The sequence below is a fragment of the Pelmatolapia mariae genome, linkage group LG10_11, assembly GCF_036321145.2.
Source record: "Pelmatolapia mariae isolate MD_Pm_ZW linkage group LG10_11, Pm_UMD_F_2, whole genome shotgun sequence".
NCBI lineage: Eukaryota > Metazoa > Chordata > Actinopteri > Cichliformes > Cichlidae > Pelmatolapia > Pelmatolapia mariae.
This window is the reverse complement of record NC_086236.1, coordinates 63,369,988-63,427,580: the sequence shown is the minus strand read 5'-3', so window position 1 is coordinate 63,427,580 and position 57,593 is coordinate 63,369,988. Positions and strand designations below refer to the sequence as shown.

At 37.5% G+C, this 57,593-nt stretch overlaps 1 protein-coding gene across 1 annotated transcript; it reads right to left on the bottom strand.

Moving 5' to 3' along the window:
• Nucleotides 1-11,588: 11,588 nt before the first annotated feature.
• rspo1 (R-spondin 1) lies at nucleotides 11,589-29,947 on the bottom strand. The gene is made up of 6 exons (XM_063486090.1): nucleotides 29,595-29,947; nucleotides 23,740-24,202; nucleotides 21,587-21,781; nucleotides 19,077-19,220; nucleotides 18,227-18,451; nucleotides 11,589-14,279 (listed from the first exon to the last, which is right to left on the bottom strand). The coding sequence occupies exons 2-6, from the start codon at nucleotides 23,834-23,836 to the stop codon at nucleotides 14,110-14,112; spliced, it is 831 nt and encodes a 276-aa protein (XP_063342160.1). The 5' UTR covers nucleotides 23,837-24,202; nucleotides 29,595-29,947; the 3' UTR covers nucleotides 11,589-14,109.
• Between the last annotated feature and the right edge of the window lie 27,646 nt (nucleotides 29,948-57,593).

The window sequence follows — 57,593 nt, the reverse complement described above, 5'->3', positions numbered from 1 at the left end:
TGTAAACCCATCTCCCAGAGTTTCATGTAACCCTTTTATCATGCTCCCACACAGTGTAACAGGAAGTGTGTGAGTCTAAAGCCCACTTATCAGCTGTGACACAACAAAAGCTGAAAAAGAGCCTTTGGGGGAGGAAAGGTCTCTTCTTTCACACCACAGTCAACAGTGGGCTTCTGATGTTTGTGTATGTGAGTGAGGATCACTACGTGCACCACATATGTAATGCAAACTCACTCACACTTTATTATGTACACGTGTTCAACTGCTCGTTAACGCAAATATCTAATTAGCCGATCACATGCTCGCGTCAGCAAAAACAGCAAACTGAGACTACAGTTCACATGGAAAAACATTACCTGGTCTGACAAGTCTCGATTTCTGCAACATTCAGACAATAGAGCCAGACTCTAGCATAAATAACATGAAAGCATGAATTCATCCTGCCTTGTATCAACGGTTCAGGATGCTGGTGGTATAATGGTTTCTTGGCACACTTTGAGCCCCTTTGGTACAAAGTGAGCATTGTTTAAACACCACACTCTGCCCAAGTATTGTTGCTGACCATGTCCATTGTTGTATGACCACAGTGTACCCATCTTCTGATGGCTCCCTCCAGGAGTATACGGTGCTGTGCCCAAAAGCTCAAATCATCTCAAATTGGTTTCTTGAACACGACAATGACTTCACTGTATTAAAATGGCCTCCACATTTACCAAATCTAAATCCATCAGAGCACCTTCAGAATGCGATGAAATGGAAAATTAACATCATGGATGTGCAGCCAGAAAATCTGCAGCAACTGTGTGATGCTATCATGTCAATATGGACCAAAATCTCTGAGGAATCGTTCTATTACCTTGTTGAATCTCTAGGAATTGCAGACTAAAGACATCAAACAAATCAATAACATGCAATATGTCTTTTGATTACTGCATATAATCCGAAAGAGCAATGAGTTTTGACAGAAAACAGACTTTATGAATATTTTCCACAGTAGATCACAGAAGCTGCCACAGCTGTCAAAAGCAGAACTTAAAACGTGAGCCATACATCTCTATGGTTTCATCCTGGCCTCCAATGGCCTGAGTATTTTTCACTTCAGTGTTTGGTGTCCACTTGACGAAGTGCACTGGTCCACCGCAGCCACGTCTTCAGTATGTAACCTCAGCAGACGTGGGTTAACCCCAAATGTCTGAGAAATTATTCTGTCATTGGTAATAAAGGATACCTCAGTGACTACTTAACTGCATGTTTGCTGCTTTGATGATGCACTGTCAGGATGAAATGGAGTTACAAATCATGACAGTTTACAGTTTAACGTATACTGAAATATTCCCAATCCAGTAGCTAAAATGGTAAATGGACTGTCTCTTACAGAGCTCCTTTCTGCTTTGCTTTAAAACTCAAAGCACTTTATACTACAAGCTTCATTCACACAAACACTTGCTTCACTTGTATATAAGTACTTTCTTAACATTCGCACTCTCATGAACTACTCAGGCAATTTCAGGGTTCAGTATCTTGCCCAAGGATACTTTGGCTTGCAAATTTGAGGAGCCGAGTCTGATTGGGACTGAATCATTAAGCTTGTGATTAGTAAATGACCTGCTCTACCTCCCAAGCCACAGCCACTTCAAAAACACTCATAAGGAACAGAGGAGAACTTCTCCCTCGATAGTGAGCTGTCTGGGAATTGATCCCAGGTCAAAATATTGGGAATCATGTATGAGACAACTACTCTAGCAGCGCAGCATTCAAAGTAAGGCTGATTTCAAATAATTTTGTGAGCGCAGGTGTAGGTCCCAGGACACACCACCGTACCAAGTTTGGCCGCTATCAGACCAACTTCAATTTTGACTTATAAAATGCCCATTACAGGCTAATATTTGTTGCGTTTTATATTACCGTCAATTTATAAAAGTAAATATAGTTATCTGTACAAATTAGGTTAACTCTTTTTGATCAGGTGCTTTAGACTATGTGGAGCACCAATTATCTTATAAAGAGATAAAATATAAATAACGAACAGATGGGAGTTCGGCTCATTGGTGCAGCCTTCCACAACAATCTTAGTTTCCCATGTGACTCCTTGGGAAACTTAATTGCCTACCCCTGGGAGGGTAATTAAGCTGATACCATATGTGATAGCAGAAAATAGTTTTATGAACCCATCAAATTTTCTTAATTGTGTGATTGGATTAATTTAACTGAATTACATGCGCCGTCCCTGCGCTGCAGATAAGGGTAGCCACTTTCAAACTGAAAATTTTTGGCAGCAACTGGGATCACAATAACTTTTATTTATTTATTTATTTTCATTCCGTTGCTGAAACGTGGACTTTTTCCTTCTCAGATGACTAATCGTTAATGAGTTCTAATTGTGTGTATGTGCGTGTCTGTGTCTTAGACATCTTAGCAAACAACAGTGCCTAACGAGCTAATAGCATTAAAGCACTGACGTAACTGAGAGGTTAACTGAGTCGCAGAGTGAGTAAGTGTGGTCTCTTTTATAAAGACCACAAGGTTAAATGTAGCTCTTAGGATCTTAACAGGCAACATTTTGAACAAAGAGAGAATTCTAGATAATTGATTTTACAAACAGAGTGTGGGACACTCACTATGTGTCTTGGTTTTTGTAATTTATTTATTTGTTTTGTACTTTTTCACTGTCTTCTCTGTTCCCCCGTCTTTCCTGTTTGTCAGTTATTCATTTGTAGGTAATTAATTTCTTTTGTGACACCCCTCTCAGGAGTTCCTTGTTACACCTGTCTACCAGGAAGTCCTGGCTTAGTCTTGGTGATAATGCAGCTCACCTGGGGCAGTTTCAGCAGGGGCGGATCTACTGTGGTGGCATGGGGAGGCATGTGCCACCCTTATTGCATGTGACAATGTGTTTTGTTTTTTTTTAATTAAAATAAGCTAGTATTAACCCTTTGATCCCAGCTACAGTTAACATTGAATATAAATGTTAAAACCGAATGTATTGCATAATGCACCTGGCGCTTGTCCCTGCTTATCACATACCTTGATCCAGTTTGTTTTTTGATCTTGATTTGATCTTGATCCAGTGTTTGCCGTTTTTTGTTGTTGTTTTTTACCCACAGCAACAACAGCTACCTGACTTTATTTCTTTGTCATTAGTTACTTTGGGTTTCTAGTTCGTGCTAGTTTAACCTGTTGTTGATCCAGCAACACCTTAACTTTGCTCTTGTGAGTTTATTAATTTCTCTAATTTTGCAACCTGTAAATTTTCCTGCTTGGTGTCTTGCATTTGGGGCCTCATAGCACTCACCTCAAAACAAGGAATGTGGAACATCATCCAGCACTCCAAAATCATTCTTAATGGGTTTTTCCCCCCAGTTTCTGATAGCTGGTGATTGGTAATATTGCTGCTGTATGTACCACAGTAATTTGGTTCATGTTTAAAGCTAGGAGTTGACCAAATGGGAAATTCCACATCATGTTTCCGGGACTTCTGTTTTCTCTCATCTGTTTTACTTTCCCCAGTAAAACGCAAACTGAGTTAGTTAGATATTGTAATTTTGTAATGAGATCAGACAAACAGCACATTCTCTAACTAGAATGATAATCCTTGCTGTTTTCTCTGTATAAGCAAGGCCTTTTTAGTAGTGGTTTATGCTTAGCTGACCTAAATGTTTAATGCAAGTTAAAACAATAGGTGTGACTGTGAGCACCTGTGGCTACAGACCCATAACAGAATGAAGGCTTCCAATACATACCCATTAAATCCAATGTCTGCAGGTTTGCATTTAATCCATTTGAGAAAGTCAGGTCCAGAAATTTAAAGTTATAACAGCAAAAATGTAAATTTCTGAGATGTGTAATGAAATGCTCTGGGGATCTGGGGACAAAAGCACATTCTGCTGTCCGATCTGTGAGTTGGCTATTAAGTTAAGGAGTCTAAATATTGTCACAAATGATGACCTTGGTAACCCCTCTGGCCAGAGTTGTTCAAATACAAAGGTTAAAATTTAATAAAAAGAGAGACTTAAGACTTATTCTTAGGAAGTTAGGACAGTTATACATTGCTTGTATCAGTACTGTATTTTTGTATCTGTGTACAAGGTTTTGTAGTAATGGAATGAGTGTGGACTTTTTAGTTTTAATTGAATTTTTTTTTCTTAAACACAATGCTGACCTCATATTTTCAGTATTTTCATGGTTGTCATAAATTTGTTCAGCAAATCTTTTCTTTCTTTTCTTTTCTTTTCTTTTCTTTTATTGTCGATGGTGAACTGATCAAATATATTGCTTATATAAAGTGATGTGATGATGAGTGATGTGACGAAGATAAAATAACTAGAAAAATACATTCCTACTATGCAAGAGTCCATTAGAGTCATTAGAGCCATGTTTATTCTGTGGACTTGAAGGGAATAGCTCCCTGTCCTTTTACTGACAATAAGAATGTTTCCACTATGAGGACTTCTTGCAAATATTATACAGATTGACTGCCGAATAACCAAATTCTAACATGTTCATATGTTAAATGATAAAAAAAGAAACATATGAGCAAAATGTATTGATATTTTAATAGTGAGTGTGTTGACAAAGAACAAGTAACCATGACATTTCTCATTGGATATCTCCCATAACTGATATGAATAAAAGAAATGCTTTCTCATCCTCAAACTTTCTTCTGAAACCTACTCTCTTTAGCCAAAGTATCATAGGAGATTGTGAGGCTCCACACAGCTGTAGTTACTCAAAGTGTTGTGAAGGTCTGTTTGCTGTGCATGGAGGAAAAAAAAAAACTATATACATCTGTGTCCCAAACTGACACTCCTGGGGCTGGTGCTTGTTGGTGAGGTTTGGAGTCTGCCTCTGCGGTTTGGCTTGACTTTCGTCCTCTCCATTCACTCCCATCTGAGGTCAAGGAGTTGTGCTTGTTTGTGGGAAGCTCCTTATACTGTCTCGTAATGAATGCTCTAAGCAAAAAAAGTTTTTCCAGACTTCAGAGTTGGATGTGTCCACCTCTCTGATTTGTCCTACGTTGAAAACCTTAATGTCCTGAGAATGACTAGACACAGCTCCTAATGTAAATGGCCCTCTGGAAGTAATGGATGCATTACAGAAATGTTGTGCATACTTGTAGTCATTGTTGCATTTCACACCCACACTGTATTTCACACATTTGCCTCAAAATGTGTTAGTGCGAGGTGTTTGTTCTGCTGCCATTTACTCCCCCCTCATACATTTTACACTTTTAAGGGTTTAATGTGGTTTCAGACCTAAAACAGTGTATTAATGTGGGAAAGCAGGAATGTGATAAATTCCTACAAAGCCGTTCATTCTTGAACATCCCTGGGACAGAAGGACATTACTAAGATCTATTGTCTGAATGTGGTTTTGAACTTTGTCCTCTTTTGTATTTGGTCTGGTGAAACCACAAACAATATAATGCATAAAATGTTCTGTATGTAGTAAAAGTATCTTCTTTTTTCCTGCAGAGGGAAAAGATTTGTGTCAACAGATTATTAGCTTTGCTTACATCTTTTTCTTTGTTCCTGACTTAGACTGAGAGAAAAAGTATATCTCTTCACTTATAATGCTCACAAATTCTGAGGTGAAACCAGTGGTACCGATGAAAGCTTGGAATCTCAAAGCATGACTTTTTAAAGCAGCTAAAGTGGAAATTAAGAAAACAAAGAAATGGGCCATTAATAAATACAGTTTTAATACCTTTTTGGGCTTTATTTTTTACTCTTCACTTGACTTTCAGTGTGAAAGATTGGAGGACAAAACAAAACTCAAGAGGTAACAGGACTCAAGACAGCAATGGAGAGAAGGTCACGGTTCAGTGATTCTCCAGCAATTGTTTGGAAATACAACAGCAGTTGAAAGCAGGTCAGATCACTGGGGAAGACAATGAAAGATGGCTCAAATCACCCAAATGTGCTGAGAGGAAAAGAGGAACCTCTTGATTACTTTTCTGCTTCAGTGGGATTGAACAGTGTCTACAAAAACATTTCTACAGGAGGATGTGTTTGAACTTCGTGGCTTATTGAGACATGAGAAAAGTAAGTGTAAAGGGTAAGGTGGAAAGTTGCTGATCACGCATGCTTTTCTTTACCCAGCGTCAGATCAGTGGTCACACAGTTGCGTTGCTTTCCATTTTGGAGCGGTGCAGCATAACTCCAGTCATTTAGTGCTGCCAGCTGGGCAGCTCAGATGGAACAGTTGTTTGGGATTAGATTTTTGGAATGCAAAAGGTTTGAGGAGTGGATTGACCGTGATTGACTGTAATTTAAAATGTCAGAAAGATTTAGCAATGGACAAAACCAGGGAACCTCTCCAATTCTTTTTTTTAATCAGTCCTCTAATTCATGTCTTTTGTTCAGGTTAAAATAGTTAATAATAAAGTAAATTGACAGAATAAAAGAGACCAGCAAAGCCATGGACGAGGGTAATCTTGTAAAGTTCATGTGATTTAAGAGGATTTATTCAAACCTACTTTAAGTGTTGAGTAAGATTTCAAGAGGCCAGTTTTCCTTTAGTATTGTAATGTGGGAAAAAATAGTGCTAACTGAATAGGTTTTAAACACATTCTGAATTCATCTTTATAACCTGTAAATGCTTGGCAATGCCCCCACAAAATGTAAATAAAATTAAATGGAAAAAAAAGTTCTACAGGAAAGTGCTATGAAAATTTGAGGACATGAAATTAAAGTCACATAACTGTGATAAAAGCAAGGTCACCAGAAAAGGGCATTTTTCTGGAGCTACTTGAAAATTGAATTAGAAATTAGATTTCCATCAAAATAAAATAAAGCAGAGCTTAATGTAGGGGTCGCATGATTTAAGTTATTCTTCTTAGATATGGTACATCTTTACATTTGACCTGTAACAGCAAAGACTTGAATGTTCCTAATAATCTTTTCTTTTTACTCTTTTTTTCCATTTTTCTGACTCACTAACTTTCTGAAATCTAACAAAATGTATTTCAGAACGGACATTTTTCTTGCTTATTTGGAATGTCACAGTGAATACTGTGTTTATGATGAAAACCATTGTAAAAATCTCTTTCTGTTTGTTTTGTTTGTTGTTGCCTATTTTGTATGTGTTCATACCTCCCTCTTGTGTCCAATTCAGTTATTGCAATCTTGAACCAAAGGGTCTTAAATTGCAATATGACATAGAATAGGGCAGCAGGTTGGCGTGGTAATTAGCCGAAGGAACGTCTTGAATTTGGCATCCACCATCTGGCCGGTATCTTTATATGTGGAGTTTGCATGTTCTCTGGGTACTCCACCTTGCTCCCACAGCCCAAAAACATGCAGTTAGAGGGGTTAGGTTAACTGGTGAATCTAAATTACTCATAGGTGTGAATATGAATGCAAAGTGTTGACTGTCTCTCTGTGTTAGCCCTGCATCACATTGGTGACCTATCAGGGCTGCAGAGATAGACTCCAGGCCCCCTTTCAACTAGATAACTTGGAGAATGGATGAATGGATGCAGGACCGTGTAGAAGTCTTGACCTATCCCATATCTTGATAGGAACATTGAAAGTGGGTGCACTGTTTTACTAAAATATGTGCATGGAAATTTAAACGTATGAGGCAGTGTATAAAGTGTATGGTGTATAGTGTATAGTGAGTTTGTAAAATTCTAATATGCCTGAAAGTGAATATTTGGTATGACCACCTTTATTCTCCAACACAGCCTAACCTCTCTTAGGCAACTTTCAGTTATTATTCATCTATGTTAGATAGCTGTTAGGCCTGCCTGCCACTTCTTCTTTTGTCGTCCACCTGTCCAACTAACTGTTTGAAGTTAGAAATCAAGTTGTTGGTGTAAAAATACTATTTTATACCTGTCAAACTTTGGTATTTTTGGCATTTTGGTTAGATTCAACTAAAGATATGAGAACAATTATGTTTTATTTTTGATTTGGGGTTTTTTGTTTGTTTGTTTGGGGGGGGGGGGGGGGGGGGTCCACTTTAAAAGCTGTCCCCTTTAGATGTCCTTTTATGCTTAAGTAATTCATACAGTTCTCTGAAATGTTCAGATATATGGTCTCAAAATGAACAAAAAAGGAGCCAGTGTCTAAAGGAAAACTTTGAAAGACCTTCAGACAACCTGAAGAACGATTGCTCAACACCGCTTTAGAAATGACCAAAAAGAGAAAGTCTAGCTCTTTGGAAGGATAATAAAAATAAGGTAAAAGACTTTTACAGCATTACAGTCTTCAGCAAGGTATTTTCAAAGATCTTATAAGCTCATGAAATTTTTTGTAGTGTTACCAAAAGAATTTAAATTAAAATCATTTTTACAAATGATTACTTGACAAATTTGGCACCACTGTATATAAAATATAATAGAGTATTATAAATAATAATTAATGATTACTAATAAAAAAGGTATGTGATCACTGTAAGCGTATTTATTTTAAACGACACACCTTACAGACCTTTACCATTTAAACATATAAACAGAGACGCAAACGTCAACTCAAAGTTAAAAACTGTCCCTTCTTTTAACATGTAGTACCATTTTATAACCAAAAGAGGGCAGTGCACTTCAAGTATCATAACTACCATCCTACAAGCGTCTCCCAACCTTTCCTCTTAAGTATCAGGAATTACTGACGACCTTTTTCAGCCAGTCCCTTCCAGTTAAATCAAGCTATATTTTAAACTTTCTTAAAAATAACTTGACAGCTGACACAAGTTAAATCATTTTCCCTGCTTCTTTCTTTAGTAAGTGTTGAGTGAAGACTACCAGAGTTGAGAAATCCACTGACACCCTAAAATACCCCTATGTTTGGGTCTGGCACTAAACATCGAACCTAAGTTTCCATATTAAAGAAAAGGTCCTTCCTCACTAAGTCTTTTAGTTCTGATTTCCATTACACGTGTGTGTTTAACTGTTGTCAGATGCACATTTGTGATTTGTCTTTTCTCACAAAGCATCCTGGCTTGCCCTAAAACACAAAATACTTCTGTTATTTTGATTTAGAAGCCCTGCTTTTATTGATATCTGCTGCTGGTCAAACATGCCAAACTGTCAGTACTGATGTACAATTCTCTGGAATATTTTTGAATCAAATAGGACATTTTCTTTTTGTAGATTTCCAGAAACGGCCTCTCAGATCTTGGGCCACAGAGAGGGTATGTTCGGCTTTCAGCATAGAAATGATCAAATCGGATTGCTGATGGGACATCTGCAGAGGCTGATCTTTAAAGACATTGAAGTTACTGTAGTGTACTGTGCATTCAAGTTCAGATTAAAATTTATATCTCTGACATGCCTTTAAAATGTTATCATTTTTAAGTTAAATTATAAGCATTTAATTATATATTCACAACACCATTCAAATCAGTACACATTACACTGTAACCTTACAGTATTTTAGAGGAAAAACTCAATTCTCTTGAAGTATAACAGCTGAAATAGGCTCTAAAGGCATGGCTCAGTTACTTTATATGACAGCCTTTATTGACTATGGGTTATTCTGAGGAAGCTGCATAGTATATATATGAGGAGATTATTATATATATATATATATATATATATATATATATATATATATATATATATATATATATATATATATATATATATATATATATATAATCTCCTCATATCTTATTTTTATATATATATATTTTTTTTTGTACAATCTAAGCCTTTGGTGTGTTTTGAAATAACAGTATAAACTTTAACTTGTATAGACAACTTATAAATACCACAAACAAGGAAGTTCATTCCTGGAAACAGTTTGACAAAATCATCAAACAGATGAGTCAGTTTATAAAAACAATTTATGATGATCACAAGAGAAAAAAGTAATGAGGAATTTCAAAATCCTGTAACTGAATCTTCTGATCTGAGATTATTTTAACTACAAATGCCATCAGAAAACAACAACAGATTTGATTTAGTTGCTCTCTAACGGTAATCTTTGTCATTGTTAGATTTTTTTTAAGGGTTGTTATAGTGATAGTACTATTTTGTTTACATTTGGTCAAAGCATTGTGCATTCAAGTCCAGCAGACATAGAGAGGGTGTTCCCTATTGATGTGATGCACTTTCTGGGGTCTGGGTTAAAAGCCAAGCTAAAGTAATGAAATCATTTAGTGTTAAGAATCTTGGCAAATCAAGGGCACCCATATACTCCAAAGATTTACCATTCATTTCTCTTGGAAAACATGGGAGCGGGGAACAAGAGAACGAAAAAAGAGAGTGGGAGCTGAGGGAGAGCTCCGTCCAGTGGAGCCAGGGTAAGAATTTATGGTCAGGAAGAGCGATGAATGTGTAATTTACGGTGCATACTCTACCATTCCCCCTGCCCTCCCCTTTGGTAATGAGAAACGGCTGTTTTGTTGTGGGGCCAGTGCATGGTATACCCCCTCCCTTCTGGCTATGACACACCATTAGTTTTTATTTCTGTCTCTGCTTTTACGACCCCTGCCCAGGCGCCAGCATTTGGCCAGTGATCGGGACCATCACACCATCTAAGCCCTTCCACCTCTCGAAATGGCTTCCTGTAGCCTGAGAAAAAACACGCCGTAGCTACAGAAATCTTTCAAATTGGAGATAGATAGCAACATACTAACAGCTCCAATCTACCAGGTTTATATTCAGCACAGCAAGGAAGAAATGGCTACTTGAGGTACAAAACTGTCCAAAATAGATCACATTGAAGAGGACTGACCTTACTTGTCACATATTTTGTTTCTCTCTGAAATGAATAAATAATTACTATTTTCATTTTTGTTATGATAATAATAACAGTCCTAATTTTGGTTTGGCTATCATATCAATTGCTTATGTAACTGTATTCACCAAAAGGAGTCACAGATCTCAAATCAAGGCAACACAGCTGCATTGAAAGGCTAAAAGAGAGCCGCAAGAGCAGCCATCAAAAAGAACAGGATCTTAACATTGAAGTGAAGCAAATTATAGCAAATATGTGTAGCTGACTCTTGGGTTTTTGTTGATACTGATTTTAATTTATTCTGTATCTTAACTTGTTTTCATGGCATTCGAGTTTCCTATTTATTTTACTCTAATTTGTGTGCAGTGCTTTGTGACAACTTGCTTGTAAAACACACTTTATATATAAATGTAACTAACTTAACTGAATTATCTGCTGCTGGAATAAAAATTCAAAAAAAACAAAAAAAACCCACCCATGATGCAGATTACAAGTAGGAACATTTGTTTATGTGGCCATAATTACATTAAAAAGATCAAAGTTAAACCACAAAATCAGTAAAATTGTGAGGCAAGTTGATATTTTGTTTATCCTGTTCCTTCTGAATAAGGTTGACTAAGCTTGAGATTTGTACAAAAGTAGTACTTTAACTAAGTTAGACTGACTGTGTTTCTTTCTGGAAGTGAAAAAAAGACTAAAAGTAAGGAAATAAGACCACCTTGTAAAAAGGAATGAATTCATTCAAGTATACGCATAGTACTTGTTTTTACTGTAAACCCCACAGCAGCAATTATTTGTCATTTATTGACAAAATAATAAAACAGCCAATCTAAAATCAAACAGACCAGGTGCAACATGAGCGTAGGAGTGATGCTCATTAGCTTCATCTGAACTTTATTTAGGCTTTCACAGAATAAGCTATACATGATAGTACTAATACTTTTAAATTTGTTGATAAACACAGCTTGACATATTCAGTATCACAACTCATAGTATGAATGAATAATAGAGCGTGTAACTTTCCCCGAAACTAATACCTTGTTTAACAAACAGACCCATGGAAAACACTCTATCCGCAACGTCATAAAGCCAGTTTTTACAGTATACGTTTATAAAATGCTATTATCGTTCTGAAATATGAGCAGTAGGGAACATTATATTTGTGCAAAATCTTCAGACCCTGTTGCAAACATACTGATTAGTGATGATTTGATGGCTTATATAGTAATAATTGGCTTGTATTTACTGCGTATTCAATATATCACTGTGCATTTACATTTATTTTTTTTTTGCTGTTTTCCACATCCTTTTCCTTCAATCTGTTAGATCCGTATTACCATATACTATATGTGCAAACATCAACAAACCTACAAACAACTAAGTTCTGTCATCAAACCACTTGAATTCGTGCAGGAATGCATATAAACAAACACCCAGACTTCAGGTACAAACAAACAGATGCACACGCATACACACACTTGCACACACATGTAATCGTTTGCCATGCAAATACTCATTTCTGTGCAGAGATATTTTCAGATACAAACATTTTTTTTTTCAAAACAAACATTAAGCTATCAAATGACAAAAGTTTGTGACTAAAGACCAGAGGATATAAGATGTGCGCCCAGTAATCGTCCTCTGCATTTTCTTCGGCTTGTTTTTGAACAACGACTCAATTTTTGTACACAACACAGTTGGTTTTAAATCAAACAATAAAGATGTGACTGGGGTACAGACTTTCAGCGTTAATTCAAGACATTTGACAAAAAAAAATGTATTAACTGTTTAGGAATTTAAGATGTTTTATACACAGTCCCCAATTTTCAGAGTATTGACTGACAAGCAGTTTTATGGCCAGGTGAGGCCTGTTCTCTCAATATTACACTGCAAATTAAACAGATGAATGATCTGAATTTGAATTTAAGGGCTGTGTGTTTGTCTTCAAAACTCTCAATATGAAGTCCAAATGAAAGTAAAGGAGGCCATCATCAGGCTGCAAACCCCAAAAAACCTACTGGAGAGATAGTCTTAAAAAAGAATGAATGCACCAGCCAGCAAGTAGTTTTATCATTGTCAAGGTCTGCAATCAAGAGATGCCTCAAGACTAAATACACTCAAGAGTAAATACAGAGGGTTTACAACAAGGTGCAAATCACTGGTTACGCCCAAGAACCGGAAGGTCAGATTAGATCAGCCTTTGCTAGAAAACATCTAAAAGAGCCTGCCTCCTTAGCTAATTCTAAAGAGTACAGGGCTATAGTCTGCGATCAGATCCAGCCGAAAGCTGCAAAACCGATCTGGTGCTTCACAGTCCAGATGGATTAGGATCCACAGCATTACTACAGAAGAAACCCAATAGTTTTTCAAGGTAAAGAAATGGGATATTCTTCAGTAGCCAGGTTAATCATGTGATCTTGAAGTCAATAAAGAATGAATTTCAGTTAATGGAGACAAAACTGAAGGCAGAGAGACTCACAAGCAAGGACATACTGAAAGTGACTACAATCACTAAAGGACTAATGGAGAATCTAAAGGGAGGAAGCACAACATTTGGTGATTCATTGACTGCAAAGGTTAAAAAAAGCATGAAAAAGAATCTTTCATCTAAATTATGGCTGAATTTGAGCCTCTTAAAATGGGGGGACTATGTATAAAAAATGGCTGTAATTCCAAAAAGTAAATGCAATACTTTTATGAAACCTCCTGAATCAGAGCTCACACTCTGCACTTTGACCATGTATTTTTTACTTGATTTAAAATCTGCTGTAGTGGTCTACAGATGACGTGCTACAAAAATTGTGTTTGTCCAACAAATTATGAGCCTAACTGTATTGAAGACTTCTGTCCTCAGCAACCACAAGTGATTTCCAGTGCCTTTCTTTCTGTTTCCTTTCACAATAGGAAATAAAGGTACCAATACGTAATACTTTCTTTGTCTTTACATCACAGACAGTGACAGTTGAGAAAATCCATCTGCCACCTCTTACAAACATGAAAACAAATGGAGAACAGACGGTAATTAAAATCAGACTGGAACAAAATACATCATGGACCAGAGGAGATTTAGGCATCCCTTCATTCATAATCAGGCTCGAATGCTGCATTTAAAACACATGGTCTGGTCTTAGTTTAAGAGTGATATAGGGTCAGTTCATCACACAAATCAAGTCCAACCATAGTCTTCATTTTGGCTTTGCTGTCCAACATTAAGACAGCATGTCTCTTCCAGATATGGTGAGCTATTCAAAAAGCTTCAGGGAATCTTTTGTGTTTCAGCAAACCTCCAGTTCTCTCTGCATCTTCTACAATGCAGCATAGCAGCATTAATCCCTTCCTTCAACATCAATCTGTGTCTGTGGCTGACACTGCTGGGCGAGGCATTGTCTCTGGTTTTCTCTCAGCCTCGTCCAGCAGGCGTCAGTGCTTAGGTGACAGAGCTGGTTGTGATGCTGGGAGCAGTGGTCGTCCTGCTCTGGCCTTTTCTCCGCTTTCCTCCTCCTCCTCCTCCTCCTCTACTATCTTGTCCTCGCCCACGTGCATTCTCCCTTTCTCTCCTGTTTGTATCGTCTTGTCTGTCTCCTTTACTCTTCCTCTCTGAAAAAAGAAAGAATGTATAAGGAAGAAAAAGGTGGTTATACTACATATTACTGTATTTCTTATTTAAAGGCATCTGTCCCAACAAAATGTTGCACATAGAAATGCTCCTGCTTGGCTAAAAACCTCCTGAGGGGTTGTGTTATGCATCAGAACTTTTAATACAGGCTACCAGACATAAACCATAGTCAAGAAATCCCAAACAACAAAAGCTAAAATAATGTTATGTTTAGCCATGGTGACAGTATATGTATAGCAGCAATTACCGCACAACATGCAGCCAGCAAAAAATAACACATCTAAACATTTGGAGCCAGTTTGTCCACGACTGGACTGAAATAACCCAACAGCTGTTGAATCAGTCTCATGTCTTCAGTGCAGACGTTCACGGCCAGAGGAGGTAGAATGCAAATCCCTTTAGAGTCTCCCTGACTTCTGTGGCATCAGCATGACTTTTACCTTTGTTGTTTTCAGTAAAATATCTTCATAACTATCGCACCTGTTGCCTGGGAACTTGATACAGACACCTGTATTCCCATGCGGACGGGTTGTAATCACAGTGATACTCCCTTTACTTTTTTATCTGCAATGCAGTCGGGTCCCAATAAAAAACTGTGTAACACCAGCAGAAGATGGTAATCGTAATTAATATTGGATCTACTAACACCTGCATATTGATATTTTCATAGCATAGCTCCAAGCGCTGCAGTACCTAAGTACATTCTCACAAAGATGTCATCCACACGCTAAGCTCTCAGTCTGTTTAATTTCTCTTTCAGCACCACGCTCCCTTGTCCCACTTGACATACACTCAAACCTCCCCCGGTCTCCTCCCCGCTAGTACTCTTGCATTAAAATTCACAGCAGTCACACATTTTAAGAGCATAATTGCTCTCTAAATGCAAACATCCATCATTGTGTGGTTAATTTCCACACTAAACCTGTTCATAAAAGTGAAGGGCTTAGATCGGCTGGTGATTTTAAATTACAGCACACGTACTGACTGTAAGAGCGGAAGGGACAGACAAGTGACAATTTGCTGTCACATAAATCACATCTGGTTTAATGAGTTAAACATCGTCAAGGACCCAGTAATGGCCCACAATGATATGAAGAGCTGTCGGAAAGTGCAAATGGACACGAGGCTTGTGTCTAGTGTCAGGTTTCAGTTTAACTTTGTCAACTTTAACTTTGTCAACTATTGTTTAGGCAGCACTGAAAAGTATTTGATTTTGTATATACGAGGGAGCATAGTTACGCTGGAGTGTGTTTGTTATAAAGTTGTGCGTTGAGACTCTCTGCACATCCGGAAAGCTGAGAGGACACGTGCCAAGGGCTGGACAGTGTTCACTACACGGCTGACAAACTTAGAGCTTATGGCGCCACCATGTTTGTCTGCTGCTATGCAGTAGTAACTTTATGTCTGTGTTTATCTCCCTACCAGCACTTTTAAATTTGTCACCCATTCAATTATGTTCAAATTGAAAGAAAAGTAGAAAAAAAAACTCAAGCCATGATATTTCACAAACTTGAAAAAGAGCAGAACTCTACAGTGAAATTCAGTACATGGGCGTGACGTAATTTTGATGTGAATGTGAACAAACCTAACACAATAACATTTATCCACCACTGACCCATGCATGTCACAGTTACTTTAGTCTGAACTGTAAACGAGAAGGCTTAGTCCCACACAGTAGTGCACAAACAGGAATAACATGTCTTTTTTTTTAGCTACTAGTGCCAAAAGTGGTGGAAACTTCACTAAGAACTCATTTGTTTAGTTGACTTAAATTACATAAGATGAGTTTATCCAGCTTGTTCATCATTTGTCTTGAACGAATAAACATATTTCTGGACTTTTATAGAAACTATTAAAATAAACACTTAATATTGAGAAGTAACAGATTCACTTTAAATCATTGAGACACAATGAAAGAGAATGGCATTAAGTAAGGGTCTTCAATCACACACCGCAGCCTCTGAGATGATGTGCTTACTGTGTAAGGACTTAATTACTTCTATAACAAATCACTAATGGAGCCAAGAAAGGCGGACTCCATCAGTTTATGACAGCTCTGATTGCAGCTCCTCTTCATCCAAGCTAAACAATTTTGCCTGACAAATGGAATAACATATCCAGAAAATTTTGTTTTCGCGTGAGACCTTTTTGTGGAGCTTCAGGAAAAGGGTGGGGGAAAAAATCGCAGCCAAATCAACACAAAGCGTGAGATCTGCAGACCACTAAATCACTAATGTTATACAAGGTCTGCCCCCTGTGTTTTACATAGCCAGTTGCCAGCCAACTCCCACCCCAAAGATGAATCCACAGCTGCGCTCTTTTTGCAGAGTTTACCCACATAAACTAGTTCATTGGAGTCGTGGTACCATCACGCATGAATGACCTCATAGAGGGAAACTCATCCCTGTACGTTTTAGCACCAATAAGCGTCTTCAGTTTATACACGTTTACCTATTTAACAGTAGCTTACTCAATGTGAACAATCACATCCACAAAGCTTCCACAACTCATCTCCTCAGATGAAACCTAACACACCCTTTGCTTAAAATTCGACAATCTACATAGCTGTTGTTTTTATAATATTTCACTATTCAGTATTATTCTGAACCCAAGGCTGAATTTTTGTTCCAGGGTGCTGGCCCCACACAGAGCAAATCTGCCACTCATTTCTCAAACTGCGATGTAACAGCCTGTCCAGTGAAGCGGCCCCTCCTCACTGAGCAGTTACGAGCCATGCCAACCTCTCTCATTTCCCATTACCACAGATCTATGGGAAAGTGTCAGATCATGTTCTGTTTTTTAGACTCAGACCCCTGGAGAAGAAGAGAATGATACCAGAGTACGCAAGCCTCCACCATGTTTACTCACATATATCGGGCCATGTCATCTGTTACGTGTTGCAACATCTGTACTGTGGCCAATTAATATTGTTATGCAATGCTGCTGCTGTGCCCGAAATCCCCAAAGCGTGCCACCGAAAAATAAAGACCTTAAATACTGCTCATTAACAGTTCTCTAAGTCTTGTAAATAAGTTTACAGTTGAAAATTGGCATATTATGCAAAGCAGATTAATATGGGGGTATTTAAAGACAAAGAAACTTTCTAATGACATTTCATTAGCAATAACCCCTTTGCACCTAAAGAGACCAAAGCCGATGATATGAATCAGGAACAGGGTTAAACCCATCCACTTATTTTCCTGTCGTTTGCAAGCTTTATCACCCCCAGAATCGCTGCTGATACTTATTTATTTGTTTGACTAAGAAGCAAAATATTTAAATGTAAATAAGCCTTATTTCTGTTTTTGTTGCATTTTTGTATTTAGTATGCTCAGGATGCTTGACTCAACTGAACAGACCCGTCATTTAATAGCCGTAGCAGCAAATAAGCCCAAGAGCACTTAATAAGATGTTATGAAAACTGATAATGACCACTAACTGGTGAGAATGATTGTTCACCCGCTGGAGAGCAAGCTGCTATGTGGATGAAAAGACCTCAAGCAAACATGTCATGGGCATGTAAACCTCGCGCTTCAGCAGTCCTCAGAACAAATAGCTCTTTCTAGCTCTGATCCTTATCCAGCTTTGCAGTGCGTAATGTCCGCCCTTCATCTGCTTGGCTCGCAGATGAAGTTTATTGTTTACATGCAGAAAAGTCAAGAAATTCTGTGTTCTGCTGTGGACTCTGCCAAACCAAACCCAATCAACACGCTGCGGGTCACAGACACACTGGCGAGAACGCAGGCCTTTGAATGTTGAGTACTGGTTCCATCAATCATCATACTGACTAAGAAGGAATTGCATAAAATACATGCAGAATATTGCCTCTTAACATGTTATCTAAGCCCATAAACATTTTAATATTTGACATTTATTAAGGGTTTCATCTTCAATCCGTTTGTTCGGTGCGTGTGTATTTGTTTTTTACCCCTCACACACGGCGTTTTGGTCACGACACACTTCCTCCTCTCTGTCTCGGCAGCACAGGTCTGCGAGGGTACAAAAGCAGGGGAGGTATCCGGACTGTGAACCTGCGGAAGGGGCACACGAACCCGGGACTGCGTGCCTTTCCTAAATCCGCATGTTTTGTTTTTCTTCATACAGGAACCCCATTGGCTCCACTCACCCAGTTCACACTCTGAGGCACGTTGACCTGGAACGAAAAAAATAAATAAATAAGTACATAAAAATGTGGAAACCACTAAGGTACTGAGTGAATGGTTCACAGCTCACATTTGCTTCACAGCCTCTCGGTCTGCTTTTTACAACTCAGCAGTTTTAACTGAGGATAATGAGTTTAAGTAAATCTGAAAACAATTTTTGCTTGTTTGATCTCTGATGAGAGAAGGACAGACTGATGAAGCTGCAGGAACCTGAAAATGTAGCAAACTGTACAGCATAAAGTGCATGTAACAAAGTCTCGTTTTTAGGGGCCCATTCAGTATATTCACTGTGGATGAGCAAGGCTAATTTAAAAGAACATTATGTGATGCCAAAAAGGCAGCTTAAGACTCCAGGTCTCTGGAAAACTGTGCCAAGATGCCTGGAGAGCTTTGAGTTTCCTTTGTGTTTTCTAACTTATGACAGAATTATTTTCACAAGAAATAAAACAACAGAAAGGGACAGCCCAAGAGTTTGCTTTTTTTGTAAGAGTTTGCTTCGCTTTTCCAGACCCGAACATAGATGACTGATAAAATTAAGTGATAAGTAAAGTTTATAGAGTCCAGCAAATCGCTGTGAGTTGGTAAGCAGTAAATATAAGGAAAAAGACCACTCACCGACACACTCCATGGTCTCATTGACGGTGCGTTGGCCTGGAGGGCAGCTGACATAACATCTCCCACTGTGTGAATACAAGCCCTCCTTACATTTTGTGCAAAAATTGCGATTGAAACACGCTTCACAATTGTCTATTTTACATTCTGCAAAACACAGGGAGACAAAAAAAAAGGAGTAAGTATTCTGTCAGTTTAAAGTCACGTTGAGACTGGAGACTGTGTTATTACTTTGCCTTCAAATTTTTGGTATTGGTCTGAAACCTTTCTGAGGTTAACGTAGAAATAATAATATGGAATATTCATTGTTCTCATTCATGGTTGTGGAGACTGAGGACAAGGGGAACTTAAATTTTATTTCCTCTGAGAGATTTATTAGTGATGGGGTCTTTTAAGGGGGAGTAATCCCTCTAAAAACACATGCACCACAGTCCTTGTTTTTTTGGAAACGGGGTGTGAATGAGTACAGCCAGAAGTCTATCCCTTCACTAACTTTTGGAAAAGTGGGTTTCTCCACACCTTAGTCTCATTAAATCTCTGACTCAAACAACCAACTTCTTGAAATTTGGATAATGAGAACCATAAAAGGATAAAAACCAGACATCGTAAAGGACTCCCAAAAGCTCAAGCTCCATCATGAAAGGCATTTCCTTATTCATTATATCTGAGAAAAGCAGTGGAGGCAGGTGAAAATATCTCAGTATAAGAAATATATTTATAGCTATAGTTGATGTAATAGCATATGTTAAGAATGTCTACTCTGCAGCTCTGGTCTGATACCAAGATCCAAAACGATAAAACGTCGAATCCCTCAGTGGGATTCTTCCGTCTCCCGATTACTATTTTCAAACTCTTGACAGCTAAATTTGACCGTACTGACATTTGTAGCCTTATAATGTAAGACATGTGTTCGTAACAAGACATTGTGGAATGATATGTATAAAGTTAGATGATTGGATAATGACCCAGGTTAGTCACTGAGGGCCTCAGAAAAGAATTCAGCAGCCTTCTGCAGCAAACTGGGACGGTGAATGAATGCCGCATTGAGAAAAACAGTTATAAATGAGATTCCATTTGTTGCAATCTGCTAAAAACACACAACTGTGTCATTAGCACTGATAAAACAAACTTTACATGCAAAACAAATACAGTGCAACCTATCTTCTTGTTCTGATCTGGAATAGAATAATACATACCCCTTTGACATATGTTCTCGATATAGCTATAAAAATTACAGCTTTTTAAATCTCGGCATCTGAAATAACCAGTCGTGAAAAAGTTACATCTTTATAACCAGAATTATGAGCTTTATCTGCTTTTGGTTTATGAAATCATTATTTAGCACTTGTTGACAGATACTAAGTGTTGTAAAAACGGGCAGTCAAGAACACTAAACTCAAAGCAATCACTGTCACTAAAGCAATGAATATCATTAAATGTGGTAATGATCAAACGACAAAGCAGCCCTCATTATATTTACCTTAAACAATCTTTCAAATGTTGCTGAGCAAAGAATAATCACAAGTGATTTAGTGTACACTCACATTCAAAGAAACCCTTTAACGCAGTTACTTAGTAAACAGGCAGACCGTACTGTGCGTGATACATTAAGGTTCCATCAGAATAACAAGTGTGTAAAAGGGAAACCGAGACTATCACGACTGTGGCCTGGCATGAACTCTGCACATGAAGGCTAAATAAAAAACACAGACATCCTCTTAAAAAACAGACAAACAACAATGCATTACAAATGTTTTGGTTGGGATTTTTTTCCAGTCTTGTTTTCTGCCCACACGTAAGAGGAAACAGACAACAGACGGAGTTGCTGAAACTGCCTCTTAAAAGTAAGTAATGTCAGTTTGTTAAGTACTGTGAATGTGACCGTGCTTTTGTCCATATTCCAAATGAGCCAAACCTGTCTGTAACCATAATAAGGACCATTTCAATTAAAACTACTGACATTCATTTTGATTAGGAAATAATTTGCTTTAGTTCATATTTTTCTTGCCCTTTTCCCATGAAAACAAGAAGCAACAGATGATTTAATCACCAAGTGGCTACTTCTATTATTACTCTCGCCTTTTTTTGTAGCGTGCACTCTGTAATGAGGCGCTATATGGTATTCGCTCACAAACAGGATCGCATAAGACAACACCAAAATCACATAAACTGCAAAAATATGCAGAAATAGAGGGTGTCTATTATAGCAATAATAGTTTGACTTTGTTAGATTCACAAAGGGATTTAGAAAAAAGGTAAAACAATCAAATAAGATACACAAGACAAAACTTAAACAGGTGAAGATGAACCGAGGATAAACACTTCCGCAGGCTTGTTCTGAAACCAGATGTGTGGAGTATCACAGAGTAAAGAGTTAGCTGGATCTTTTTACATTTTTGCAAGATTCCATATGTGTATCTACAAAGTTAAAGCGCCTGCTGGCATCCTGTTGATATATCACTAACACTTGCATCATTCTGTGGTCAAGAGTGTACAACACAATTAGAACTCACGGGTGCATCGATTGTTGCCTTCGGGGTTCCTCATGCCAAAGTATCCCATGGGGCAGGAGGCAAGGCACACGCCTATCTGACGGATGTCATTGCGCTCCAGGAAGATGAAGAGCTTGGGCTTGCATTTAATGCAGCCGTTATACTCAGAACATCGGTCACAGCCTTTGGGGCAAGACGGGGGCCCCTCAGTGCTGACTGTGGAAACATAAGGTAAACAATGAGAAAGAAAAGGCCACACTGAGGTAGGTAACAGCATGGTCCACCGACGGAAAAAAAATAACATAAATTGTTTCCAGCCACATATGAATTTTAATAAGGAAATAAAAAAGGTCCAATAGTCAACAACCTGCCTAGTAGAAAAACATCAGGAACTGCAATATTTTTTTGGCGTCCTCGCCAGTCATAAACATGCAAACATTTAATATTCCAACAAACAAGGGTTAAAGCTTAATCTAAGGGGGGTTTGGCCAGACATGAATGGTTACTCAGTGTTTACTTCCAACTGCTTGTCGGAGATGCTTAACAGATTTTAACTTGGAGAAAGCCAGGTAACTGCGGCTGACAGTCAAGACCAAGAGCCTCTCAGATTCAGCCAACTGTCACTGGGCTCGGGCAGAAATGCTACGGTGACCGACATGTCCGAAATATAGTTATGTGTGTTGAACGAGTGAGGAATTTTAGCATTGCAATGCATTTACATTTCCTTTAATCTAATCCCAGACTTAGACATGAGTCCAGTTGCCTCACTCTCCAAAAAGGCACAACCTGCAATCTAAATCAATTTTGGGTAAATTGTGTAAAAGTGCACATCATTTTTGAAGAACCATTCTAAGACAAAAACAAGTCGCCTGAGTTGATTTACTGTCGTTTACTTTCAGCTAAAAATACACACAATCTTACACAGCCTGACCTCCCGCCTCCCTGACATAACTCGTCCGATAAAAGTATTAAAAGTGTTTTTCTATGAACAGATTAGTCTATCACTATCCAGTTACCACCAAGTCTTATTGTTACCACTGGTAACTATAAAAGTAGCTTGGGTGTCATCTTTAGCTACAGTAAATGATATAAGTTCAAGAACTGTTTTTTGGTAAACAGTGTAGAGAGCTTGTGCTCTCTGTATGTTAAAATTGATCAGTCTGCTTTGATTAGTCAAGTCTGATCTTTGCACGATACTAAATCCTTTCAAAGAAGAAAAACAAACAGCCCAAAGGCAGCAGAACAAGTTGCTCTGTCCTTTGTTTATTATAATTTTCTTGTTGTGGGGGATGGATGAACAAAACCGAACATCATTAAATCAAATAACTAAAGAAGAAGTGCAAATAGCAAACATTTATTTAGTATCTAGAGGGAAAAAGACTGTCGCAGTCTGCATGGCACTCGTGTATATGGCGAGTGACCTCAATCCTTCTGTCTAAATTAGATGAACTGCAACGACGTCACTGTCTATATATACATCAGCAGACTTAACACAAACTGACACAAACAATAGCTATTCCTTCCCAGTATGTGTGATTTTAATAATGCCACATCTGTTATTGTGGATAATCTTGGTATTATATGAATTCTGGTTCAGGGAGGTTGGGGTTAGCTTGGCATTGGCTGAAAGCTCCTTGTGTGTAAGGGAAGAATTATTTCAAAGCTGACAGTAATACCAGATCTGAGGCTCTGAAGCCAGAGATATACTGCGAGCCGACCTGAACACTGTCTTTGTGGTTGCGTGAGGTTAGAAAAATGCTTACAACAATATCGGCAGCATGGTCCAATTGAAAGCTAGAACTGTCAGGTACTCATTCCATTATGTGCCCACGGAGCCAGACACGAAGAGAGCGATGGCTTTGAGAGGGAATCCATCAAAAACCCCTTTATAAACAACCCTAATACCAAGAAAAGCTTTACATAAACTGAGAGAGGCATAATCTTAAAAAGAGGAAGAAACACGAGCCATTCTGGGGAAACACTGAACCGAACATAACCCGCCTAGAAAAAACAAATAGGAATGATGAGAAAATAAACAAAACGTTATCTTTACTTTGCTTGTTAAATGTTTATAAGGCGTCCACCACAGTGACTCAGACCACAGAAACGAGAAGCAGCAGTGCTGCTACAAAAGAAAAAGGAAATCAAAACAAACTGACAAAGTGAGAACTCACCACGTCTATGCCGTCTTGCCTTGGAGAGCTTCAGAACATCACTGTGACCCATGGAGCTGAGAAAGACCATTGCCAGCGCCACCAGTCCCAGCTGCATAGTCTCTGTTGCCTTCCAGGCTATGCAGGGTCCCCCCCCTGCGACGAGATGGATCAGGTGGCGGGGCCACCTTCCTATGCGGGACAGGTGGATGCTTATCTTACTGGGATAGATGATCCCTCCTTTCTCTTGTAGTACTGCACTCCTTCTCTGTGTGTCTGTCCCTCCTCCCCAGTCTCTCTGTATCGTTCACTCTAGTGGCTGACGCATCTAGAAGTCTGTGTAGTGGTGTGTGATGCTGCAGTTGCTTGTCCAAATGTCCCCGCGGCACAACAAGCCATCACGCTGGTGTTGGTTGCACTGGCAAGGCAGTAAAAAGGGCACAGCTGTTGATGAGGGAGGCAGGGTCACGGGGTTGTGCAGAGACTGAAGAAGAGCAGAGTGATGGAGTTCAACAGGGTCATCACAGGAAGCTTGGGCTGAGCTTTCGATCTGTAACAGCGGATCTGCTGTTTAAGGCGGGTTTACTGTCAGTTACTGAACGACTATATGGTTGCAGAGTGACAAAAGAAGACTGGCTGATTATGACTACGGTTGAATAAACATTTGCTGGTATTAGAGCGTGCTGAAAAAAAGAAGACAGAAACATGTTGAGGAACTGGACTGTTTCTAGATACAGATAGATACTAGTTGTTGAAGAAATGGTAAATCAATATTTTAACACTTTAACTCAAAACCCTTTTCATGTCTCTAAGATGAATATAAAGCTAAAGCCAGTGGCCTGGGGGTTTAATTGGCTCGATCAAAAGGTGAAAAGGTCACTCGTACAATGTCATGTCACTTAATCACTATAAATCTGTGGTTTTAAAAATGAGAAGCTGCAGTCTTTTGCATCCAACTAGCTATCCTACCTCCCGCTTAACTTAACCTCTTAGGTTTTGCAAGTTGCCTATCTTAAGGGTTATAAAAGAACACTAGGAGTTTAAGTGCCTAGCCAGGAAATTGCCCCTACCCCACTTAACCGCTCATAAAACTGCAAATAACACTAAGTTAATATTCAATTTTTGCCTTTTTATCCACCCTTTATGCCAAGCTAAGACAGCCAGTTGGTGACTCTAACTACATCTTCATTGTTCACATAGCAGAATAGCTTCAATCTAACTCACAGCAGGAAAGCCAATATTTAAGTTTCATATTTTCCAAAATCTCACTTGCTTTATTATGTTTCCCAGCAATAAGAGAAAAGCTTGCTATCACTGCATTTATATGCACAAACCAGCAACATTAAACAACAAAGATGTTTTAGTTGGCCCAAACAGCATTCACTGCAGTGTGATGCATACTTTTTCTCTTTAACATTAGTGGTTTCTGTAATTTGAGGAACTAAAGTCATAACTGGATAAATCAAATGATCAGTCGTACAAAAAGGAAACCAAATCCCACAAAACAAACATAGCCCTGGATAACAAATTGAACATGTTTATCCTTTGGAAATACAGTGAAGTAAGTTTCTTCTGAGAAACGCACCACACAGTCAGACTGAAGGCCTTTGTCATATTTGGTGCTGAGATCTTTTTTTCGATAGTGTCATGCGCTGCCTGTATTTACAGCTCTTGTGTGAAGAGGACACACAGAACATGTTAGCATCGGAACAATGGGAGGTCCTCCCTCGCAGCTCAATAAAGAAAAATAGGACCATATTTGGGTGTTGAGTCGTTTGTGGCTCTGAATCACACAAAGGACAACGCCATTTGGTGTGTTTAAACATTCCAGGAGGCAACATTGCACTCGTTGCTAAAATACAAATCAAAAGGGATGAAATAATTTCGTCCCTTTCGATAATTTCACAAGATTTATTTTAGGTGGCCGGAGACGAAAACATTTTGATCATGCACATCGAACTTACAGCTATAGTGTTACAGTTTCTAAATGTCATATCATTTTTTTTGTAGTTTGTTTCATTTCAAACTAATGAACACAAGCAACTGAAAATGTAGTACTGTTGTTATTTACACAACTATACGAAAGAAAGGAGAGTCACTAAGAACAAACTGAAACTACTTCATTTACTGCTTAGTTTAATAGAGTTGCTGTTAGTTATCTCGCAAAATTTGTCATTTCTAATAATTAGTATTGAAAGGAGGAAACTGCTTTAGTAGACATTAAAATTTGATAGTATTATTTCAGGATAGGGCTGGGCCAGTGGGTCTTCTGGGCACATGCCCAGGGCACCATGTACAGTTGGAGGCCCATCCAAGAGAGAAATGACAAAAAAATTACCAGGAATGTTTTCTCTTAACGCTTACTCTCATAAAGACAACTTTTAATGGCCTCCCCTGTACCTTTAATGACGAGTTTTGACCCCTCAGTATATATCAATAAAGGTGTGGCTCGGTGACTATTACGATAGTTTCCGGGGGGTTTCTCAAGTACAGCTGCACAAGGCAAAAATAACTGAACAATGAACGTTCCGTCATTTGTCATTCCGTCAACGGCATAAGAAGGCCTGAAATATGACAAAAACCCTTCAGTTTAGAAAAGAGCTTCAAGGGTTTATCATTTAAGCAAATGATATAATTGGTAGATGTCCGTAGATTTTATCTGCGTCTTTCTCCCATATCCTTTAAGGCTAGTAGACTCTCCCAAACTCAGCTAGCTAGTGGATACAGCACTTCCAAACTAAATGAAATGGACATCAAAGCAAAAAAAAATGGATGTCTTAATTTTTATAAAAAATTCAATTTTTGTTCTGACAATTCAACATGAAAACACTGCAGTTAACTTTAAAGTTGTTGAGACATTCAGTAAGATGTCCTGCAAGTTGGAAATTAGTTGTAGCAGTGTAGCTCATAATAAAACTTTGGTTGAAGGGGGCAGGCTGCCATCACCCGTGGAGGCCTTGCTGCACCTAACAACCAAATATCCAAATAACCAGGAAACAGTTCTATTTTGGGGGGTTTTAACATGGAAACCAAAAAGTTTATTCCCTTTCTAAATGAACACATCCCGAAAGTGCTTTTCCAGAGAAAAGCTTAGACTAATTCATTATTTTTTTCAATACTCATCCAGGAGCAGCGCTGTGGCGAGAGTCACTGAAACGAGGGGGAGATAACAGACAGACAGGAAAACAGACAGACAGACAGGGAGAGAGAGAATGAGAGAGAAAGAAGATAGCAGCAGGTTTGTGTGCGAAAACGTACATTAAATACAATATTATTGTTTTAAAAAACACAAAAAAGCTCTGACTGCTTCATTTTCCGTTTAACTCAAGGTACTTCAAAGAAATTTATTTTGATGGTTACTTAAAGTACAGTAAGTACAGTACTCTCAATTGTAAACTATTAAGTGTACATGTATGTCCACATTCCTGCATGATAAACCTCATTACTGAAGAAAGAAAAAAACACAAAACTGGTCATCAAAACAAGCTGGTTAGGGTCCACCAAACATTTGTGCCACGGAATCTGCAACTTGTTGATCTGGGCACGAGACATGGGTTTCCTAAATGGGGAAAATGTTGAAAGTCTCCCTAAGTTTATTTAATTTTTCATTCTTAATGACTCACTATCTCACTGACACCTCTCAGCTAAAGCATTATTTCCAGGAAAGAGACAAAATTGTGGCCTGCAGCCAGTCTTCCACAACACCTGTTTGTTGGTTTAGAGAGTGGTGACTGGAGGACATGCTAAGACTGGATCAGCCTTTCCAACTCAAGACATGTGCCAGAGACTCTTTCACCCAGCACTCCCACAACTGTCAAAAGCCTACCTCATCCCACTCCATATGTGCTCTCACATGCTGCAGAGATAAGAGGAAGCACTGGGTTACAGAGCACATCAATCAGAAAAAGGTCTTTGCTGCCCCTTTTAACATGCCACATCACAATCAGTCATTTCACTAGGAAAGTCTGGCACTTCAGCTTTAATAGTTCTCTGAAGCTGCTTTCTCGTCCATTTAACAGTCTGTCTTTACCCAACAATAGCCACAATCAAATGAGCACAATGGAACTAAGCCCAGCTCATCAAATAGTCAGGAGATTAAATTGCCTCCTTTTTTAAGTCCTAAGTTTGATCTATCAATTATTCAAATACTGAAAGGAAGCTCTCACACTGGGAATTTATTGAACTCGAGAAGGTGCCACAACTCTGAGCTCAGAGTTGCAAGTGCCTGTAACTCAACCTCAGAGCTGAACAATGATCATCTGTAGGTAAAATGTGTGCCAGAATTCCTCGATTACACAGAGACTTGCTGAAAGGGTTATAGAACAACGGCGACAGCGGAATATGCAGTGTCTTCAATTGTAAGTCTAAAACACAAAAGGCGATAAAGTAAAGAGGCAGCGATTAGAGATTTTATTTAAGTCAGCTTTTTCCCTTCATGAAAATAGGAAAAAAAATGTTAGAGGCAAATTTTACCATTTACTACTAATTTACAGTAATATGAAAACCTTCAATTTCAAAATTACATAATTTTAACATAGCATCTGCCACACAGACAATAAAAAAAGCAATTAGTGGTGAATTCTGGACTATTTATTTACTTACGCCCCCAAAATGTGGTCGCTCATGAATGCAGGAAACAGTGCAACGGCAATTTGTGGGCGAGTTCAAGCAGTCATACTTCGTATTCGTTCTAAATTAATTTTGATATTTGTAAAATCCCTGACATGTATAGCCAAGACCTGAGCTTTGAGCTAACCAATTCACATTATCAAATTTGCAACACAAAGGGGAAAATAAGTGTTTACTGAAGCTGAGGCTCTAAAGAGAAACAAAACCAGACTCACAATCACATATACACTGATTAAGTTTTAGTTTGAATGTATGAATAATAAGTAACCTGTACTCATTCTATGCATATAGTATGGCGTAACACCTGGCTGCACCAGCAGCACCCACAGAAGCCTCAGCTATTTTGGTAATCACTTCCTCTGCTCTGTGGCTTAAGGAGTAAAGGGAGTGAGAAGTCAAATATGCAGCAGTTGTAACACACTCAACTCTTAGAGCAGAGCACTCAAAAGTATCTCTGGCATCTTCCCACAATGTAAGCACAAGCAAACTGCCTCTTTTTTTTTTTTTAAGTTTTCATGTAGGACTCAAGACTCCACAGTTCCAGCAGTCTGAAGGTTTGATTCTGCACAGCTCATCTGGGCACAGTTCAGCTTTTCTGTTATATATTACTGTGATTAATGCTAGCTTTTATTTATTTTGCTGTCCAACACTTTGTGGCTGCATGTCTGTGAAAGCAGATATATAAATAAACTTTACACACTTACTTTCTCTCTGGGGCACCACACATTCTAGTTAAAAGCTATTTGCTGTTCTTCAGCTAGAGTGATGCTCAGCTGTCAAATCCATAAGTAGATATACAGGTTAATACATTTGTGGAATGTAAAAATAGCGTGAGAAAAAAAATAATAACCTTCATTATACTCCGGGGTAAATTTTAGTCTTTATATAAAAGTCTCATCATCTCAGTCCATACTGATGTGCCAAGATAGGCGGCATTCCCTCTATTCCATGTGCCACTGAGATAAGATGTATTATATTTAAACTATAATACATATACACTGGCATTCACAATAGTTTGAAATAAAAAACTCTTAAGTTCTACAACTTCGAAACGTTTGTAAAATTAAATGTTGGCATATAAATGAACCTATACAACACTAATGTGTGATATATACATGTGTGTATACCCACACACATGTGTGTGTGTGTGTGTGTGTGTGTGTGTGTGTGTGTGTGTGTGTGTGTGTGTGTGTGTGTAATCCTACGACATCGGCAAGTACAAAACGTTGAAAAACAAACAGACTCACCTGCACATCGGAGCCCACGAAAATACTGTTTATGAACGCTCGGGTCTCCGTTTCCTTTTTTATAAGCGAAAATCTGTTAGTGGTTTGGTCACAAAAAACTCCTCCTCCATGAGACCCCCATGCAACTTTTCTGTCATCATTTAAAAAGACATGATTTTTATGATCCGTTAAATGCGATGCAACTGCCTTTAAGGCGGATTTACGCACACGGCAGAAAATGTGCAGAGGATTAAAATTCCATCCCTCCGACAAAAAGGATTTACATAAAAAAGTATACAGTAACACTGTATATATACATATATACTATATTCCGATTAAGTTAGCCACTCTGACTTTTCTAGTGCGCGTGTGTGCACTGGAGCTCCTGCGAGATGCGCGTTTTAAGTCCACTTTGAAGCTCGAACTGCATCCAAGTCAGGCAAGTACTTGCAAAGCCGCGATATTTGCATCCAAACCCCAGCACTGCCAGCGGGCATTACAGGCCCCACCCCTTACAATTTTACTGAGATACAAAACCTGCGATAGTGTTGTGTAGGTTAAATGTAGCTGTTTAATGCAAGTTTCCATTTGTTTCTGTATTCGATGTTACTGATAAAGCCTTTTATTTATAACCTTTTATCTGAAATGTAAAATAAGTTCTGTGTCTTTGATATTTATGGTTAAACATAAAATATAAGACAAAGAATATAAAGCATTTTGCTCAAGTTGCTGAATAAGGATGCTTTCAGATGATCTTCAGTACCTCCCACTTAGTTCCATGAAATGTGCCTTTTAGATGAGACTCAGATAACTGATTTCTGTCAGCTGAATGGAGGAATAAAGTTGTTTTTGATAAGAAAATTATATGTGTGTGTGTGTGTGTGTGTGTGTGTGTGTGTGTGTGTAGAGAGAGAGATACACACATATATGTTACTATCAACACAAAATCCCTAAACCCATCTACAAATAATAAGTATTAGATATGAGCAGTCCTCGTTTTCTTGTTATCCAACAGGGGGCCATAAACAACAATTCTTGGAGATCAGAGACCAGAATTCCTTGTTTTGAGACTGGAGCGTTTATCAACACTTACTATGTGAACAACTACTGGATAAACATCAGCCGCATTCAGTTACACTCATCTTGCTGAAGGATTTATCATGAGAATTAAGTTACAGTCCAGAGAGTTTGTTTTTTTCAAAGTCACCAAGAAATAAACAGAGCTAAAAACCCAAACAATATGCGATCACGTCATCATGATGATGGCCAGTGATGTAGACAAAGATATAACATCTGAAACGGATGATACTGTAGGTTAGATTTAAAGCAGTTGGTCATATTATTCTGCCAGCTGGTGTTTCGATAGATAGATAGATAGATAGATAGATAGATAGATAGATAGATAGATAGATAGATAGATAGATAGATAGATAGATAGATAATGTAAGCAAATCCAAAGAATAAAATGCATCTTATCATATAAACTGTCTAATGCTAGGTACTATTTTACAACAAGAAGATTAGTGACAAGCAGCACTTCTGAATTGGACAGTCAGACTTTATTCTTAAAGTTCTGTAGTGACTTTGACAGGCTGTAAAGTCATGAGGACATCCACTGACTGCCAAGTGATATCCCAAAGGAGCACTAAAACAGAGCCAGACAGTCATTATTGTATCAGTTCTAAGATGCTTATGCATGCAAATATTACAAAGTCAACTTTATTAAGGTCATAATTTCTGTCGTAGTCGAAAAGCCAAGGGTAGTTTTGGGCAATGCAATACCTCCAGGGTAGACTCCAGAGCAAGCAGTTTAAAGAGAGGGAATTATTGATGACTAATGATAGGTTTATGACTCCAACACTGTGACTGTGCAGAACACTGAGAATGCTGAAAAAGATATACAAGAAAAGTGCTAGTATTGTCCCTAAAAATGTAAATCAAAGTGAGATGATGTTAAAACCATACTGCAAAATGCAGTGATTTATAGGTAGATTATTCATGATTATACAAAAAACAAACAAAACACAGCCTGTTCGAAGTTTCCGGTGATGTATTTATGTGAAGATAACCTACCCTTTATCTATTTATTGTCAGTGTTGTTTTCTTTGTTCAGGCAGTTTCAGGTCTTCAACCTCTATAAAAATAGTACCCTGATTACATTGCTGTCGCTCAGTCTTTCTCCTCTGCTTTGTGCCTCTGAGTCTAAAGTCTCATGGAGTTTTGGGGCCTCAATTTCACATGTAATCAGTATTTTGTTTTAATGATTAGTAACAACCTAATCCAACCCTGATTGGATATTAATAATGAGTGTGGAGCTTTGTTAGTTTTGGCAAACCCATCTGACAGTAATGTCTGGAAATAGGAGCAGTTTTAAGAAGACCAAGAAGTTGGGTGGTTGATAAAACCCTTGTCTTTCAGATTGACTGACATATTGTAGTATGTCAGTCAAAAAACAAATGCAAAGTCACAGTTGACCAGTCATAAACAGAGCACTATAGGCTGTCAAAGACACACACATAGTGGGGGTGGCTTTCCAGACAAAGCTAAGGTGATAGACAGATACCTAACTTTCCAAGTCCTACAGGACCCAAGCTCTGACACACTTTTTCATGCAAAAAAATGATCTTAGACTTTGACTGTTGGATGTGTCAAAAGTAAATAGACACATGTGCATGGGTGCATGTGTGTGTGTGCGCACCGTTCACAACTTTAAACTGTCTGAGACTCTTCAGGCCTGCACCAATGTCTGCCAGTCATCAGTGCAAAAACCCCCAGGACCCATGCCAATTCCGAAGTACATACAAACTTACCATATGTGCATTATTCAGCGCTCACATGAACTATTATCACATACTTTAGGATATGTTTCTGCAGTTTAAACTTATGGACCAAAATGACAGTTACATATCACAGAAAGAGCTGAGCAATACTTCAACTATCAAGAAAGAATAACAAGAAAAAGACGGATCAGCGGGAACTCTGAAATATGATGGAAATGCTGTATGAACTTCCAAAGCCAGACTTTTCATCACCAGTCCTTGTACTTGGAAGCTTAAAATCTAAATTAAATATGGTGTATTATTCCACAGAACATTCAGTACCCACTGTCACCAACTGCCTGAATTCATCAACATGATGAGTCTTACACAGGGGCAGAGTTTTCTGTTGTTTTAAAAGTCACAGGCAAAATTTTGGCTAAAATATTTACGGTTTGTTAGTTGGCAAACGATCTGATTACTGTAAACAGATTGGCCTTTTCCCAACCTTTAACCATAAAGCTTGTTGCTCAACAAAATGTTCATAGAACAAAATCCAAATTTGCTTTTGCAAACACTCACACCATAGCCTAGAGTAAAGTCATCCCAAATATCTAATTTGGTCCTATCCAGTGGAGAACCACTGCACAAATGCTAAATTTGATCTCAGCATTTTTTTACACATGAGACTAAATTGTGAAACGATGTGGCGCTGACTGAGATAAATGTGACTGAATTATTCATGGGCCAGTGATTGAGCAGATGTTGGTCACAGCTGTGCAAAAGACTGATTCAATGACCGTTTCGTTTCTCTTCTTTAAGCGAAAAATGTAGGAGTTAAAATACTATAAGTGACTAATTTCATTGACCCAGCAGTTTATTTTCATCGCCAAAGGGCCATTAAAAAGCCTGGGAGAACAATAATGAAATTTAGAATGAAAACACAATTTATGGAAAACAAAAATGTGTTTGGAGTCATTCTCTTTGTCTATGTCTCATGGCTAATGTGACTCCTCTTTTGGACTGTTATCATTTTTGTGTTTAACAAACAACATAAGACTGAAAAACTATGATTACGGAATTACAAAGTAAAAGGTTTAATTACGGCTGTGAAACCCTATCATAACTTAAGTAAACAAAGAAAGATATCCTGAACCATTGCCTGCTGTTTACTGTAACACCAGGCTTCTTGTCTACTTTGTCATGGTAAAGTGCAGACACAATAATCCCTCCTGGGAAAACACACACCATTTCTGCAAAGGTGCTGATAGATGAATGGTTAAATATTGTAACCAGAGATCGATGAACACTGCTGTGTTCACGTCATGTTTTTGTGAGGAAGACTGTTGTGTATGGAACAACTTCACGTCACTGCACAAAGAATAAAAAAAACTGAAAAAAAGACAGCACTGTTTATCATATTCTGATTACAGCTTTCCACTAAAGAAATATATGGACATCCATGTGCCTCTTCTCAGTTCCCTTTTACTCAAACAGGGAGAAAGAATTCATTTTTGATGCTTTTTAAAGAGAGTAGACTGTTTCTTCAGAAAATCCTGGATCTTCCTGGTTTAAAAAAAAAAACCCTTTGTGATTTTACACTTTAGAGTTTTTTGTTGTCATTTTGGTTTTATTGTACTCTGGTAGCCGTTTCAGCATCTTAGATAGATAGATAGATAGATAGATAGATAGATAGATAGATAGATAGATAGATAGATAGATAGATAGATAGATAGATAGATAGATAGATAGATAGATAGATAGATTCAAACTAACAAATATATGCAAACTAACAAATGAATAAATAGGTATGTAAAACTAAAGAAAAATTCACAACTAATAATATGAAAATGAGGAAGAAAACAAACTTTCGCCATCTATTCTAGTGTTTCCATAATAGGGTGAGGGCTGTCCAGAGACACAATATTTTTTCTTGGTCTTAGTTGTATTTTAAAGCCATCTAAATAACCGCATGTGATTTTTTTGTTTTAACTGAGTAGGACTCGCATGTTGAACCTCAGCCTTTACTGCGACTACATTTCCGCTGAAACCCTAGCAAAGCTATGTTTACTAAAGAGGGGAACTGTTTCATTTTTGAACATACAATTCATTCATAACAATCTGAGAAGTCATAAACATCATGTGCACAATTTATCACATAAATTTATTCTACATCAACATTATGAGTATGTAAACTTAAATAAAACCCTTCTTGTCAAGTGAATAGAAGCTCATATGTTAATGGGAAGTGGGTTTTTTTGACTCTAGTCCCAATACTTGAAAATAAAGATTAATGACATCTGAAACAATGTGCCCAGAAGGTTAGCATGTGTTTGCCAGATTGGTCAAGGCATTTTGAGAGGATGTGCAATACCAGTAAACATACTACAATATGTCAGTCAATCTGAAAGACAAGGCATACACACCATATTCCATCATTATAAACTTACCTAAGTAATGCCAGATTGATAGTATGCACTCTTAGATAAGAATGGCATAGGTCACAGGTCTTTTGAATTGTTTGCATGTCATTATTTAATCGCCAAACACAATTCCTGCACTCTAAGAAATGAAATGTTGTATTTACTTAATCCAGTTATCCAGCCAGTCCCACAAAAGTTTAAAAAAAAATGTTTAAATGGGAAACGTAATATACAGTTAAATGTAGTAATATGTTTTACATGGATTTAATTATATTGTTAATGAAATGCTAAAGCGAACAGTTACATTACATTAGCTTAACATCATTGCATTGATTAAACTTAAAAAGGTTAAAATTGCTTAAATGCAATTTCTCTAAATACAATGGAGCGTTATTTGTGTTATGATGTTATGTTAATTGTACACTTTTGTTCATCTGTTCAAGTCTGCAGTTGATTAAGTTGCCTTAACTCACATGACTTGATGTGACTTCGGATTTATAAAATTGCCCAAACAAGTTGTTCCTGCAATATTACATTAAGTGGAATTTTTTTTATTATTATTATTTTTAAACAAAACTATATGGCATATTACTTTTACCATGTGTACAAATACAAGTATTAAACAGGTATAAAATTACAAGTAGTTAAACTATTAGCATAATCCAAATGAAGAAAAACAAAAACATTAGAATATATAAAAAATACTTAACACATTCTTTGTTAGTAAATTTCGTCTGACTTCACAGAATGCTAATGGAGATCACTGGGCACTGGATTAGTCTGTGGAGTATTATCTAAATATTTTTGTAGTGAAGAAATACAATTACCTTCATATATACTTGGTCAACAACACAATTTTTATAATTCTAGCTTTGTATGCTACAGTAGATTTGAAATTAAACAATACAGATGTAAAAAAATAAAAAAATAAAAATAAAAAGGAAAAAAAAGCTGTTCTTAACCAGTCATAAATCAAGAACGGTACCACAAAAATTATGCAAAATATAAATAAGTCACATAAATAAGTAACATTAATCTTGAAATAGAATTCTAATCCTGTTTGGTTTAAGGAAAAACTTTGAAAGATTTGATGGGTACTGAAAGTGATGGGTCAGTATTGAAAGCGTAACAACACTTGTTACTACTCTGTCATTACTCAAAAACTTACGCAATTTTCAGGATAACCAATCCACAGACATGTTTGTTTTGGGGCTGTGCTTTATAAACAGTGTTGCAGCTTACCAAGTATTCTTTAAGAATGCAATCAAAATCTTCATTTAAGTAGACACATACTACTTTTAGTATAGATTCCCATCCTACTTTGACACATGGACTGTTTAGGAGGCAGCAATCAAGCAAGTGAATAACAGCTATGAGGTAACTGCATAGAACACACAGAATACTGTGTTGTTGTTGTTTTTGTTGTTGTTTTTTAAAGTGCATTAATGAAAAAGTAATACTTTGATTCATCAATTTATCAATAATCAAACTTTTTTTTTCTTTTAACAACTCCAGTGAAATTTATTTACTCTTTCTTTGGGTGCACATTTGACAGAAATACATTGTCCTTCACCTAAATTATTAACATAACTAAAGATTTAAACTATAAAGAAAGGAGTCAGTTTCAAATGTATGTTGCTGCTGTGACTATCCCCAGATTTTTTCTTCTTCGGTTTTCTATGCGTTGATGTTTTTGATTTTGAAGTTATTGTAATCAACATAACAATGTATGAAATGTAAACAACATCAACATATTTCAGTTCTTAAAGTGTGTACGCAAAATCTGTAAATTCAATACAGATTAATTATGCAGGGCAGAGAAAATAAGACAGGAAGTATATTTCAAAAGTTATTTATTTTAAATTCCCCCCTTTTGCAGGCCTGGATGACGCAAACATTTAGCGTTCTTCTCAGACAATTTAAACCAGGTGAACTGCATGCTCTAAGATTTCAACTGTGAGAAAAGTCTCAATCTAATTTACTAACTACAAAGCATCTGAAATATCCACCTGTAACCTGACCTTGGTCCATATGATTCGAATTAAAGTAAAGCTAAGTTTTATTTTCAGGAAATTAGCTAATGTGAAAGTCTAGGTCAAAGATGTGGTCCCATAACATGAAGATTTCAGGCATAATATAACTGAGAAAGAGAGTCAGAGAGGCCTCAAAATGCACAAGGCAAATAGCAACAGATGTTTGCAGGATCCAGATGTGAAAGCGTAAGTACCAAAATGGCATTTTCTATACACTGTTGTTTGTAGTTGGTGGGAAACAACTCTGTCCCTCTTCCTCTATCTGTCTTTCGCTACACATATATATGTGTGTGTGTGTTTGTGTGCTAACACAGAGAGGCAGACACCTACACATTCTCATAGCCACATTTACAGCCAATTTAGAATAACGAAACAGGCATGTTTTTGGACTGCCTGAGGAATCAGAGTACCTGGAATAGTGAGTGACCAGGCAAGCGTTATGGAAAGACAGTTATTATTCCCCATGCTTGGTGGACACCCAAACAAAGCTAAAGGGAGAAACATTACTCCAAATTATTGCTAATGTATCTTTTGAATTAGCAAACAGGAAAAATTGTTGCTAGCAGCTAATAGAATGGCAAAGCAGGTTTATCGTGGTCACAGTGTCTATTATTGCAGCTAAATACCTTTTCCCACAAGACAAAACAAATTACTTTTAATGTAAGGATAGTTTGCTCTGAAACAGAAGTACAGAATGTGTACATGCAAACATTTTGTCAAAACTTTAATGTAAATTTCTGTTTGCTTTTTATAACAGAGAAATACTAAAAAGAGTAGTATGAGAAACCCATACAAGGTGCACTTGTGTTTGGCTGACACAGCCAAAGCCAAGGCAAAGGTATTTTAAGGTGAGCATGGTCATAGCGGTTAGTGCCATAAACCTGCTGTTGTGCACTGGCAGGTGCTCAAGAAGATGATCTATATTAGCCAGTGGAACATAAAACAATAGCTCTCTGGGATTTTATGCAAAATTGATGAAGGTACAGCTAATCAACAGTGAACATTACTCCATTGATCATAAAAAGAAACACACGAATAGACAACTTGGCTGCTGGCTGAGATTCCACACAGTCTCATATCAGTAAATCTTGTTTCATTTTCATACCCTCCAGAAGCTAGTCTGAGGGAGTCCCCCGACGACCCCTTTAATGAATATATTTATTTTCTATTTTCCAAGTGCACTATAAGGTAAGTGTCTGATATATTGTTTCTAAAATGAAGAGATTGGGAATCATATAAACTCTTTATAGTCAACCTCTGGTCTCTAGTGATCCATTCCCAGCCACTCATCTAAAATCAGTTACAAAATTCAGTGCACTGTTCCTGAAGTAGCTACAACAGTTCTGTCTGATGTTTGCCTTAATATCGTCAAAATAATTTAATGTGTCCTGTAAGTAACTAAAAACTTGATATATACCATATAATCACTTTTATGTAACAACAAAACAAATATAATAGAAGAAATATGACTCTGTAAAAGTCATACTGAATGGGGTTTTAACAGTGTCAAAAATGCTAGTGCAGTGTTCATCCAAGTTTTTACAAAGGATCAAACTGGGAATTTGACATTGGTTTGTTAGACTGAAAACGGATTTTCTTTGTGATTGCAGACATAGCCACAAATTGGTTTCAGTTTCAGTTGTTTAAAAACATAAGACAGTTTGATATATCAGATTCAAGGATAATGATGCATTTGATGTTTTTGGATTTCAAGAATGTTATGCTTAAGTGGTCTTGCAAACTTGTTCCCATTGTTCCCTTTGTCATTGCAATCCCATGTGCCAGGGAAGTTAAATGGTTGCCCATGTCCCAATTTGTGACAGTCTTGTGTTATAACAAAATCTATTTTCAAACAGTGCTTTGTTCTATATCATGCTTTTTGACATACACAGCACTGTTAATGTCTGCATGCAGGTAAGTAAATCCCAAAAGGTTGATTCTGTTCATCTGGACGTAGCGTTTTCAGTGGCAGAAACGTTTCGTCAGTCGTCCAAGTGACTTCTTCAGTCTCAGCTGAAGAAGTCAACCTTATAAACTGTACATTTGCACAATGACCTCACAGCCCATTGTTCATTGAATGGGCTTTTTCTGACAAGAGTACAACCCATACACTTTTATTTGTGTATTTTACAAATCTATACTGTCATGTTATCCTGTATTAAGATTAAGACCAATGCCAAATCATATACACGGATATATTGAGCTGTGAAACAATATATAAACCAATAATTAAATAAATAACTGCGATATCCAGACAAAATTCCAAATCCCACTGTGTCTTGGCAGATTTCTCTCACACATGGATAAAATCAAGATTGAATGATGGCCTCCGTGACTACGAGCCTTGCATTTAAGAATTTTTAATAAAAAATTTGTCTATTTATTTTCTTTTAGAATAAGTATTCAGATGCCATCCAGGACAACCATCACTGTTTCATTTAATCAAAATGTCTAACTTGCATTTTGATGTGATGTATAAAAAATGTTACTCCTATGGAGATACTAGAGAAACAAATAACAAGTTAATAGTTTTATATCCCAGTTTTGCTCTCCTTTTATTGAATTTTTACTTCTCTTTTTTTCATGCTACTTCTTTCTGTCTGCTGTCTTCCTTCGTCACTTTCACCGCGTGGTGCATGGATTACACATCTCCAGTCATGCTTTTTCTCTCTGACCGATATTGTTTATGTTTCACTCAACCGCGATTCGCCTCCCACAGATGTTCTGGAACTGTCCAGGGTGTTAATCACAAGTAACGTCCTCCGTGGTGTAAAGGAGCCTGGCGTGATTTCAACCCTAAACTCTTCTATAAGGCTGGTGTGTTTTTCTCATCCAAAGGCTAATGAGTTCATTACCACGTCAAACTCAAAGAGGCCTCTGAAAGTCACTAAACTTACTAGATAAAAGACTATGTATTGTATTATTATTATTACTTACTATAAAACATTTTTATGCAAAACATTAATGGTGATGGGGCAATTTGCCCCTGGTTGAGTCTCACAAGACAAACTGGTCCTAAATGAGGAGTGAAACTAAGAAATATTTAGAAAACCTGTGTAAATAAACAAGAATTGAGGGATGTAGTTACTCAGCCAGACATAGGTCTTATTCCTAATTTTTAAAACTGGGCATCAGGACATGGGATGTTACCTCTTTGGAGGGGAAGGAGCACACAAGGTTGAAAGGTACTGAGTAGATATAATTGGACAAGTGGCTCTGGCAGGAGCTAACACAAGAACAATGGTGTGTGAGGATTTTAATGAGGTCAAGGGTTTCTGTGAGAATCAAAGCAATTCTGGCAAACGGTCAGAGGACTCAGGAGGGAAATGATGCTTCTTGTATGCAGTGGGGCTGAGTGCTACTGATTTCAGCTGAGGGTATTATGGGCTACTGGAAGTCACACTTCAAGGATCTCTTCAATCCTGCTGACACACCTTCCATAGTGGAAGCACAGTCTGGGGACAAAGGTGATGACTTGTCCATCACTTTGGGCAGCATGTGGATGTGAGTTTTTTAAGGATCTGGATGCTGTGGGGCTGTGTTGGTTGACATGCCTCCGCAACTTCACAAGGAAGTTGGGTACAGTGCCTCTGGTCATTGAGGAGGGACTGAGTGTAGAGCCAGTATTTTTCCACATCAAAAGTAGCCAAACAAGGTGATTCAGGCCTTTTACAATGCCTTCTGGGTGACTCCTTAGCAGGATATTTAGGACAGGATATTTAGGACATGTCCTACTGGGAGTGGGCCTGGAGGGACCCAGAACACTCTGGATAGATTATATCTCTCTTTTGCCTTGGGAATGCCTTAGTGCCCACCCAGAAAAGCTGGATGATGTAGCCAAGGAGAAGGAGATCTGGGCATTTCTGCTTAGACTGCCGCCATGGATGGATGGATGGATAACAGAATATAAAGAAATTGTGTAATTACAAGTAAAATAATGCAAATATTTCTTAGGTCTATGTCAAGCTGTTATGTAGTACTGCTAAGCCACTCCCCAAATGAACACATTTGGGCTGTAGTTGTAACATTCACCAAAAAAAATTCCAAGTAAATAATCTTAATTTCAGTGTTTAGAGCTGGATAATTGGTTTATAGAGTTAGTAAACTGAAAAACATGAGCAACTGTGAGATTTTAGTAAAAGTGCAGTTTCACAATGCAACACACACAAACACACCAAAGACTGAACCGGGTTTCCTGAAAATCTCTAATAGCACGGCTGGATGATGTCAGCGTTAAGAAACTGGGTTGCCTTGCGTGACTTTACAAAATTGCCTTCAGATATGTAACCTCCACCCTCTGCCAGTTTGAAAAGCAACTAAAAGCCACAGGTCTGATGGTCACCAGGGTTCTGTTAGACATGCCTGTGAACTGCTCTCATTAGGGTTGATCAGAAATTCAGGGAACACTGAGGACTTGTCATGGCTGTGGTAAGTGTGGACAGACCACCACAAAATGTACAAACAGCAGCCGGCTAAATGGATCTGTAGAGGCATGCAGTTTGAATGAAACTTCTGAAGAAATCAGTGGTTTTGATTGGAGTACTTTCAAACAATGATATATATAAAGACTAACCCTCACATCAAAGCAGACATATTAATATGTTTACATATTTTTTCTTCACCAATTTTTTCTTCAATGCATATTAAAGATTTTTACTCTGTATTAATATATTGACTAATCCCAATCAGGGCATACTTTCATAAGTCAAGTGAAAGTTTAATTATATAGTTCATTTTAAATAACCTCCATTGACCAAAGTGCTGCACAAGTTATACTAAATATACACTATATAAATGTCAACAATAATCAACAATAAATATAAACATTTATGTTGCAAAGAAAACAGCTATTGTGCTGTTGAACAGATTTTATTGCATCACTTATTTCACAAAAGACAAATCCAAACACTATGCAAATGTTTGAAGTCAGTTATGGCACATGCTTTGCACATTTGCAGCCATTCTCAAAATAAATAAACCACTGACTCTCAACAACTCTTAAGGATAATATCCAGAAGTAGCAAACACAAATGCAGCTTTTCACATGCTTTTCATTTAGCCAATATCTTCTTGTTATCAGTTCCTATTAAGAGAGCCATCAGTTTACCTTCCAATGCGTGTATTTTATTTTTTACATAAGACAATAGACGTTTACATGGGGGGGAAAGCTAACTCTGCCTTTTTCATTGGAATTCTAATTACCATGGAATTTCAAAGAAAAATCCTATTATATATGGGAATCCCGTATTTTGCTTTAACCCCACAAAAAAAAAGGAAATAGAAGAGCATCCTAATATAAATTCACATGTGTTAGTGGTCTTGAGCTCATTTAAGCTTTGGCAAGAGACACTGTATCGGTTATTGGGATGACCCTGATCATTCTGACTTCATCGTCTTTGTATTAGAAGATCATTACAAAATAATGGCTTTGCTTCTTTTAACTTCAATGGAATCAATGAAAAAGTCTGCTTAAAACAGTTTCACAGGCCGTTTTTTTTTTAAACAGAAAGAAAAGAAAAACCCCACTATAAAGTCACTTAGAATGTCAACCAAAACATATTTTAAAAATGGGTCATTTCATCCTTTAAATTGTTTATTGAAGCTGACACAAGATCATTAATAAGTGGATGTCTTTTGCCAGATCTAAATATGTTCCATTCTTGTTTGGTGTAAAACAACTCAAAGGAAACATTTTGGTTAAATTCACAAGTTTTTTTTTCCTTTTCTTCTTTCATTGTTAGTCTGCTTGTTGGTCAGTCCACCACTTTAGCCAAAACTAATGTTGTGCAATTATTGAATAAATTGCCATGATATTTTTTACAGATATATTTGATCCTAGGAAAACAATTCCTACTAACTTTATTGATCCCATCCATCCACTCCGTCAATTTTCTTCCACTTATCCAATTCAGTATCTTGGGGAGGCCCTCTTTCAGCTACCACAGTATAAGAGGTGGGGTACACCATGGAAAGTCGCAGGGCTGTCGCAGGGCTAACAAATAGAGATGGACAAAAACTTTCACAGTTAAGCCCTTTAGAATCACAAATTAACCTAAGGCGTGATCGATACTTCTGCAGGGAAGCTTTGTAGAGCCTACAACGTAACCTACGGGCATTTATGCTTGTGTGGCATTGTGGTATTTATGCAGTGCCAGGGAATGGAAGCAAATACAATGCTGGGACCATTCTTTGTTGTGGTCAGTTTATTTTAATGGGCAACAATATTTATCCATCAAGTTTTTCCACTTATTTATATAGTTTTCAGGCCAATTCTGTTTCAGCAATCCAGTGACTGTCCTCCAGTTGAAAAATTAGGTTAAAACGTCTGGTTTTAAGTTAACGAATTCTTTCAAGTTCATCAAGTTAGTCACTCAATTATAAAACAACTAAAGGCTAGTGTTTCTGTGAAGTCATTACATCTTTTTGTCTCTCTCTAGGGAAGCATTTACGTAAAGAGCATAACTTTCCCTTAAAACAGGTTTTGGACTGAAGGATAATAGCATAATGTTTATTTATCTCTGAACTCAGCTATTAATCATAGGAAACACTTCCCCTATTCACACTTTGTTGATAATGTAGTGATAAGGAATGAATAATAGTGATGTGGAAATGGTACTGCTCATGCAGAAAAAAGCTTTACACATTGATGAAGAAAGCTGTGACTCACACTAATGCTTTTCTCTGACAGAGGATGTAAAGCTAAATTTGGATTAAATTGCTGGAAAATTGCTGAGTCATTCTACCTTTCCTGTTTTCTCTTTTTGTTTTCTGTGTCTATTGATAATCACTAATAACATCCTAATAACTGTTTAAAAAGGCAGTTATTATTATTACCAAGTAGTAGAAATCTCCTGCAAAATAACCATAAAATGCTTTTTTAATGTATTTTTATTTGAGTTTTCAATCTGACCGAAAATGTGTAAGCTGCTTGAAATTCTGATCACATCTTTGAACAGGTCTAAAGCCAGCATTATCTATTTCTTTACCTGCTATATACTTGACATCTTGTTAGGATTGGAGAGGTCACTGAAAATGCACTCCAAAATAAACACATTTTTGGAATTTCTTCTCTCTTTTGGGCCAGACAGATGTCCAATCTGGCAGATGAACCAAAAACATCTGAAACAACTCTTTTAACCTTAGTTCAACAAATATACTTTTCCACACTTTTACAGGAAAAACCCACATGCCCGGCTTTTGCATTTGTGATGTCCTGTACTTATGTCCTTTAGAGTAAATATAAATGAGATTAAGAGATAGTTATTTAAATTACTAGGAATGGTGTCTATAGTACTGTATGTGACTCATGGCAGCACAGCTTAGCTTTAAAACATGCATCTGAGCAAACTACAAGACTTCTGGAAGACTTCTGCAACAGGACCTGGTCACCTTTGAGTCGTTGATGGCCATGAATTCCTCCATATACCAAAATAATCCAGAGTCATATGTGAGGGCATCTCTCTGACTAAAGCTTGGCCAAAATTGGATCATAAATAGAACAATGACTCCAAGCCCACCAATGTCAATAAATGAAGCAACCTTAGTCATACAGGCCATATAGGAAATTATACAGGAAGTGATACAGGAAATCAATACAAATAGTTTTTTGACACAGTGATTCTGCATTTTGGCTTAGTTTTTTGTTAAATATATAATTACACTGTGTAATCATGCACTGTTGTTCATCTGAAGTTGTATTTGCCTAATTTTAGAACCTTGTATCACCCAGACATTTTTTTAATATGCTCTGATACATATAACCTTATAAATTGAAAAACTTCTTCACAGCCCAGTGAGTGTTGCAGTAGAAGAGAGACCCCAAGGAGTATCAAATAACTGATTACTTGGGAAAAGAAATTGAGGATACCAGTGAAGCTCTGTTAAGGAACTAAAATATCAGTTTGTGTAACAAAAAAAACCCCAAAACACGCTACCCAAATCTTTAAATGAATGTTTTGGGAAAGTGAGCAGGAATATTGCCATAATATAATTGTTGTTTATATAAGTATTGATTTGCATTTCTAGAATCAAGCTGTTATTTGACAGTCAGCATTAATACAATTTCCATTCAATAATAATACCTTCAATGGAATTTTGTTTTGGCTTTAACAGTTGTTTGCAGACTGAACTGTGCAACATACTTTGCAAACGCAAAAGTGGACACATTTTTGAAAGGGATTTATCTTTATCAAAGAGGGTTTCAAAACGAAATATTCCAGGAACAATCAAAAAAGAAAAATTAAAACAAAATTAAAAAATAAAAAAAGATCTGAATAATAGATGAAGTATATCTAAATACAGAGCTCCCACGTGTATGTGAACTCACATCTCCTGGTTAAAAGTCTTGGGCCTACACCTCCAATTATGGACAGTAGCTGTGAAATGTAGAAAGTTTTTGAGGAAGTGCCCCTTTTTATGTGTACTCAACATCTGGACTTTGAACTCAAAATCAAAATAATTAAAATCCCCCTTTTTTTTAGCTTCTACTTTAACAAAAGTAGTCACAAGATCAACCTTTGAATGGCATGGCTCTATAGTCTAGAACAGGAATGTCAAAGTCATTTTACATTGTGGGTCATCTACAGCTCACCCATACTACGAGAGGAACCGGACCAACGCAAATTAGCCAATGCAACACAAAAATAATATGATGTTGACTGGATATCAAAAGCAGACCATTCAGCTTTTCAGCTTTTTAATGAAGCTGAAAGAGGATTACAAGAAAATTAAAGACAACAGCCAAAATAAATCTGAACTGATATGGGTTACTAGATGTGATCCTCTGCCACAGAGCAGCGTGTTAATGACCTAATGAATAACTGATTCAACTTGAAGGAGTTTGAGGAGGTGGCATAAAAAAAAAAGATTAATTTTCACACAGAGGACACCATTGAAATGGACAACCAGCTGGGTTTCTTCAGATAAGTCAATACTTCTGTGCATTACAGGTATGGTTGAATTGCTTCCAGAAATTGTAAAATCTCAAAAGAAGTTTTCAGCCTTGATCACTTATGCAAGTGATCCTCAAGTTAAGACTAATGCTAGACCTGCAAGCATTAATCATGCCAACTCCAGCCAGCCCGACTATTGTCATCTCTAGTTCCTCCAACATGCAGTCTGGAAGCCAGCCAGCTGTAGTTCTTGTGTCTCAGTGAGCTCAATGCCGAAAAAAGATTTTGAGCCAAACAGCTGCCAAATTGAAGACTAGGTAGTTAGGCTGAATGCTAGATGTTTTTAGCATTCAGGCATTAGCCTTTGCTTTCTTGGCTCCAACCTGTTAGACCCAACCAATCACCTAAACACCACTTCCTCACACCAACTTTTCATACAGTCTTTGGTCTGTTAGCATTTTACATTCCAGAAGTCTCTTTTCTGGGATACTTTTCACCTACAAATAAACCCCAAAAAGAAAGTGTGGTTTCAGAAGATATTGTGGTTTCCTGTTCGCAAGCTGCTTGTCTATCTTGCCCAGGAGCACTGAGTTTCTGTTGCTCAGAGCCATAATACTACTCAGTGGCCAAGCCAACATCCTGCCCGGGGTCAGCTAAAGACTCCTCAGGTCCACACTTTGTTCCGTAGTCTGCACTGACTGACATCTTCTGAGTTCTCTTTTATCTGAGAGTGATAGCTGTCCACTTCCTGATGAAGCTCTTTTCTTGAGTTTGCTGTCTCTTCTAGTCCTTCGTTAGTTGGATGAGTTAGATGAGTTAGCTGTCATCATATACTCAAGTGTAAATGCACCAACCTGGCAACACATTGGCCTGTTTCCAAGTCAACTCTTCTAGCTAACCTCCAGCCAGATCACGAGTCACCCAAGCATCTTAGCAGTCCTATTTCCTGACACTTACTGCAGTCGCCCTGGTTTCCAGTCTCTTGCCACTCACACCCTGCTCTGGTATCAGAGTAGTGTGAGGGGCTGAGACTGTAACACACCTACTTTTTAAACAGCTACTTTTTAAGAGGGATTTTAAGAGTTTTCTGGCTTTATTGATGGTTTCTTTTACTGCTGGTTCTGCCTGTAAGGCCTGCACTGAAGTCAGCCTTTTGTTTTTCCCAGTATTTAGGCCATCCTCCTGAGCTGTACCCTTATCTGTTCAGGCTTTTGGCCATCCACCTAGGTGGTTCAGTAAGTCTAGTCAGTGTTTGGGATGGCTGCACCACCTGTCTGCTCTGCCACTGAGCTGACATATTGAATGATTACACATATATGCCATACCCTTAGGCTACTTTTGCAAAGTTTCTTGTCCCCCCAATTCTAAATCTGTGTAGTTATCTACCTGATTTTCATTAGTTCTCTTACTCCCGAGCCAATCAAGCCATTTGCCAGAGATGTCCTAGTTATGTTTTCTGTTCACTGACTGCAGTAATATAAATTGTAAACCGACCAGGGACTTGGAAAGCCTTAAAATAATGTGTGCATATTAGAAAAGAACATTAAGAAGGACAAGCAGGGCAGAGAAAGGAGGCAAGGGATGACTTTTCCATTGGTTCTCCAGTTCCACATTCCTGTAGTGCGAGGAGGGTAGTTCACATATTTTGCCTGCTCAGTCTAAATTTGTTTCTGTTTTAAATAGTTCTTAATTTTCACAGTTTCCAATCCATTTAGCTGATCTATTTCAGATGGTTTAAGCATAAGGTGAGTGAGCAAGCAAGGCATATACATACTTATACACGCACAAACAAAAACGTGCTTTTCTACACTCATACTACATAAAAATGTCTTTCTTCCACCCTGTCTCTTGATTTTCATTCAAAAAGATTTGCAGTGAATTCAAAGGGTCACACACAAACAAGGGCAAAGATATGAGCTTCATGTCTAGTGTTTTTCTAAAATTCTGTGGGAATCATGGATTAACTTGTTTAAAAAAAAAAACCAAACAATAAAAATCATAAAATTGAAAAATGATCCCCTCTGCAAATGACTAACCACAAATTCTACTGCTGGCCCAATCACTGTCAAGACAAATGCAGACATGCCATATCTTGATCAATCACAGAAAACCTCTTGGCCTTGTTGCTGCATGGTTCAAAAACATTTTGTTTCAATATGACCTGGAACCACCGACTATTGGCGTGATCAACTCCAAAGCACATAGAAGAGAGGAGCTCATGAGTACTTAGTAACAAACACAAATCGTAATGTTCTGACACACATGCAAAAGTTTTTGATGATTTTCACTACTAATGAGGTCTACTATAATATTTGTCAGAATGAATACCACATAATGGACTAGCGTGTTAAGTGTACACCATTATTCTTAAACTTGCCAGTCACATTTTGAAATTATGCCAAATATTTGAGACTGACTTCCCTGCTTCAAAGTTTTTGCGACTGCACAAATTAAAACCAGAGTCTGTTTAGAGGGTTGGAATGAATCAAATAATATGAAATATTATTTATTGGCTAATTAGTTTAAACAAAAAATACAATGGAGTCTTGTTAATCTCCTTAGGGATATTTTCTAAATTCCAAGTTTGTACTCAGACATTTATTTAACCAGCAATCACTATAATAATCTCCCTCCTGTCAATAGAGCTCTCTCTCTCTGGCTTTCTCCTACAGTTCAAAAGGCATTTATGGGCTTAGATTAACTGATGATACAAAATTGTCCCTAGGTGTGAATGTGAGCATGAACGGTTGCTTGGTTTACTGTTCTAGCCCTGTGATAGACTGGTGGGCTGCGCACGGTATACCTTGTTTTTTCCCTCCTGTGACTGCTGGGATAGACCTTGAATTGGATAAGCAGAAGAAAATGAATGGATAGAGAAGAATTTGTCTCATAAATGGCACATATAGGCCTGAGATATGCCAAGCAATTTGGAACCTTCAGTGTTTCTCTCGACTAAGAGACATTAGCTAGTACAAATGTTGCTCAAAAATAAGTGTATAACAGGCAAAGACTAATGTGTAATGTATGAACGTAAGATTAAACGCTTTTCTTGTTCCAGAGGATGTGAAATAAATCGGTCTAGTTTCACCAGAGGCACATATTTTGGGAGAAGATAATGTAAACTATGTAACTGACATAAAGACAGCTAGTATATCTTTCCTCTCTTAACATTTCTGGCATTTCAGATGATATAGTGTAGGTGCAGTGGATGGACAGCTATATTCGGCAGATGCCTTCAGCAGATATTTTGTTGATGTTATGTGGATCTGCTAACATATTCTATGACGACCAAGAACAAATACCGTCACAAACGTGTCAAAATTGCATCCAAGATTAGGAGACCTGAAAGAGTCATCCAAGGAATCTCACATCCATTTACACCAGATTTAATGGTGCACAAATGAAGGAATGTTTTTGAAAGTAGCTGAGCCATGAAAGGGCCCATAAATAGGCTACCAGGCTCAGGACTTTGGAAGGGTTCAATGCAACACTATTCCAGTGCAAAACAACATAGCAGCAAGCAGTGTCTTCATCTCCCCTCATCCTCCAGATGCACTGAGTGAGCGGAAAGGCAAATCGACCTGAGTTACACCAAAATACGCCACAATATTTATGGGACCCTGCACAGCAAGACAGTCCGGATGATGCCAAATCTTCTGTTTTTCTTTGCCAGGATAAAAACACCATTTGCATCCGTCAATTCATCAAAAAACGGGATTTGGGCAATCTTCTCTATTTTACAGGTCCTTAGGCCCACCATGTAAACAGTGTTGTGGCTATCTAGGGCTGCCTCAGTGCCAAAACTTTATCCAGTGGCAAGCTGCTCTGCTCTGTTCTCATCTCAGGTCAGGTCAAGCTGAAACCATGAGAGAACAGGGATGAGTCAGAAGAAAATAAAATGTGGTTTCTGGAAACAGTTTTCCTTCCCTTTCTTTCTTTCTTTTCATTTCTTAAAAATCTTTTTAACATCCTACCGACTCATAATACCAACATAATCTGAGTCATGTAATAAATGGACATGAATCTTCAAACAGCAAAAACTAATTTTCCCAGTTCAGTGGACCCAGGGAGTAAAGTCAAATACAAAGACGAGTGTAGAGAAGGAAGAGGGTGGGCTACAGGGCATAAGGACTACATAGGAACAAATAATCCCTTTACAATGGTCTACGAGACTGGTTTCTGATCTGCACCAGAGAATCTCTCTGTGGTCTGGAACATTCCTACAGACTCAGGTTTAGTTCCTCCTGGAGACTTTTATTCTAACTCCCCTGTCAAAGCCAGTATTTCAGGTCTCATATAGTACATGGCAGGGGGCCGACTTATCATTTCAGAGCAATTTTTGACCGCTGTTATAAGGACTTCTGCATGAAAAGGTCAATTAAAATTCAAGAAAAGCTTTATCCCCATGTATGAGTTAAAATAAATCTACACTCAAGGGCATAAAAAGTTATGTTTGGCCTCGTGTCAGAGGGCATTGGCTGTATGTCGTTGTTTTTGAATATTTATGGACAGCACTCCGAGCTCCAGCCAAGAATGTCAAGATGTTGTTTATGATCTTTTAGATTGCATGTCAGTCATGGTTTATTGTCTAAAAAAACAGATGAGTTGTGGCGTCTGACAGTTATACCAAATAAAAAAGCTCAAAGAAGCCTGCAAGTCTGATGCCACTTAACACTTATACACAAAATATCAAGGTTAGCAACATGTTACTAAAAATTTCCACCAATCTTCCTTTGGACTGTGTTCGTTCCTGGATATTTAAGAAGTATTAATTATTTATTCACTGCTGTAAAACCTCTATTCAAATAAATCAGCAATGAGAATTTTAGGGGGACTTAAGATACAATAAAAGCAAAGAAACAAAATTATTATAGGAAAAGAAAATGACTGCTTTTGAGTGCATTTTCCTTTATTATTATGATTTGTGAACAAATAGTTCAGGTGACTGGCAGTCATGTAATGGCTGGCAATCATGTTTATGCCATAAATCACACATTCTATGTACTAAATAAAATGGTGAGTTGAATTTGTGGTTCCTAGAGTATTTAAAAGTAGAATGGGGAGCTATAGCCTTCAGTTTTCACGCCCCTTTTCTATAGAACCAGCTCCCAGTTTGGATTTAGGAGACAGGCACCCTTTCTACTTTTAAGATTAGGCTTAAAACTTCCCTTTTTGATAAAGCAGTTAGGGCTGGATCAGGTGACCCTGAATCCTCCCTTAGTTATGCTGGAATAGGTCTAGGCTGCTGGGGCATTCCCACTGAGTGTTTCTTTTTCACAGACCTTATTCACTCACCGTGTATTTATACTCAACACTGCATTTAATACCTACTACCTTGAGTATATGCACAATGTATACATCTTAGAGACTGACACAGCATCTTTGTATCTTTTAGAATTTTTGTCTTGTTGAAATTTAGTCTTCACTGTGTAGTCAAGCTTGCCAGAAAGTGTATTTTATGAGAATACCTTTGCCAATGCTGGAGTGAAGATATATCCTTCTTAAATGAATCTTCATTATTTGATCAGCTGGAAGAAAAGAAGGGTCACTAGAGTGACATTTATGGAGAAAAGGAATTATGTTTGTAGAAAAATTGTTCCAGGCTTGAAGAATTACCCTGTTTCAACAACAAAAAGCTACACAAGACCATGATACAACTTTCCTAAACATGGTTTAGAGCTTTATAACATGATCGAAACCTTCCTGTTTTATTTGTTCTGTTTTGTTGATGCATTTGTGTTGGAGATGTGGAATGAAAACTTAACCTAGTTCCGTCTAGGCTGATTTCTTTTTTTAAAGGTAGGATTTGAACCACAGAAACACTGCCAAGGTCATATTTTTTGTGAAACAATTCCATCTCACAAAAACAGACAACACAGATTTTAAAAATGCACGGTATGATAGAAACATTTATTCACTTTATTTTTTCCAATGCTAACTCATGAGGATATTAAGCATTTACTTACCACTGTTGTTCTGCGATACAAACCTAGTTCATTATCTACTACAGCATAAATTGATGAACTTGCCACAAGTGTTTTAGAGAATGTTTAGCACAATTACAATGCATGCATTAATAAACCAAGAAAATATCAAGCCACAATACAATGTAGCCCATATATTATTGTCAGTCATATCTTATGACCTTAATAGACCACACAAAATGTTGTGAACATGTAAAGACTCTGTATACCATTTTCATATGAACAAATACTGCTGGTATGAATGTAGTACTAGTATATTATGTGCTGAAGTTATGTTTACTTTTGTGTGTTATAATTGCACAATTTTGTTGAATTAATATGATTTTATATGCTCTTACTATGTTTTCCATTAATGTCAAATCTCATAAAATTCAAGTCATAAAATTCTTATTCTTATTTTTTAAAACTTTTTATTTTAAATGTATATTCAGTTGCCATATGTTATGTAGTTATTTTATTTTATCTTAATAAGTATATTATATATTTGCTAACCCACTGTTTGATATGCATTAGTTACCATGTACTTGTTTAACTAATACAATCTAATAGAATATCAATTCTAAGCATGTTAAAACCAGTTAGGCCATAAACAAAAGCATACTTCTATCTGTATTTTGTCAATAGTTAGAAACCTGGACTTTAATTTAACACAAAAACCATGTGAGACAAAGAACTTACTTCTTTGAAATGTTATATAACACAGCACTGAAGTATATACTGCTGGACTTCTAATGCCAAACAAAATCCTTGAGGTATCTTTATGTCAAAAATCAGCTTGGGATTTTGTGATTTTAATATCCATTGTGTAGATACTATGCTGTGGAAAAAGGAAGTGAAATTAGTTAAATGTCTCATAGTGAAGTAGTAAAGCATGACTTGGCCTGCTCAGTCTTTAATGTTTTCTTTGAAAGTTTGTTGCCTTCTAGCTCAAAGACCAGCTGGACAACAGCTGTAGTCCCTCAAAGGTATCCTTGAACTTAGAAGAGTACTCTAAGGTACAAAGTAAGTGTGCAGCAGTCTAAATAACACAGCAGTAGCTACTACAGAGTTATCTGACTCTTGTAAGACCAAAGGACAGTCCTAATGTCCTCTGGTTTGTAACAGGCATTTGTTTGTGGGATGTACAATATTCTGTGAGATCCTTGTGTGTGAAAGGATCTCACAGTGGATCCTTGAATGTGAAAAAAGTGGATCCTTGAAAGTGAAATTACATGAAGTTACATGTCATAACTATGTATTAGAGGTTTCAGCTGTGCATCAAATCAAAACTATGAAACATTTACATTTTAAGACCAAATACCCCCCTGAACTTCTCAGAGTCTAGGAAAGTCAGCATGATAGCATCAACACTCTAGCTAGAGTCATCTAGCAAGTGAATGTTAGAGTAAGGTGGTTCTATAAACTATATATCAGGCCTAGAATATTATTCATAATTACACCAATTTCTGTTAAAATAGCTTTTAACTCTCTAGAAATTCACAGAAAAATATAAAACATGTAATAATCAAGAGCCCAGTATAGAACCACTACATAGAACCACTATATAGCACCTAAAGCAAACTAGAAGCCTTTCTGGATGGGCTTCAAGACATGTCACCAGGGTAAATATGAAATCTTATATAAGAAAGAAACACAAGAAATAACAAGTTATACTAAATACCAACAGTAAAACTGACTATAAGTAAAGTCGCTGTATTTTTATTTTAATGAACTTGTTTTTGTTTTAAACTGTTATTACTGATCCGCCAGTGTTACTGTGTGTAACTTCTGGAAGATGTAGGTTCGGTCTTGTAATAAGTAAACAATTTCCTTTGGTGAGAATGTGAGAAATAATGTTACCAACACATAGCCTCTAATACTACTTACTATTCAACAAAATGAAAGGAAAGCCAGGTCTTTAAGATGTCTAGCTAGCTCCATATCATGGCATTTGTGGCTAGCATGGTGCTAATGCAGCCCTTTTCCCTCCAAAACACCTTTTGGCTTCTGGAGAAAGCATAATGACTTTCTTTCAGTTCGACATGATTAACTCTAAAAGACTTAACATGCTTCAATAATATGTGAAAAGCACAAGACTAAATTGTATTTAGATGAGTAATTTAAATGTTGCAACTGCCTGATTGTCTTTTTCTTTCTTTTAGTGTGGGATAAATATTTTCTTTTCTTTTTAACTGGTTTGTAAAGAGTTTGTGCCATTTAGACCCACCCTACAACTCAGCACCAAATGCGTCTTGCAGGACACATGCATATGTTTGTCATGGGTAGAAAGATGGATAATGTGTTGGCCAAACCACATTACTGGCCCACAGATAGGAATTTAGGAGCTAATTGTTCCAGCATTTTACTTACTCTTGTTACATCCCTCTGTGATGTTCCATATTTCTTCTTTTACAGAGAATTCAATGAACTTTAGGTAAACTGCAATATACAACAGTTAAGAAACGAAGATAGATTAAGAAACCACCATGCATGTAATAGGCACGGAATTATTGCTGCATAACATATACTTTTTTTTTTAATTCAGTGAGTGCAGAGCGTGGATATAACATTTAGGTATGCTTTTTCTTTGAATTCCCTGTGGCCTTTCTATGCCAGGTTCTAACAGTTTCATCCAGCTTTCACGGTGAAGGAAGACTTACCACAATGCCAAGGCCAAAGAGATCAACTGCTTAATTGTGGTGGCCCACCTGATTTATCACTAGTCTACTTAGGTTGTGCAAGAGTAAGGCAGTGAATTAGTGAAGCAAGGATTTACATGCTGAGTTCTCCGATTTATCTTTGAACTGAGGCCTCTTTTCCCCAATCACTCATCTTCATAGATTTAAATGTGACACTGAAAGCTTAGAGAAAACACATTGGAAGTAAGGGAGGATCCTTACTCAAAGAGCCAGTGTTCTCACGAAGATCAGGATGGGAATGAGAGGCACAGTGCTTCTGCTCCTTTTCCCAGAGCGTCTCCTTCCCCTACAAACCAAGTCTACTGCCAAAAGAAGTTCAAGGTGGTCTGCAGCCTGCCTTTGATCTTCACCATCCAGGGTCCCTTGGACAGATCAGTCAGCGTAATCACTTGTGTTTCAAAGTGCTTAGTGGAAACAGTAGTGCTCCATTTTCCTTTCATAGCATGACCTCAGCAGTGGCAACCATATCCATGTGGTGACACAGACCTCAGTCCAAATAGCCTCCTCTGTTGTCCCTATCTAACTGAAAAGGCAGCAGATAAACGCAAGAGACAAGCTGCTGGGTAAACCACACACAAACAATCAGCGAAAAGAGAGAGGCTTGGTGGTGCCCACCTCCAGTGAACACTATTTCAATTCAAGTGGGGAAGACTGTTGGCAAGTAGCATTATGGCATAGGACCCATGCAAACCTTGCCAAGCAACATGTATTTTGAACTGACCCTTCAAGTTTATATCATAGAAAACCCATGGTTCCACTGCTGAAACTGTGTAGTAAATGTAAAACCCGCGTTTGCATGAATGGTCAAGTTTCTGCTAATCGGATGTAAAGTCTTAGTGCTTCATGACGGCTCTTCTTTGCTCTTTGGAGTGAGAAATTCATGTTTGACTTGGATAAACTTGTGATGGATTTATAGCCAGCTTCTATGAACAAGTGCTGAGGCAACAACCAGAGGGATTTGGTTCATCAGGATTGCAGGACGGGAAGCATTCTTGCCTTTTACTTAAGATTAGCGTTACATTTCTGAGAAACTCTCGACACATTTTTTTCTTATCACAAGGTAACAATTTTATTGTTCCATTAAACAGCATGGGATAACTTGCATTCTTAGCTTTTTTGGCACACTTTATGTGTCATGCAAGACTGTATTTAGCCACCAGGGAAGACAGATAGGCTTGATTTATCTTTTCTTTCTTAAGACTGTTTCGAGAGCTCCTCTCTAATCCTCAGTTTCCGTGTAATATGTTAAGACACAATCCTGTCTCTGTTAGATCAGTCATGTGATATGGTTTACCCTTAGTTTTGTTCCATTAAAATCCCTTCAAATTGTGGTTATTTAGACCTCTTAGGCCAATTTCCCTGTAATAGTTGCCACATGTGTTGCAAGAGATATCAATCTCATAGGGCAAAATGCTAACCAAAAGTGATTAAGAAGCAGTTTTAAATAACAAAAGTACTTCTTGTAAAACTTCATTTTTCCATAAACTGCATTCAGTTACTACCTGGAGGCCTGGCAGTAAAGTAGTCAAGGTCTTTTTCCTTTTTCACAGGCATCAGAAATGACTCAGGGTTGAGTGTCAGTGATGAAGTAATTATGTATGAACTGCCAGTTAAAACCTGTAAATGTTTTCTAATTATGTGGATTTTCTTCAACATTAAAAAACTAAACTTGTAACAAACAAAAAAAGAAAATTTTCTTCGTATTTATACCATAACTCAAACTGAAGGTCAGACTGACAGCGTACAGCCTGCGTGGAATACATTGAAAAAAAATGTATTCACCTTATTGTGGCTTATCTCTAGCAAAAATGGTAGTTTACATGCCACAGATTAGCACTCATAAACACTATTCATTAGAGGGCTCCGCAAGAGACTCCCAAAGTTTTTTGCCAACAGATTATGCGATGATTTATTTGGTGTGAAACAACTGTGAAAATGTGGCCATGACAAGCTGTTAACAAAATAAGTGGAAGATTTAGGTTTGGTGAAAATAAACAGAGAGATTATTATGCATTAGTGAAGCATATTCTTTTATAAAGCAGCATATTCCATCACTTCAGCACCAGCTGGGATTTTCCAACACTAGCTTTTCATTTGTCTCTTAATTCATGGTTCTCACGTTTCGTTTCTGATTGAAATCTTTTTAAACTGGAGACTTCGTAAGTCTTCAGTAATGAGTAATCAGTATTATCTAAAAAACAAAAGTAAATTGCTGATAAGAGTCAGAAATGGTTATCTGAATCTCAAAATTTCAAAATGTCTTATCTACCCTATTTTGATAGAGATGATTAATATTCGGGAAATTATTCTGGGATAACATCAACTAAATGGTCCTGTGTTCAATACACAAGCACACTTTAGTAATAGATATGGTAGCTTTCTATACCAAACACTCTCAATGTCAAAGCTATAAGAAGAAGTGCCCTTTAGGCCTTCCCTTTTCACTTTTTTGTTTAGTTAGGCCCACTAAAGTCTGTACTCTGTCATCTAACTGCTGTTCCAAATTTTGACTCAGAGCAGGGACTCAGAAAGTGAGCCAGGCTGAAATATTATCCACAAATGCACGCATTCACATGAACGGTTATGGAGCGCTTCAATGCACTGCTGCTGATTTGTGAAACAGCATCTGTCACACTAACACTATTTTACTGATTCCTGTCTTACTGTGTAGATTTTTACATTAAAAAAATAGTAACCTGAGTGACTTTCTCCACTATGAATCTTGTACATCTGGTGTTTCTCAGCAAGTGGTGTGGGGATGCAAAGGGATTTAAAGCAAATTACAGCACATTACAGCCTCAGTGAGAAACACTGAAGAAATAATAGCTTAATTGCACTGTTTATGATAAAACAGCCTGGTAGTTTTTGGGTGGCACTGATTTACAAGTACCTGTAAATTTGTTACTGTTGTGAGCTTGTTAGTTTTTCACAGTTTTCCAACAAAAACATTGCTTTAAAACAAAGTTTACTGCTTTCTGGGGGGTGTTTTTTGCATTTTATTCTCTGCTCCCAATTCTTATGTAACTTTTTTTACTAGTATGCTTTTATTTAAACTGCACATGATCAAAGCAACATATTTTTAGGAGTAATATGTGTGCCCTCTTAATATGTGTGCCCTCTTAAGGAAGATCATTTGATAAATCAAAAAAGATTCAGGCAGCTGTTACTCAGGTCTATTCTCTGTTTTGGACTTAAATCATCTCCTCTTCTTTTGATGCTTTTTGCACAATTAATCACTTTCAAAGGATAGGTCAT

What these genes read in the sequence shown, in the direction of transcription:
- rspo1 (XM_063486090.1), bottom strand. Translation starts at nt 23,836, where the DNA reads ATGCAGCTGGGACTGGTGGCGCTGGCAATGGTCTTTCTCAGCTCCATG. An exon ending in AGGCAACAATCGATGCACCC is followed by an intron (nt 19,221 to 21,586) that starts GTGAGTTCTAAT and finishes TGTGTTTTGCAG; the next exon opens with AATGTAAAATAGACAATTGT. An exon ending in TGAGACCATGGAGTGTGTCG is followed by an intron (nt 18,452 to 19,076) that starts GTGAGTGGTCTT and finishes TTTTCGTTCCAG; the next exon opens with GTCAACGTGCCTCAGAGTGT.